This window comes from Camelus bactrianus, chromosome 21 (genome assembly GCF_048773025.1).
Source record: "Camelus bactrianus isolate YW-2024 breed Bactrian camel chromosome 21, ASM4877302v1, whole genome shotgun sequence".
Lineage (NCBI taxonomy): Eukaryota > Metazoa > Chordata > Mammalia > Artiodactyla > Camelidae > Camelus > Camelus bactrianus.
Genome location: NC_133559.1, coordinates 11,499,936 through 11,571,646, shown reverse-complemented (window position 1 = coordinate 11,571,646; position 71,711 = coordinate 11,499,936). Strand labels below are relative to the sequence as shown.

The 71,711-nt window shown below is 42.7% G+C and overlaps 2 protein-coding genes across 2 annotated transcripts; both read left to right on the top strand.

Annotated features, from left to right (window-relative positions):
• Positions 1-3,661: 3,661 nt before the first annotated feature.
• CD48 (CD48 molecule) lies at positions 3,662-16,405 on the top strand. The gene is made up of 4 exons (XM_010955649.3): positions 3,662-3,852; positions 9,686-9,979; positions 12,845-13,108; positions 15,080-16,405. Exons 1-4 carry the CDS (start codon positions 3,771-3,773, stop codon positions 15,157-15,159), a joined length of 720 nt encoding a protein of 239 aa, XP_010953951.1. The 5' UTR covers positions 3,662-3,770; the 3' UTR covers positions 15,160-16,405.
• Positions 16,406-38,411: 22,006 nt separating this feature from the next.
• On the top strand, positions 38,412-70,110 carry SLAMF1 (signaling lymphocytic activation molecule family member 1). The gene is made up of 7 exons (XM_010955648.3): positions 38,412-38,771; positions 46,835-47,173; positions 49,121-49,405; positions 58,453-58,551; positions 62,747-62,820; positions 67,846-67,968; positions 69,415-70,110. Exons 1-7 carry the CDS (start codon positions 38,696-38,698, stop codon positions 69,463-69,465), a joined length of 1,047 nt encoding a protein of 348 aa, XP_010953950.1. The 5' UTR covers positions 38,412-38,695; the 3' UTR covers positions 69,466-70,110.
• The last annotated feature ends 1,601 nt before the right edge of the window (positions 70,111-71,711 follow it).

Here is a 71,711-nt window from a genome sequence, read left to right as displayed (position 1 = left end):
CAGTTATTGTATTCTTCAGCTCTGGTTGTCTTTATATCTTCTAACTCTTTTTTAAAAACTTCTAACTTCTCACTCTGTGCATCTATTCTTCTGAGTTCTTGGGTCATCTTCACGATCATCACTCTGAACTCTTTATTGGGTACATTGCCTATCTCCACATCACTTAGCTCTTCTCGGGTTGTATCTTGTTCTTTCATCTCAAACAGCTTCTATTTGTATTTTTGTTATATGGTCAATTAGTTATGTTTATTGACTTTGGAGAAGTGGCCCTCTGTAGGGGACAGCCTATGTGTCCCAGCAGTACTCTCCCCTCTCATCACCCAAGGGGCAGGAGTCCTGGCTGGTCCCAGGGTAGGGGACTGGCCTGTGTTTGCGAATTTGGTTCCTCAGGCTGCGGAGTTATAGTTTTCTTGATTCTTGTGTCTGCCTCATGGTGAGTGAGGCTGGTCTAGAGGCTTGTGCAGGCTTTCTGGTGGGAGGGGACAGTGCCTGCCCACTGGTGGGTGAAAGCAAGGGTCCTGGCCCTTTGGTGAGCAGGGCCATGTCTAAGGGTGTGCCTAGAGGTGCCTGTGGCCTTAGGAAGTCTTTAGGTGGCCTGTCTGCTGATGGGTGGATGTGTTCCCACCCAGTTTGTTTTGGCTTAAGGTGTCCTAGCACTTAGGCCTACAGGCTGTTGGGTGAGGACAGGTCTTGGTGCTAATGACCCAAGTAAGATGTCAGCCTCCAGGAGATTTCACACAGATAAATACTCCCTGAATGTCCACTACCAGCTTTTATGTCCCCAGGGTGAGCCACAGCCACCCCACACCTCCAGGAGATCTTCCAAGACCAGCAGGCAGGTATGGCCCAGGGTCTTGAGAAATCATTGTTTTGGCCCTTGGTCCAGGTGCGTGTAAGATTTTTCATGAGCTCTTTAAGAGTGAAGTCTGTTTCCCTCAGTCCTGTGGAGCTTCTGCAATTAAGCCCCACTGGTGTTCAAAGCCAAATGATCTGGGAGCTCCTCTGCCTGATGCCAGACCTCCAGGCTGGGCATCTGACGTGGGGCTCAGAATTCTCACTCCCATGGGAGAACCTCCAGAATATAATTATTCTCCAGCTTGTGGGTTGTGCACCCAGAGGGTACGGGACCCGATTATATCATAAGTGCTCCCCTCCTACTGTCCCTCTGTGATTCCCTCTTTATGTCTCCAGTTGTAGATCTTTTCTTGGTCTTTTTTATTGATGATTGTTCATTGGTCAGTTGTTGTTCTGTTGTGTTTGTGGAAGGAGGTGAGCTCAAGGTCCTTCTACTCCACCATCTTGACAAGTCTCCCTGGAAATAGGTTTTGTTATTCTTTGCTGGCTAAGACTTCAAATGCTACAGCAAAACACTTGGCAGCAGCCCTTTTGAAGACCCCTGACAGGAGTCAGGGTCTGAGCAAAGCCACACGTAGTTTACTTCACTTCCATCCCTTACCCTGTTCTGTCATTTGACTCCACCTACCTACTCTTCCTCGGCTTCCTTTTCATGTTTTATTTTAAAGTCTTCCTTAGTTGACTTCACTTCAAACTTCCTCATTTTACTCCTATCTCATCTTTTTTTCCAGTCCACAAATTTACTGTAGCCCACACTGCGGGAAGAGTTGAATGAAAACTGGGTTTGACTGGAGCTGAGGCATGGCCTTGGGCAAGCCTGACCATGAGTTTCAGTTATAAAATGCAGGTAATAGTACATATCTGCTTCACTTCACAGGGCTCCAATATGATCAAGTGAATGGAGTGCAATTCATATGCAATTTTAGATATTGATCTGACTCAGTAGCCCCAGGCTGATCCTTTGGGAAGGGTAACTACTTCCATTACAGGAGTTCCCAGTTTGAGAGAAAGAGTGTTTTTATTGGTGATCTCCATGCTGAGACTCAGAAATGTCCCCAGTTTGGAAGTAGTTACAAATATGCTGTATGCTGGACTGTAGCTTACCTTATGGGTCTCCAAAGTGCCCTGGGTGGGCAAATAATTCATTTAGATTTGAGAGGGAAGGGCCTGAAATTTCTTAGACCTCAAAGGTTGGGAATCCATTCTTTTGGGTCAAATAATGTTGCTTTTCTACTCATGTTTAGTGGATAAGTCAAAGTAAAGTTTCAAACAGTGAATTTATCATATGGGAGGAAGAGCCTGGGGGTGGGGCTTTGGTGGGTGGGAAACAGTACTCAAACTATGTAGATCTGATTTCCCAGACTTTCTGCTCTCAACCTACAGTGAATGAAAAATATTGCCTGTCATATCAGTAAATAAAGGATGTTGCAGCCCTCAAGTCATCACACTGCAGCCACTCCTGACAGTGAGCCCTGAGGAAGCTCAAGATGGAAACAGGATGCCCACCAGCAAGCCATTGGCCACTGCAGCCACTTCCAATGGTGTACCCTGAGGAGGCTCAGGATGGGAAGCACAGGATATTGGCCCTAGATAGCTAAGGTGCGTATCTTAGGAATTATTTCAATGAGCCCAGAACTTTGCATCTTCCTATATATAGAAAAGCACTAAATTCCTTAACTTGAGATATCTGGTTTTCTTTAATTAACAGCAATCTTTTGATTTTCTGACTACCTGGTCTTTGTTGCAAAAAAGTCCTAAATATCCTGGCTTCTCCCTTACCTCTTCGGAGCAGTCCCTCAGAGCTGTCCAAGAGGCTGCCTTCTGGGCTTGAAGTCCTAAAAATGTCCACTGAATAAAATATAATTCTCAGCTTTTACATTGTGCTTTTTTTTTTTCAGTCCACATGACAACACTACACATGATCTACCCCTCATGTGATTTAGAGTTGCTCAGGCCAGAAATCCCCATGGGTAGGTACCTGCTAATTGTAGCCTCTGGACTAATCAGGGTAATTCCTGACAGGGAAGCCTCTATCAGGGGCTTTTAAACTTTTCTGAGAACTGATCCCTCTCTGGATGGATCCTCTCATCAGAAAACAGATTCAAATAAAATTGTTAATTCTGTGGTGCTGTTGCCAAAAAATCAGCCCCCGTCCCTGATGAGCCAAATAACACAGAGGCAGGGTCTTAGAGTTTAGAAGAAAAGAGGCAGCTTTATTGCTTTGCCGGGCAAAGGGGACTCACAGCAGGCTAGTGCCTTCAACACTGTGAATCCATCTTAGGGTTGGGGCTTAGTGATTATATAGTGAACAAATTGGGGTGTAAAAAAGTGATATTACTCAACAACAATCTCTGGTGAAGCTTCCTCCTAAATCTCAGGAGTCTCTCCAGCATCGTGGGACCACCCAGTGGTCTGGAGGGTCATCAGCCCACGAACTTCTTTATCTGATCAGACTTACCAGGTGCCAGGAGGAACTTCAGAGGGTCTGGTCAATCTCCTGAGATCATTGTCCCATGACTCCCTTCCTGGGGGAATGTCTCAGAATCCAAACATGATTGTAAATTTCAGTTGCCAGAGTAAGGTAAAACAAATGGGGAAATCAATAACTTTAGCTTTAAAAATGAGTCTGGGGCTGGGAGAAGTGTCTGGTCAGTCAGGTTTGCTGATTGTTCTAAAAGCAAGCAGTAAAAATAAATCTAAAAATTAGCCATTTCTTATTTCCCCTTCAGGGCCCTCAAAAAGAAAAAACAAAAAACACCCCAAAACTTGTGAGACTTCCTGTTTCTGGTCCCGGGGCCCCACCCATCAGTTGCTGGGTTTTTTCTCTAACCTCAAGCTATGTGGTCAAGAGAGGCCTCAGTCCTTTTCTAGCCTGGTTCTAGACTGTCTCCAGAGTTCCTAAGAAGTTCTGGAGCATGTGCTCCAGGAGAAGGAAATGGCATCCGGCTTTGGGACTTCTACTGCTGCCCCATCTGTTCCTGGCAACCAACATTCAAGGTACTTTCTTCAGCTTCTCTGCCTGTGCTGTGCCCTGTAGGCATAGTCAGATGGAAAAAGGAATGTGGGGGGTGGCTCCATCCCGGAAGTGGGGCAGGATTTCCAGGCAGCAGATATTTTTGCCCTGGTGGCAGGGCTGTGGTGAGCTTGGGGAGCCTTCTTTAGCCTTGGAGAATCAGGCTCCATCTCCTTCCCCAAGAGGATGTGACAAAAATAAGACCCTGGTGAGATGGGGAAGTAGGCCCCTGGCAGTTAGTCCCAGTTTGTAGTTTATGAAGTTTTCTTGAGTTTTGAATAACAGGAAGCTCTACACTGGTGGCCGCCACATTTTATGCTCAGCCACGCTGTGCTCCCTGAGGCTTTCTTTGAGATCTCTATCTGTGCAAAGAGTTATGTACTGAGCAAAGGTAAATGATGTTGTCGTTGTCCCAGAGAGAGATCAAAATTGTGGGAAAGAAAACTTGGAAAGGGTTGCTCTGTCTAGTCTCTGAATGAGAGTCTGAGCAGAGGCTTCAGTATCAGATGAACCCCCAAACATCTGATTCAGAGTTAAGGTTCATTCGTCTGCCATACTGTTTGTTCTGGTCCCCCTTGTGTGCTGAGGGACTGAGCTAACTTTCCCTATGCCCTTACAAGTGGGTATTTCTCCTACAGATGTGAATGTTTCTTACAAAAGGTGAACTACTTGGTTTTCAGAGTGTTTACCATGTCTGCTGTTTCCTTAGACAATAACCAGCTTAAAGCAGTTAAGAGACATTATGCCAAAGAGACATAACTGAAGGTGGCAAATTTTGCTCACTACACTGAGAAAGTCTAGAGACATGATGATTTCAGGACACTCGTGGCTATGTGGGCTCCATGGGGCTGACTTAACTCATAGAACACTCATATGACCTCGGGTGTCAGAGGTGGGGTGAAGTATTCATCCAGTGGTTGGGAAAGAGAGATGCCAGGAGAGCTGGAATATTTCAGGAGTTTCTCTAGACATGAGGTCGATGTGTCTAAACCTCTTCATGCTTAGATTATGACTATGGATGGTCATTTTATCCCCAATTTATGACTCCCCTGCCCCCATAACTACATTTCATCTAAATTTAACTTGGCTGTTTGCCATGAGGAAGGTGCTTTCTTATCTCTAGTTCTAAATACATGCCTTTCCTTCTGCCTAAAATTTCCTGCACGCTCCTCTCTCTAGCCCCTCCCTTAGCCTTTCATTATCACATGACTTCCTCCTAGATGCTTCAAGCTTCAGGTTATGGTTGGTGAATTGCTTGTTTGATCATCTGTCTCCTTGAACTCTGTGAGGAGAGGGACCTTGTCCAGTGCTGAACCTAGCACAGTGTCTAGAATATGGCATGGGCTCAATAAATAACCGTTAATCCTATGAATAAATGAGTTGAAAGAACTTCATTTCAGGCTATCTGTCCAGATCTTCCTGGGGATGTAGTAGTTCTCTCCTTCCTGGTCAGGGATGCTTTTGTAGAAAAACTTGAGAAGTATTTTTAAATCTCCTACTTCATCCCTCCTTAGACTTGAGTTTCTCAGCTCTCTGATCTCAGGACATCCTCACCACTACTGGGCATCCTCCTTGTCTCCCCACAACACTAGCAGAGTGTGGTGAGAACAGTATGTTCATAAGACTTGGGCTCTGAGTTCCATGCCACAGGATTTTCTATAAATCATAAAAGCTTCCCAAGTCTCAACTTTCTCAACTCTATTATGGTAGATGCTTGATAACCCTGTTTCTTCAAGGGGTTATTATTAGGATCAAATGAAATAAAGCAATTACTCTGTGATTGTGACACACACAATCTGAGACAGATAAGAGCCTGGAAGACCACTGCTCTTCTGCTGTCTATGTTTTTTTTTTGTTGTTGTTGTTTGTTTGTTTGTTTTTTGCTGTCTATGTTATGATAGTCATCTTTTATTTATTTTTTCAGGACCTAGCCACAAGACAGGGCTGCTGCACTGGCCCAGTTTGGGCACATTATGATACTTAAGAAACACAGTCCATTGGCCATAAGTAGTTAAGTGGTAACTCAAATTTCTACTTGTAGTCTTTCAAAAGATGTTAATGGGAATCCAATTTATAAGCTATAGCAATGCTTCGTACAGCCTCCTTTCCTGCCCTCTTTAGTCTTCTCAAACTTTCCCATCCATCTTCTATCCAAAGATTCTCACTTTTTTGGGCCTTAATGCTGTAGCACCCCTATTTCCTAAACCAACCTGAGCGGCCCCTGTTTATCTCTTTCTTTCCTTCCCACCTTTTCAGTCCAAACTAGTCTTAAGTAGTAAGCAAGAGGAAGCTAAATGGGAAGCAAAAATATGAACAATATTTATGACTAGTAGGAAGTTATGAAGAGAAGACAAAGAATATATTTTGTCCCTCTATTCATTCACTCACTTATACTATACTAAACCAAATGTGGGCCAGGTATTATGGAGATTCAGAGTTGAGTAAGACATGGTCTTTGCCTTTGAGAAGCTCACAATCTAAGTGACTGTGTGTCTCTCTTGTACTTTGGTTGTATGTTCTTTTTAGTATGTTGGGGGATACCCTGGACAAACAAGATCTCATTGTTATAAAGCAGACTCCATTCTCACAAGGAGAAAGGATGTGTCTTAGAACTGGGCCTGGATCATGACTTGAGTCTCTGTGCTCTGTACTCTTCATTCCTCATTGGACTCATCCTCATTTCCTCCTTCCCCAAGGAAGCACCTGGTAAGTTCTCTGGTCTAACCATGGTGCCGGGGCCTCGCTTTCTTATCATCACATGTCCTAGGCCAAAGACCCGGTTTTGTGTTATCTTTTGTCCATGCTTATGTCTTTTACTTTTAGACCTAGCCTACAAGTGAAATCTTCTTCAGGAGCTGCTAAAATGTTTTTGGATTTTAGGCCCCTTCTTCCACATTCTTCACTCTTTCAGATTCATTCCTACAAGATACATTATTAGTCTAGTCCTTATTTTACCACTGTTTTGGTAAAATAAGTTCAACAGGCAATTATTAAACATCTCAATAATTTGTGCATAGTACTAGATGTTATGGATACAAAAAATAATGTAAATAATTATAATAAAATAAAACTACATGATATTTATTGAATAATTACTAACCTTCTAAGTATTATTCTAAGTATTTTATGTATATTAATTGATTATTTGTATTAATTAAATTGTATTCTAAGCATTTTTATTTGTGTAATTGTGAGTCAGGGTTACTCAGAGAAACAGAACCAGTGGGACACATATAAACACATAGAAAGAGACTCATCATGAGGGACTGACTCGTGCAATTATGGACACATAATCCATGTCATGTACTTCTCTGGAGAAGTCCCATGATCTACTATCTGCAAGACAAAGGCCTGGAAATCTACTGGTGTAGCTCCAGTACAAATCCACAGGCCTGAGAATACACAGACTCACAACTCGAATCTCCATGCTTGGTACCCTTCATTCTCAGTGGACTCATCCTCATTCTTCTTTCCACAAAGAGGCTTCAGGGAGGCTAACGGCGTATGTCCTAGTGCAAGTCCAAAGGTCCAAGGACTAGAACACTAATGTCTAAGGGTGGGAGAAGATGAATGTCTCAGCTCAAAGAAAGCAAATTTACTTTTCCTCTGCCTTTTTGTCCTATTTGGGCCCTCAACAGATTGGATGCACCAGCACTGGTGAAGGTGGTCATCTTTACTCAAATCTACTGATTCACATGTTAATCTCTTCCAGAAATACCCTGAAAGACACATCCAGAAACAATGTTTACTAGCTATCTGAGCATCCTTTAACTAAGCTGACACATAAACTTAACCATCACAAACTCTGTAAGATAAATACTAAAACAAAGTCAGAGAGGTTAGGTAAAATGCTCCAGTTACACAGCTAGTAAGTGGCAGGGCCAGATTTAGAACAGTGTAATTCCAAAGCCATGTTCTTAACCATCATACTACAATGTAAAATGAGTTAGACTCATAAGATTCATTTTTTGTCCTTAGGAAGCTTACAGTCTGGTTATAGAAGCAAGTAATAGACATTAAACAGATCATTTCAATATGATTTAAGTGCTAAGATACAGGCGTGCGCAGGATATTGTATCGTTCCTTCTTCCCTCCTCCACCATCTATGTGTAACAGTTCCCAAGAAGCCATCCTGGTGGTTGGCTGTGACTTCTCACTGAGATATAAAGTGGTTAACTGTGGGTTGCATTACCTTCCTAAGCATATGTCTGAGATTTGTTGGAGAGTCTGCCAAGAATGACCTAGGCCAGCAATTCTCAACAAGAATGAAGGTGGGAAGATTTGGCATTGTATGGAGACATTTTGATGATCATACTTGGAATGATGCTACTGGTATCTAGTGGCAGAGGCCAGGGAGGCTGCTAAACATCCTACAATGTACAAGGACAGCTCTCCACAAAAAGGAATTCTCTGCCAAAAAGTCACGAGTGCCAAGATTGAAAAACACTGACCTAGGCAGTCTATTATCACCCTTTCTCTTAATTCGCATGGAAACAAATAACAGAATGAGAACAAGTCTAGAATATATGTCTAGTGACTTTTAAATCCTGAAGAGAATCTCCTGCTAGACTGTATGCTCCAAGAAGCCAGAGACTCTGTCTGCATTGTTGGTATCAGAGCCTAGCACAGGGCCTGCCTGGCACATAAGAGTCATTCTTCAAATACTGTTGCTTGGACTAAATTGATTATGTCAGAGAGACGATAAAGTATGGAATAGACCAATCAGAAGCACCGTGGGAAATATTACCTACGTTTGTCTGTGTGTGCTCCACGCATAGGTTAAATCCTCAGTAAATTGTAGTTGAAAGGATAGATGGATGGTTTACAGGATTAATGACTTGAAAGCCCTGGGGACAGAGGCATTTTTATCTTTATTGAAAAGAATGCTTTTAGAAATGATAGACATGTGGAAAGTAAATAGCTAGGTATAGATACGCAGTTAAACAACGTGAGATTGCGTGTGACAGTACATGAGACCAGAGTCATATAGGTCATACTCCCTCTCCTCTACTCTTAGCTTCTTTCTACTGCCCTTTCTCAGTCTATATATATATATACTTATACATATACACCTCCCTCCACAAAAAAAATCAATAAACCTCCCTTCATCTTGTATCTCCTAGCTGTCATCTTTTCTTTCTCCTCGCCTTCACCAAATGAAGTTTGTTAGAACCGAGGCTTATACAATTTAGGGTACCCTTATGAAATAAAGAACAGGCTACAAAAATACAAATAGGAACAAAAATTGAATTTAGTTAGAAGGAGAAAAGAAATCCCAATGGATCATAAGTTTTTTTTTTTTTAAAAAAAAACCAACCACTACTGCAAAAATCACGAAAGCCAGAAAAATAACCAATATTTTTATTAATAAAATGGTCCCACGCTTCTATAATACTTTGCCACTGAATAACTCTGGCTCCTGTTTCACACCAATCTTGCTTCTTACCTACTGCTGGAGAACGCAACTGAACCTCGGGGAACACAAGCACAGACAGGAGACGTGACTTGTCACGTATTTGAAAATGTACTGGTAAGAGAGTAAGGGAGAGAGCTGGGGCCAGCCTCTGTGTTCTTTATCTTTATCACCTGAGGGCAGAACTAGATAGATTATAAGCAACATCCCCTGTCCGCATGCCCACTTCTCAAGCTCCAACTTACACTGAATTCCTGATCAGGGGTCAGGCTCTCTGATGAAGAGCATACTCACTGCTCCCAAGCAAAAATCTCTTCCTTCCTTGTTGCACCAGCCCAGGCCAAAGCCTGGACCATCGAGTAGCTCTGCTTTCTCTAAGATGGGTCTCATTCTCTCATTGGCAGATCGTTTAGAACTTGCAGTCTCTGGCAGCAACGTGAGTCTGAAAATTTCCGGTTTGCCTGAGAGCTACCACTCACTCACATGGTTTTATACTACTGACCAGAAGATTGTGGAACGGGAGCATGGTGAGCCAAAGTACTTCAATACTAAATTTAAGGGCAGGGCCACCCTTGATATTCAAACTGGTGCACTGAATATCTACAAGGTCCAGAAAGATGACAGCAGCACCTACCTCCTGAAGATGCTGTACAACGCTGGGAATGAGAATGAATGGATGGTCACACTGATGGTGTATGGTGAGTTAGGGGAGCCAAAGGTCCAGCCCCCACTCCAGGGCTCTGGATGGACCATGGGGAGGCTTTCTGGGAATCATGAGGACTCTCCCCGGGAAGAGGACAGAGAAACCTCAGGATAGGCTTAATTCATATCTCCACTTGAGAATGAGCCTGGGCCAGCAGACCCCAAAATACATAACTTTGGGACATTTAAAACCTCTTCTGACATTAGTGAATCTAAAATTTGAAGAGAAAGAAAACAATAGAGATTATTTCCTCTCTATTCTTCATGCTGTCCTATGATCAAACCAAATCAGTTCTGAGCTCATCTGAATAACATATCTGAACAAAGATGTCATCAAATGTAAAGGAAGAGTTAGAAGAGATAAAGGATTGGGTGAATTCAGTGGTTCAGGAGGGTTTTTTACCTTTCAGAATGGGTGGGACAAAAACTTCCACTCATAGTGCTCGCCTAACCAGTATGTATGAAATACAGACCAGAACATTACACTTGGAGTCAGACAGATTTGGTTCAAGTTCAAAACCTGGATCAGTCACTTACTAACTGTATGACCTTAGAGAAAGATCTTAACACATCTGCCCATATGAGGTAAAGTTCTGTTGACAGCAGGTAATAGAAAACACTTTGTTATACCTTTAACCAAAAAAGGAGAATTTGTTTTTTAGAAACTAGGACTATTTAAAGCAATTTAAGGAGTTCAAAAGAGTCAAGAAGGGCTGAAAGGGAGGAAGAATGAGAACCAGGGCCAGTCCAGAGTCCCCAGCCTCTGGAATCTGTGGATTATGCCAGTGGATTCCTGCCACTTACATGATCTATCTCTCAAAGCCTATCCCCTGGTTGAAATTCTCCAGGGAGAGAAACTGATTAACCCAGCTTGGTTCAGGTATGTGATTTAAACAGTTATGGCCTAGAGATTCAGGTTATAAAGCAGAAATATGGTTCTTGGAGAGGCCTCCCTGGGGCTGAGGTGGGCAATTATTAGAGAAGAGGGGCTTGGCAAACATCCAGGAGAGCTGTGCAGATCAGAGACTTGGGTTCCTCATCATATCATGAGGATAATTATATCCTTTTAGGATGTCATGAGAATCAAAGTAGACAATGAAAGTGAAAACACTTTTAAAATGCTTAAACAGTGCAAATGAAGAATATTGTATATATTCACATCGCACCAGCCAGACGATCCCTGGAGTCTGAGTGGCTAGAATTCCCTCTCACTCACTTCCTCCGTGTCATATGACCTGCAAATTCAGGTAGTCCTGGGAACAGAAAAGATGCAAAGGCTCTTCAGTGGTTTTCAAAAAAAATCCAAAATTTATATCGTTTACCAATTTTTGTGGTAAATACTCCCACCACAGCCAACTCCAAGCTACTAATGATTTCACAACCAGCTTACAAAATTTCTGAATATTTTAAAATCCACAAACTGGCTTGACTTTGGTACACCTGCCCAAGGATAAGACCCTCAAGATGCAATTAGCAGAAGAATCATCCTTCAATCTGCCCAGCAATTTCTAACAGCTCAAAGGGGCATCTTGGAGTCAGACTACCCAAGCTGGCTCAGTCCACAAAGTGCCCAGTGCTGTGTTTCTCACCTTGAGAAATGCGGAAGGTTTAAGACTTGAGGCTAGACTACAGGAAGTACGAAAAAACAGTATGAAATTCTTCGTGTAACACAAGAGGAGTTCAGCAATCTGAGAAAGTTTTAAGGAGGAGATGGACCCAGAGGTTCAGGAAGCCAGGTGACAGTGCTTCCATTGCCACCCACAGACATACAACCCAGAGGCCAGCTCTGATCTGGTTAATTCTCTGCCACATTTTAATCCTATGCCATCTAAGCTGTGTTGATTCTGCAGGTGTTTTATCCTTGACCAGAAGGGAAAGATCCCAGGGGATTTCATAAAACAGTCTTAGCCAAGGAAAGGGCAGGTGCTGGGATTACCTCTCATCCCAGCTGGCTTTACAGCGACAGCCGTGAAGATGCTATGACCTCCAACGAGCACATAACCCTAACACGCTGCAAAAAGCACTTCCCCCTGGACAAGGCCATTTTTATCTTACTAACCTTGTGCTAGGTGGTAGAATCATTTTACCTAAGAGAAGGAAGTTAAAGGCGTTGATTAGTTTGCCCAATGTCACTCCACCAGAGCCCAGTCTAGGCCCCAGACTGGTCTCACTGCAAAGCTAGTGTTTTGGACATTCTATTCTCGTAACTGCTCCTTCCATCCACCCACCTATCCTTTTCATCAGATACTTACAGAATACCTGCTCTGTGGCGGGCACTGAAATACCAAAGTTAGCAGACACAATGCTGTGCATGCCTACTGGCATGTGCTGGGAGTTCCATGAAGTTCTTCTCTGCAGTTCTGCCAGAGTCCAGGAAATGCCTTTGCCATGTGTAGGGCGGTACCTCTTACCCTAGAACTCTTGCTGAATCTAAGTCCAAGAACTCTTGAAGGATCATTGGGCCAAGGTGACAGCTGTGGGCCATTGCTGGAGAAGGGGCCCTGAGAGACTCAGACAGTTGGGATATCAAGTTTGACTCCAGCTGAGCTCTTTACTAAAACTTTACTGTTCTTTCTGGCCCGTGGATGGGCATAACCCAATTTTGTTTCTGGGTGCACGGCTCCCTCTTCTGGATTCAGCTTAGCTTTGCCCCAAAGAGTAGCTATTCTGTCTGAAGCCTCCAGAGGTCAATGCTGCTCACGGGCTCCCCCTGCAGGGAACTCTTCTCCATGACTCTGCTCCTGCACCCTCCGGGGCCCCTCCCTAGCTCCCTGTGTACTTTGTTGGCTAAACTCTCGTAGCATAAATGCCTCATGGATGCATGAATCCGTTGTCTCAACTTATCACATCTTCATCTTCAGATCCTGTACCGAAGCCCGTCATAAAAATTGAGAAGGCACAGGAAATGAACAACTGTTACCTGACTCTGTCCTGTGTGATCCAGGACCAGCCTGTAAACTATACCTGGTATCGGGATTCAGGGCCTTTTCCAAAAGAGCTCCAGAGGAGTGTGCTTGAAATCATTGTTACGCCACAAAACTACTCCCAGTCTTATACGTGCCAAGTCGGCAATCCTGTAAGCAGTCAAAACAACACGGTCTACTTCACCTCACCCTGTAAACCCGGTAAGAAATACTCCCAAGGGAGCTGAGGTAGGCACAGCATAACTTATGTTTTCTTGATTGAAGAAAGGTGAGGGGATCTTATTCAGCCTCCTGGCACCAAGCTAGGTGGAGAATCCCAAGGCGTCTGTGAGACATGGCGGACTTGGGTTCTCCTGACAGCTCTACCACCACCTCTCAGCAGGCTCACCTCTTTGTGGAGTCCGGTGGTGTTCTCATCTGTCAAGGGCGACAGGCACAGGGTCTCTGATGTCCCCTTCTGCCCTGCTCTAACAGTGCTCGGTCCTAGAATCTAAAGCCAGGGTCATTGCAGGGCAATCTGAGGGGCAAAAGGGCACATGGGGGCTCAGTCCAGACGCTGTCAGGCAGGAGCACAGAGAGGTTTCTGGCAGACAGCAAAGGGAAGAGGGACCAAATGGATGAGTGTGGGTGAGAGCAGGGGATGATTGGGCGTTAAGAGTCTGATCCTAAGGTAGAGACCTTCTGTTCTTCCCCAGGTGTATGCTCCTGGGTTTCATGTTTCTGATTTCTCTGTCTCCTGGGAGGGTCCACTCATTAGAGCATCACTCCTAGCTCTCTCTCTCAAACCTTACCAGGTCCCATAGTTGGGTAGCTACAATTGTAGGTTTGGGAGTCTGTTATAGCTGGTATTAATCCTGAGATTGTCCCTTACTAGCTAAACAAATTATTTAGCTTCTTGAAGCCATGTCCTTTGGAACTAACAGACAAAATAATAGTTCTTATCTTGTACGGTTATGAGGATCAGATCAAACAACACAGATGACTACCTAGCACAGTACCTGTTAAGTCTTCAGTCAATGGTGGCTAAATTAGGCCCAATCCCTTCAATTCTAGAGATACTAGAGGTTTTGGGGACATTGTAATAAATTTGGATCACTATCTTCAGCATTCTGGATCCTGTACTGCCACACCCCTTAAATCACAGCCCTCCAGGCCCTGGTATGCATATCCTTCCAGAATAACTCACACCCGTGGCACCAACATCCACCTGAGATCCTTGTCACGCCCAGTCATCAGGGACTATGGCCCCTGGGGACATTGCTCATTCATGGTCTTCCTCCGCCCAGTCTGCTCTTCCCATCTGTGCTGATTGCTTTGCCTTTGCTCCCGCACATGAAATATGGGAAATGCAAGCTCTTCTGTGTTCTTCCCAGCTGTCTTCTTCTAGTCTTTCTTGATAAGCTCTTCTTTTCTGCCAAAACAGACCCAAATGACACTTGGTGTCTGACCACAAGACCACAAGTTGGCAGAGTAGTTCCAATCAACACCATATCCTGAGATACAGAAAAAGGAAGGGACACAATCCTGGTCTTCTATAGAATGAAGGTAACTGTTCATCCACAGAGAAGATGGAAGCAGTAACACATCTATTTTTTGGAAGGGCTAAGCCCATCTTGTCACTTTAGAGTCACCCAAATTCTAGAAAAGCATTCCTAATTCCCCTTCCTTAATTTATTACTCTGCTCTCCTTCCCTCCCCAGCCCTCTCCTTCCCTATCTCTTCACTTTCCTTTCTATCTCTCTTTTCCTTTCCCTTTTTTCCTCTTAGTTGGCACAGGTGGTTAGTATTGTGGAGAAACTGGGAAGAGAAGTAGTCCTTCCTTCCCTAAGGTTAGTCACGCATAGTATTATATGGTCAGCTGCCTGCACCTAACGCTCTGCCCTACTGCGGAGCTGTCCAGGGCAGGAGAGTGATTCTTTCCCAGGCCCGGTGCCAACGGTGCCTTCAAGCACAGGACTCAGTGAAGCTAGTGCCATTTAAGGGATTTCTGCACTCTTTATACTTTACATCTGGGGAGGCAGCCTGGGAAGAGGATGTCCCAGGCACACTGGGACCGGATTCACAGAGGAAACACATTTTCTTGCCCTACAAGCTCCAGTGCCAATGTCCAATGTCCCTGCCCCTTCTCAACACATTGATAGACACCTGCTTGATGTTTTCTTGTTCTTTCAGCGCCATCCTCTGGAGCAGATTGGACAGAAGCTTGGCTAGTGGTCATTGTAACCACCGTTCTTGGCCTCCTATGGACCTGAGATGAGCTCTTCTAACTCAGGAGTGAAACTTCAAGGATACAGGATGTCACCCTCATCAGGACAGAAGCTCTGGCTCCATGGGATGGGGAAAAGTGCATTGTTCAAGTATCGACAAAGATTAGCAAATCAATTTTTTAAAAACACAGTAATATTTTATTTTATATCCCCTAATTGTTTCCCAACACACCTGTTTAGATACACACACATTCTTCCCAACCAAAAACAAAAAAAGCGCAAAATGTATTATGCAATTTTTTTTGTTTAAATAATTATTTTATATAATTGCCAAAGTGGTTTCCCAAAGTTATCCCAAACCTGTTGGACAAGGCCTGTTCCATTAGCCTGGACAAACTGGAACTCGGAGATACGTAGGGGAGAGCTGGGACCACAGGCCCCGGTGCGTCAGCCCGGCAGAGGAGTTCACTTGTGCCGTCTCTGATTCTTTCTGCCGCATCAGCGCCAAACCTCCTAGGGTTCCAGCTGTCAGACTCCTCACCTCTTGAAAGTTCTGGTCTCCACTTAGTGGTTTGCCTTATCTGGCCTCTCTGAGGAACATACTTGCTAGATTTGTGGGAACGTGGGGTCAGGCTTACTCTCCCAGAACTGAGCACGCTGATCTACCACATAAAGAGGGCCCCCCTCCAGCCTTTCATGGGGAGCTCAGTTTCTCCTCCTCTTCTTTTCTCCATTGTTGCCGTGTGGGCGGCTCTGCAAGTCCTAGACATGTCACAGGATCCCAAACAAAACAAAACAAAAACCCCTTCAAATTAACTAATGCTCTCACCAGCTCCTTCCATCATAGGAAGGTAAAGGCCCCAGGCCCACCGCTGACACAACACCTGGAACGTCTGCTAGATGGTCCCCTCCTTTAAGTCTCCTTATGTGAAGGAAAAGCTGGGCTGGGCTAACAAGATAACTCACAAGTCTAAGTATTGGAATACTGATCTGAGTTCTGCTGGACTAACTTGTAAATCTAAGTTTATCAGTGTTGGTTTGCTGTTTATGTTTTTTGCTAGCCAGCTGGATTTTCAAAGATACATATCTGGCTTTGGAATGTTTGTTGGCTGCCCCCCTGCCTCCACTTTTGTGATGATAATGCTGCTAAAGCTGTTCCATGCCTATTGGCTAAATACCCCAAGCTTGTACTTTACCCCATAAAACCTCATGTGCACATCTTGGAGGTGCTCAGAGCTTTGGAGCAGAAGCCCCTCTGAGCCCGCCGGCGTAATACATCTGAGTACTCCAACCCTCCGAGTGGTGCTTCTTTCTTGACTGGCCTGTCGTTTCTGTAACACTTATGCGCCTTGAGCTGAGAAGGTCACTAAAGGATGTTCTCCCCTTTCAGCAAACTGCCCCACCACAGACCACTTTCTTTTTACACCAAACCGGCCTTCCTACCCCCTCTCCTCATTGCCTCTGGGGCAGAGACAGTGCTGTGTGTTCACCAAATCCTTTCATTTTCCTCCTGGACTTTGATGGCTCATTTTATGTGTCTACTTGCTGGGCCACAGGGGTGCCCAGGCATTGGTCAAACCTCATCCTGGGTGTGTCTCTGAGGATATTTCTGGGTGAGATTAACACTGGAATCAGTAGACAGGAGTACAGCAGATTACCCTCTCCAGTGTGGGTGGGCTTCATCCAATCAATGAAGGATTGAAAAGAACAGAAAGCCCCACCCTCTCACAACTACAGGAAGACTCCTCCCACCTGACTGCCTTCAGGCTGGCACAGCTGGGTTTTCCTGCCTTGGATTTGGACTGGAACTACACCATCAGCTCTCCTGGGTCTCCAGCTTGCTGACTCAGCTCTTGGGACTTGTAAGCCTCCACAAGTGCAGGGGCCAATTCCTTATAATAAATCTGTATGTGTGTGTGTGCGCGCGCTTGTGTATCTCGTGTGAGTGTGTGTGCGCTTGTGTATCTCGTGTGAGTGTGTGTGTCTGGTATGCTATTGGTTCTATTTCTCTGGAGAACCCTGACTAATACATCAGCCAATAGAAAAACTTCCCCCAGCTTCCTTTTCATCCAGCTGGGACCCTTTACCTGGGTTTTAGCCAATAGAAAGTGGATGGAATTGATGTGGAAATGAGGGACTCAAAAGTCGAACCGCATAATGCAAGGAGCCTTGGATCCAAGCTATTGCTTGGAAGGCATCTGTCTGGGTTGCATTGGGCGTGCATGATAAAAAAGATTGGGTCCTATTTGTTACAACAAGATACCCTCAGCTCCCAAAGACACCCTCCCTCTCCCTCAGTCCAGCCTGCAGTCCTATCCCAAACTCACCTCTGATCAACTTGCATTCTCCAGTCAGACCATCTAAGTCTCCTTTCTGTCCATAACATCCTTCCTTTTTCCCTCACTTTTTTTTTGGCAGAGGAGGAGGGTTTGTGGGGGGAAACATAGACAAACAAACACTTACGCACATGTACACACACACACAATAATGGAATAAAAGAGCATTTCTCGAGGAAGTAATAAGAGGCCAGAAATGTCATTTTATATCACAAATCAGCATATTCCTGGGCTTCTAAGGAATAGGCACACCTCTCTAGGCATCATGCTTCTACTGGTTTTAGTTGCTTGAAAACTTGCAGCAAATCCCACCTTAGACAGTCTGGGTCACTGGCAGCAACGATTCTCTGCCTCTCCCATCCCACAAGGCAATGCCAGATACATAATATGTGGGGCTCAGTGCAAAATGAAAATGTGGACCCTTTGTTCAAAAAGCAGGAAAAAAAGTGCCATTAAATGTACCAAAATAAAGCTTTTTCCTTTCTTCTACAGCCTCTCTCTACTTGGGATGGTATTTTTAAATCTGTTAATTAATGTTGTTCTAGCTAAAGGAAAATCAAAATTTTTAATTGTTCTTATGAATTTTACTGGTTATATTGTGTAATGTCAGTTTTGAATGAAATACCAGAACATTTAATTTGTAGGTAGTATCCCTGAAATTACTCAATTCATATTTCAGAGCTCATACGTGCACAGACATTCTACCAATACTCTTTGGAAGCCAGTGGCTGCCATAACACAATTCTCTTGTACTCATTTTGAGTCCCACGAACTCCCATCTATCATGGGTCCACTGGATTCTGTTCGCATAAGAAGGCACCATGAATGTTGTAAGTGAATGAGGCCACAAGGATCAGTGATTGACATGCATACTGCTCATGTGCATGCTCCTTTATCCCAGTGAACTTCACTTAAAACACAAGTTGAAAGATAAAATTATTAAGAATTTCAGGATGGTGACAGCAGAGTCTTAAACCCAATGCAAGCACCCTTCTGAGCATAGGACCCTGTTTGATTGCATGGATCACATGCCATGGAGCTGGGTTTGCCTCAAAGACACTTGAGATCCTACAGCAAGACAATCTCTTCTCTGAAAGTTCTAGGACAGGGATGAATTCTCATGTGTTCCCCAGCCCCTCCTATGTTTTCCTATACATCATAACTTAGTGGGGGTGATTATTAGTGAACTCAAGCCTTTTGTCTTTGTGCAAAGAAGGTATCCTAGCACTGGCCCCAGATTCTCACCATGAATAGCCTAATGTGAACTGAAGTCTCAGGACAAGTTGTTTCACGTTATCTCTCAGTTCCCTCTGGCAAACTCTGCAGCACTGCCCTCTGCTGACTCCATGGCAGCAAGTTTAAGTTTACAAAGTCTGGGATTAGATCAGTGTTCCTCAAACTTTCACTTTCACTGTAGCAAATCACCTTGGGATCTTGTCAAAATGCAAACTCTGAATCAGTAGGACTTGGGTGGAGATGGAGATTCTGCAGGTCTAACAAGACCCCAGAGGATGCCAGTGCCTCTGTCCACTGACCACTTGCTGAGCAGCAAAACACAAGATGTCTCTAAGCGTCCTTGTGGCTCTGAACTTTAGCTTCATGGTTCTAGTTCTGTCTGTGGGATTTGCTTCTTTCCTCCACTGCCTGCCTTGCTCTGCTCCTGGATAACCTCCTTCCCTTCTCAAGTTAAAATTTCCATTGGCTCTTTTCAAGTTCCCATGGTCCCCAGGTGCATTGGCTATGCCACCAGGAACCAGCTCGTCCCAACAGAGAGCGCAAGGTGACATGGAAGGTCTGCAAGAGCAAGAGGTCCTGTGAACTGAGAGAATGCAACCTTCACATCTGGCTCTGCACAAACAGCTTGGATTGCGCCCTAGGGGTGGGACCGTGCAGGAGCATAAATAAATTAAACCTGGCCCCTTGGATCAATGAATTCATTCCCTGCCCATATTTAGCAAGTGCCTCGCCGTGCTGTGTGCTGAGGCCCGGAGCTGGGAGCTACTTAGTAGAGCAAACATTTATGGAGCCTGTCTATATGCCCAGCTCCACATGGAGCACTTTTCCTGAACACTTACCTTTAGGGAACAAGGCTGGGTGCTGGGAGAGGAAATTGTCCCCAAATTTTCATTAGGGGTTTGGATTTAAATGTTTTCCGTGACCACATGTATTTACATAACTCTTGCTGAGACCAAAACATTCTTAGGTTTCATCCTTTATCCTCACTTCCTGTCCAGGAAAAACAGGGTCGACCTCTTCCAGTGCCTTTGTGTTATGGTCAGGTGCATTTGTTAAAGCGGCAGCCCCTGCACCTGGAGAGGTGTGCTCTGCCCTCCCCACCAGCCTCCTGTTACTCTCCCCTCCCTCCACCTCCCCAGGAGACTGCATGGTAGGGGAGGGGACAAATGTCACTCAGAGCCACCTGCACCAGCTGGAAAGTGGTAACCACGGGCCCTTATCCTCTTTCACCAGCTGCTCTGCCCATTCCCCCATCCCCAGCTGGGCCCGGTCCCCTCCCCCTCCCCCCAAACTCTTAGTTTCCCTTCTATCTCCTCCACCATCTTCCCTTTCCAAACTTCTGTCGCCCTCACTTTCTGTTCCCACTATCTTCTCATCTCTTATTTTTTCATTCTTCTATTCCACCTCATCCTATTGATTGTTTCTTTCATCACTCCTGTTTTTCACCCAGCCGTTTCTGCCCCTAATGTTCTGATGAAGGTCGGCACAGCTCCTGATAGGCAGTGCCTTGAAGGGTTTCTTTCTTCCTTTAGTAAAATTGGAAATGTGGTCCCCTCGACAAATGCCTCCAAGGACAGAGACCTCCATGCCTGGGAGCCCAGCTTGGGCAGGGGCTCCCTATGGAGCAGACAGTACAACAAACACATTGGCTCATTCTCTCAACAGATATTTGTAATGGGGTTCCTGGTGGGACTTTTCTAAATTCCTCGAATTTAGAGCTAAGAGAAAGAGACCTCACATTCTAAAGAGAGCTACAAATAAGTCAGGGGTAGCACCACGTCTAAGTGGCTGAGATGCATTTGCTACCCCAGCAACCGCCCCAGCACTCTTCACCCCACGTCTGTATAAACAGAAGACGAGGGAGTGAGGAGAAAATCATCAGGACTAAAACTGTTGTTAGAGTTGGGAGACACTGTGGCTTTTCCCTCCCTTCCTCCTGAATGATGTCCCCTTTCCATAATGCCAAATGAAGGGGGCTCTGAAAACACCACATGAGAGATTTAAGATGTGCAAAGGAAGCATAGACTCATGTCTTATTCTCTAGTTGGGCAGTAAATCTGCTGATTTTCCCTGAGGTAGAAACATGGCATTGGAGCTAGAAGAAGAAGCAGCCTGTATACTCACTGCTTGACATGTAAGAGTTTCCACAGTGGACTCTGCAGGCAGTATCAGGTTTGAGTTGTCTTGCCATTTTGGCCACCAGGTAGGCAGATCCCGGCAGTAAGAGGTTGCCTGGTACCTCACCAGTGGGAGCTGAATCAGGAGAGGACAGGAAGAGGCCAAGCCAGAGAACATCTCCCACATCAGCACTCTTCAGTGGAGAGCTCCCCAACCCCACCACGCTGAAGCACTCACACCCATGCTGCCATCAAAGAGCCAGTATTCAGATGTCTGTCAGAGAAGGCAGCTACAGTGGGTTAGTAGTAGCCACAGGCACAGAGATTACCACAGAAGCCAAGTAGCTAAGAAACAGTCTGGCCCTTTCCTTTCTGACTTAAACCACTTGAGAAGCTGGAAATGGGTGAGGTAAAATAGGAGGAGGGTGGGGGAGTTTAAACCATACTCACCTCCCTATTATAGACTTTTGGACCATGAGACTAGCCTGAGCTGGAGTGACAGGAAGAGGCTAAAGGGGAGTTTTACATTGAACTGTACTGTTAAATTACTAGAAGTGATAAAAATGAAACTGAGGGATTTTCCCAAAACATCCTGAAGTGATGGAAGACAGTTTGACACAGCCCTGATGTAAATGGGGGGAAAAGACATTCTTTGATCTTTAGCTGTCAACCGACCAAGTTTAGACTATTAAATAAAGTGGTCATATGAATTTATTAAGCAGCTGCTATGATTCAAAAACCATTCTAGATAAAGCACATAAAAGACAGACACAGTGCTTGCCTTCATGTAGATTACATTCTACTCTGAAAGACTGCACTAAGGAAAATTAGTAATTTAATTTCAATTATGACAGTGTTACAGGTGTCAGATATGACAACTGCTAGACAGATGAGCTAGTGAAACCTGAGCAAATGTAAACTAGGAAGACTGAATCTAGTTTTGAGTCTCAAAGAGAACTTCCCCTTGGAATTAGCGGCTCAAAAATGAACAGGTGTTAGATCAGGGGAGTGCGTGCGGAGGAGCCTTCAAGAAAGAGGAAAGGAGCATGAGGCAGGGATGCTCTGGAAGGAAAAACCAATCTGGTCGCTGGAGGGGTTTGAATAAAAAAGTATCTAAAGAAAGCTATTGCTGCATTTCTAAGTGGAAAATAGCCATTGTGGGAGGTGGCTTTTGAAAAATAAACCAGTTCTCAAAGTATCAAATGTACCTTAGCACAGTAAGTGTGGGGCTTTAATTTCGCAAGAGTCAGGGTGAGATCAATGAGAAAAATCTTATTTTCCTAATAAGACTGTGGCCTTCTTATCCTTCTTATTTCTTAAGAACACCAGTGAGAAAAATCAGCCTCAAAAGTTCAATGGCAAGGAGACTCAATCAGAATGGAATGGACTCACATTTTCTCCCTCATCCTGTAGACCGGAGTTTACCTTTCTCCACTCCAAAAGCAACTTTGATTGAGCAAAGGAGAATTTCAAGCATCATCAGGTCAAAGCCAGGGTGTTTGTATCTGCAAAAGATGAGAAAGTGTTGAAAGGGCAGAAACTGTATCTTCTGCATCAACTGATTGTATGCCAAACACCCGAACAACAACAAAAAAAAGTGGGGGAGAATCTTACTAAAGGGTTTTGGAGTGACTCGAAGAACCAAGAGAACAGCTAATCACTGACATCTAGGTAGCAAGATACAATGTGCACATTTTTAGGGCTCCCCATCAGGATGAATCAGCTTCAATTGTCTGCAGACCTGTGACATTCCGCTTTATATGCAAATTCCTATGACCGCTGTTTCTTCCGAAGTTCCCTGGGCTTTCAAGATCCCGTGGACAATTCAGTAAAAACTTCCTATGTATGTCCATAGTAGGCTGTGGTGTTCTTCTTATGAGAAAAACTGAAAAGGCAAGAGTTATTCTGAAAAGGGCCCATAATCCCTCGCCAGTCTCTTGTGAGGGCTCTGGAGAGGGAAGGCCTGAGGAGAATCAGCCCCATCCTCTTATGAATTTTCAAGTAGAATCAGAGATAGTTATTGGTACAGTTGGACAGACCCACAGACAAGCATCTATAGAGACACTGCCCTAACTCTCACCTCCCACTTCCTCTTGCCTTGCACCAGCACTAAAGATAAAGAACTGAATTCAGAAAATCGTAATTCAGGAAAAATTTGCCACTCCTGAGATTCAGACTGAGAGAAGACCAGTGTGTCTGGGAAAGCTAGGGAAAGCAGGGCAGGAGACAAGACTGGTTGGGGAGCAGGGACCATATCAGAGTCCTGAGACTTTTATCCTTAGGACATTGGCAAGCCATTGATGGGCTTTGAGCAGGGAAGTTGCATGACCAGATTTATGTTTTGAAAAAATGCTTTTACTGGTGTATGGGAACTTTGAAGGATGTTACTGGTATTGATGGAAGTGGTTCTATGTGAGATTTTTGCAGGATGAGGAGGCAAGCTAGAAAATTATGAAATTTGAAATATTTCATTGAAATGAGTATATGTATATGTGTGCATGACTGGGACATTATGCTGTACACCAGAAATCGACACATTGTAAATGACTGTACTTCAATAAAAAAGAAAGGAAGAAATATTTCTTTGAAAAATTCCAGATATTAACTTGATTTTATTTTATGATTTTTTTCTAGATATGAGGAAATTATGTAATGCAATACCAAGTCTTCATATGTAGATCCATGGGCTTCAGAAATGATCCTGGTAAATATATACATTTATAAAAATTTTATTGTGTATTAATATAATGATAATAGAATAATTATAAATATATTTATATATTAAATAATTGTATATTTCTATGTAAAGGGGAGAGAAAATAAGATCAAAGTATTGTGACTCAAATGGATAAAACTAGGGAAGGAGTTGAAAACTAACCTTAAAAGTCAGTATTTTCTCCCAGTCATCTGTTCTCATTATCTTTCTTTATTGGAATATTACATATGTTCTGAAAAATGTGTGGTAAATTTCTACAAAGTAAACATGCCTGTGTAATTAGCACCCAGATCAAGAAATGTATGATTACCTTTCAATAAACATGAGAAATAAATTCTCTGGTGACAACTGTTCTCAGAGAAAAGATGAGCACATAATCCTGGTAGATGTCCTTCCTCTTCTCCTTGACTGCCAAGCATATGTTCTCGCAAGCATGTACGCATTCACCTTCCCACACGTCTGATGACAAAGTGTCCTCTCTTCCATGATCAAAGCATTCTCTGTGTGGCAGAGATTCCTAATTGCTTGTTAAATAAATATTTATCTTCCTTTTGTTCTCAAACAAACAAACCCAGATATTTAGTGGGACATGTTGCCATTCATCTAAAGGTTGCATTTGCCAACTCCTCTACCTGTGGTTTTAGCCACTGCTAACTAAGCAGAAATTCTGTGGGACTTCTGGGAATGAATGGGAAGGTATTTTTCCATTTTTCCCTTCATTCTGTTACCTGGGACAAAAATGGATGGATGGAACTTCAATAGCCATTTTGGACCCGGAGGACAAAGGCCGCAACCTAAGGATGATAGAAACATGATATCCTAGAGATATCCCAGATATTCTAGAGATACATGAAAAATCACCATACCAAACTAAACTGCCTGCGCCTTCTTTTAGTTTGAGAAAATGATAAACATATATCTTGTTTAAGGGACTCTTTCAGGTTTCTTAAGTGCTCATCTAATCCTAATCCTAACTGATTTATCTCAACAGATCTGTAGCCTCAAGCGGACTTACCTACTTCCCAAGAGAAACCAATTAAAGTTATAGCCAACTCTTGCACATAGAAGTCATGCCATGGATACAGTCTTCTCTGAGTTCAGTTGTCCAAATGATGGTTTTTCTTCTTTTAGTTCTCTGTGTTATAGACCAATCTCATTTGTAAATAGAAATTCTAAATAAAACATTAACAAATAAAATTTATTAACCTAATAAGATATACCATAAGTTTCTCACAGGAATGCAAAAATGGTTTAACTATCTATTCAGGTAGTTAATCACATTGACTAATTAAAGGGGGAAAAGTATATAAGTACTTCAACAAATTAAGAAAAATTGTAAAAAAAAAAATTTATGACAAAGAATCAATTTAGTAGATGAGAATTCCCTTAACCTGATAAAGAGAATTTCATACCCTCCCTTCAAATAGTAGATGTTAGCAAAAACTGCCAAGTAGGGACCTCCAAAAATTCTCTCATCTATAAAAGCAATGAGAAAACTGGGGTAGAGGGGATCATCAGAATCAACGTTTTCAGAATTCTAGAAATTAACCCAAAACTTACAATTCAGGGAATGTTTATTCGAGAAAAATGGCTGGATCCTAGTAAGAACAGTGACTTCCGCAGCATTTTAACTTACCCTGTTTCCATTCCATTCTCTCTAGCCTCTCTTTCAGCTTTAAAACCAAAAGCCCACAATTATGGTGAAAACTAACAGCCTGGCAGCCACTAGAAGGGCAGAAAGGCTTAGAATTCCTTCAAACTCATTCTCAGAGAACTGTCATTATTTAATCTACCTGGTGTTTCCTTAAAAGATCCCACTTGCAAGGATGTCTTTATTGGACTTGATTGAGAAATCACACAATGTGAAAGTCTTTTCTCTGGGGGTGTTTGTCAAAAACAATTAGAGGCAATTAATTAACTTTGCAGCTCCCTGAAGTGGTGGATAACAGTTCTTTTCTTATTTTTCCATCAGATCAGTTGAGAAGAGAGCTGTCATGAAAGACAGATGGGTGAGGACTACAGTTTGGCTGTGGCTCTGCAGGGTCTGTCTCATAAACATCTTTCCATTTCAGCTTCCAGACAACAGGAGCAGCTGCTTTCTCTGTTGTGCTGTTCTCTGGCAGAGGGCAGAAACAGAACAGAAGGGCCTTTTTTGTAACACAAGTGTGACTGTGACATCTTCATGATTACAGTCTTCAAGGATAGACTCTCTAGAGTGCCTCAAGGTTACTATTAGTCCCTACACGACTTGGCTTCTGTAGATTTCTCCTATCTAATTTCTAGCCTGGCCCCTCCCTTGCACCAGGACTGCAATCTTCCTGAGCTACTTGCAGTTCCCCAAACTCACCCAATGCCTTTGCTCAAGCTTTTGCATTTCCTGGAATCTCCCCTCCCCCTCCTCATTTGCTTAACAAACTCCTACTTATATGTCAAGATTCAAACTAATTGTTGCTTCTCCAAAGCCCCCAAATCACTTTAGGGATAAGTCTTTGTCCCTCCCCATACATCACCTCTTTCTATCCCTTATGTGATGGAGATGATTATTACAGAGAAGACTCAGATATCGTCTTCAGGGAAGCCCAGAAAATTTGCATTTCCCCATATTTTCTTCAACCTTGGAAGACCAAGAGAGGGAAGTGGTGTGCTCAAGGCCACGTAACAAGTTACCAGAAGAGCTGAGTCTGGAGTTCAAAAATACTTTCTTCTTCCTTTGGGATTTGCTGATGCCCTCTTGGGGTTGGGGCACTCCCTCAGGTTTGACCCATTACTTATCTTATGTTCATAAGAGTCTCTTGGATTCTCTCAAACCCCAGACCAGTGAATTTTGCAGGGTCTGCTAGGATGGCAACTTTGAAGGGATTGTTGGCACCTAGAAAAAGCAATGGAATGAACATGTTTGGTATCTACTCTTACACTTAAGACCTGGAACTGCACACCCTGGAAGCCACTGAAAGGCTGCATGGTATAAGGGGAAGAGCATAAACTTTGGAGCCAGACAGTCTTGGGTTTGATTTCCAAATCCACCAGTTTTGGAACTTCAGGAAAAGTAAATTTTCTAGTCTCAGTTTCCTCATGTTAAAAAAGTGGATGATCTTTTCACCAAGATTCTATAAAATAACCTCAGTAAATCACCCAGAACAAGGTCTGGCATATAGTAAGTGCTCAATAAGAATTAGTTGCCTCCTTCTAGTTCAGACTGCTCTGCTCCCTCTTCTCTCTCAGGCTCAGGACTTTAATTCAACTAAATAAAAACAAAATTTTTTTATCCTAAGTTTCTCCAGATATAAAATAAGAAAGAATTGACTACATGATCTCTGTGCCCCAAATAACACCTTTTTTTTTTTTTCCTATTCTTCTTGCTCATATCAATTTTTCCATTCATGTCTGTGGACTTCACAAAAAACCTGTCCATGGTTGTAACCTGTACAACAGAGATTTGACTCTCAGAGGAAGTGAAGAAGTATTAGGAGGCACCTCAGGAAATGCAAATTTGGTGGCTAAATAGGACTTCCCTGAGTCTGATGATTTCCAAGATGCCACTGAAGCATGATTTCAGTGATGATGTGGAGAGGAGAGGCCAGCCCTACCTCAAAGAATGGTTGTAATCACTATGTTCACTCCACAAACACTTTTAACAGCTACTGTATGGCAGGCATTGTTAGATTGAGGAAACTTAAATATAAATAGAGCAAAATGAAACTTAGGGGATGGATATATTGACCCAAGAGACCTGATTTCTGGTCATGGCTTTGCAAAAACTGATTTGTGGCTTCTGGCAAGTCCCTCATAGGTATTAACTTCTAAATCTTAGCTTTCTGAGGGTGAGATGTGGGAGTTAGAAAGGTGGATTCTAAGGTTTTTAGCTGTTGCTGTTGTTTTTCTCCAAATTATACCTCTCCTCTGAAATTCAGCTCTATATATTCAAGTACTCCCTGGAAGTCTCCATCCACATGAACCATAAATTGATGTATCCCAAGCCAACAAACTAAATTCTTTGCCCTTGCTCCCCATTTTGTCTGAAAGATATCTCCACCCCCTACACTTCCTATCTCAGAGAATGACATTGTTATATGCTTGGAAACTACAGTGTTAAGTCTAAAGGGCTCTGTATATAGTCCTCCTCCTTTACATCCCACATCTTATCAGTTGCCAAACCCTATCAAACCCACCTATAAACTAAGTCTCCAGTGGATGTCCTACTCCCCCATCTCACTGCCACTTCTTAGTGGAGACCATTATTTCTTCTAATCATCTCCCAGCCTCTAGTTTTACCTAAATCTCTCCCACACTACAGCCAAAGTAATCTTTCTAAAAAGAAATATGTTTATTCACTCACCTACTTAAAACTTTTGGTGGCTCCCATCAAGAGGAGGAAAGACTTTCCAAGAATGTGTTTAACTATTTGTATGTGAAAAGAAGTTTTTTCTTGGGGGTGGGGAGGGAGGTAATTAGGTTTATTTATGTATTTATTTTAATTTTTTTTAATGGAAGTACTGGGGATTGAACCCACGATCTCCTGCATGCTAAGCACATACTCCACCACTGAGCTCTACACTACCACCACAAAAAGAAGTTTTGATCAGGTGGGAGGAGGGACATTGCCTCCCGTGGGAGGCAATCCCAAGTCAAGTACCCTTAGGAATAATGAAACAACAGAACAAGAGGAAGAAAAGGGAAGTAGCAAATATTGAGTGTCCATGCTATAACAAATACTGTACTTTATACTCTATGTTGTTTTGACACTAAAAAAAATACATGAGATATCTTAGGTCAGGTGGACCCCAGAATAGATTCTGAGATGGAAGTGTGTGTGCAGGAAGCCTACCAGGGGGTGCTTGTGCAATTAACACTTGTGGGAAGTGAAGGATGTAGGACTGAGCAGATGAAGGAGCTGAACTCTGGATGCAGTTACAACAAAGGCCTCAGCTGACTCCATGAGGACCTCTGGAGCTGGGGTGCTCTTGAAGGGCTGCTCCAAATTGGGGCAAGGGGACTGGACTTTTATATGCTTTCACTGACTGACCATTTGTAAAGTATGGGCGGTTGGTTCTCAGGGAAGGAATTGGCTGAGGGCAGTTTACCAAAGAGGGACTCAGGTGAGAGCTGCCAGCCACCAACACTTCCAGCAACTGGAAAATGATTGCTTTGGTTCTGGGGAGATCTGAGCAGCACATTACAGTATCCACCATGCGAGGTATCTTGTAGTGCACTATTTTATAGGTAGGAAAACCACATTTCACCAACAATCTGACTTATCTAGGTCACACAAGTAGTGGATGAAACCTCCATAGTTCAAATCCATTTTTCTTCTGATTCCATCCTCTCTTGACTACATATACTTTTGCAATTTGGAAAAAAATTTCATTAGCATAAGGTCAAACTTGAACTGTCAGGTATTTCGGGTGGAGTGTAAGCTGTCATACACATTAACCCTTTGGGGAAGAATCTGAGCAATAGTGAGGCCAAATACTGAAAGTCCTAGATAGACTTCTGAGAAAAGACAAAGTTTCAGAAACTGTGAGCCTCAATGTGAAATTCAGGGCAAGGCAGGTGGGACCATGTTTATGGCAGGCCCAGCATGAGTCTTTGTAGAAGACTGGCAGCTGAAAAAGCCAGCAAGGCAACAATCACAGACCTGGGCCAGTGGCCAAAAATGGCCTGGGAGCTAGAGAGCTCAAAGGGCTGATGGGAGTAAGACAGAAGGCGAAGGAGTGAGACAGCCTAAAGTCAAGTGGAGGCAGTTCCTAAGAAGAGGACAGGAAATACTAAAGAAGTCAAGGGTCATAGACACTTAAGGCTATTTTAAATATCTGTGGATACAGGGTATAGAGCTCAGGAAGAATGTGATAATGAGGGCATAGGGTCATAGCTGTTCTCCTCCCCTGGTCTCTCCTTGTGCAGCCTTCCTGCCCCTGGACAGTAAGGACTTTGATAATGGCTTTGCTAGGAAGCAGGTATCCTTGGCAGGAGGTGGTAGAGCTCATATTCAAGTGCTATACTTGGTATTTATGGGCTGTGTGACCTCAAGCACATTATTTAACTCTCCAAGCTTCTGTTTCCTGATCTGTGAATTGGGGATAATAATAGGTCTAGACCTGGTGCAGGGCTCATGGGAAAAATAAGCTGTTTCTATTCTAGAATTCTCAGATTCTTCCACACCCATGACCGAACACACCTGAGTGGGCAAGCCAAATTTAGAATCCAGGCTCTTCAAACAGATTCTTCTTTAAAGAGTTTAGTAAGAAATATAAGAAGCAACATGACTGTTCTTTCTCCCAGCCCTCTGTTCCAATGTGGCAGTCCCTCCCGGGAGGAAGAGTGGACACTCTGGGATTCAGGGGGAACATCTGTAGAAGCCCCTGCTGGAGATTCTGGCTGGAGGGAAATTTGAGAAGGGCAGCTGGGTCTCAGGTTGCCTTCTGAGCAAGCAGGATTTACTATCCCAGCCACTTGGGTCCTGGATGAAACCAAGGTTCAGGATTTTAATGTCCTTTATCCTGGCTTTGCCATCAGAACAGGGAGCTATGAGCCATCCCTCTTGAAAATAAGAAAACAGAAATAGAGGCCTCCTCTTAACTGACCAGAAAAATGTCTTAGGATGGGAACTGCTCCTTACTATTTTAACTGTTATCCTGCTTAACAGAACAAAGCTTAGAAATAGCAAAACTAAAGACGGAAACCTCTGTCTCTGGGTATGGTCTATACTTCTTTTATCCCGTAGAATGCCTTCAGAAACTTAATAATGTAAACAATCTCGTGATCTTCGTTTGCTCTCTTTTCAAGGCAAGATAATTAACACAATATTCTTTAAGAAGTCCTGGTTCATAACCTAAGCAATGCATATGATAACACATCTTTATATGTTATGTTAAACAAAAACCCCACTAAAGTGTGTGCACACCAGTCATTTTACTTATTTATATGTTCATGGAAGAGTAGCCCACTGAAGTCAGAAAAGACTTCATTTAAGCCACTACTCAGTAAGCAGTATTGCTTCCACAGTCTCCACCCTGGGTAGCCACATATTGACTATAATTTTTTGGAATTAGCCCAACTATCAGATGTGAACTTACGATAATATCAAGAGGCACTTTTTTACTTGAAAATTCATAATACATCAAAAAGAATACATTGAGGTGACCAAACCCACACTACAAAATGAGAATCCTGTGGGTATTTTACAAAGTTAGTTAAAATAAACAATAAATGCAATTACTATACCGTGTGATTTTGACATTGACTTCAAATCCTCCTACACATGGATTTTGCAAAACTGAATCAGGTGTGGCTGAGGAGTCAGTTCATATTTTTATTCTGTTTTCAATTTTCAGTTCTGATCCATATTTTATTTTATTGTTCCTGGTATTTTTCTTTATAAAATGTGACAGTCTGTGCTGAGAATTTTCAATTCCATTATAACAGGGCTTTTAAATATTGACTGCAGAAATTCTACCTTTCTGTCCTCAATTGATGAAAGTCCTTAATGGCGCACAGTGTGCTTCACCTCTAATTTATGCTGCAAAGTTACTGTGGCTTCTTATAAAGAAGTCCAGGAATGACATCTCTTTCCAGGGTGCTTGAAGCATTCTGTCCCAGGCCTCTGAGGATTGTCCTTGATCTTGACCACAGGTAGTACTTCCTGTGCATTCATCACCAGCTGCAGCAACATGAGGTGCGTCATTTAATCACTCATGCCCATCTTTAGGAAGTAATGAAAATGACAGACACCAAGTGCAAAGCGGCCACCATACACCAGACACTGCACTGAACACCTTATTTGCACTGATGTCATTTAGTTCTCCCCAAAACCTTATGAGATGTTTCATCTTAACTATGTTACTGATGAGGAAAGAAAGTCTTAGAGAGATTAAATAACTTGCCCAAGGTCACATGATTTATAAATAACAGACTGAGGACTTAAACTCAGGTCTCTTTGACCAGAGAGCTGGAGTTCTGAACCAGTCTACTCTAGCGTCTTATAAACAAAGATGTGGAGGAGATTTGCAAACTTGAAAGCAGTTGAGACAAGATTGGAAAACTATGGAAGATTTTATTTTCTTTCCTTTAAAATTTTCTTCAATGCTATATTGCATTTGTAAAGCCTAAAAAAGGAGGTAGAACCCCAATATTTAAAAATCCCATTTCCTAAATATCCTGCTCTTAACAAGATATGTTATCTAAGAAATTCATCCAAGTGGTTGGTAATTAAATGTGTTAGTCCTTGTATGATTACATCATTAAAGGATGGTTGGAGTCATTATATTTTAACCCAGTGGAATGGTTTTCTCACAGTTAGTGTTGGGAAAGGCACATGGATGGAGAAGAGGAAGCTATTTGACCTCCTCTGTCAAGCTTTATTTGGGGCTATCCCCATGATTTATCCCTCTCTCCAGTGCTCCCAGCTAGAGTTCTTCACTGAAGCATTCTAGTCTATAGTTCGGTTTTCCAAATTGCTCAAGTATCCAAGCTTCTGTCTCCTCCCTGGACTCACTCTGAGTCGCTCTCAAGCATCCCTGTTCTGGGCTGCATACATGACCCATGAGCATCTCAGAGGATCACTGAATGACCTCATGGAGCATGCAGTGTTCATTCCCCAACTGCCTCTATCTCAGGGAAGCCACTGTTGGTTAGGGATGGGAATTATCCAGAGGGAAAGGAGAATTCTGCTCCTCACCAGCTTTTGGAGGAAGAATGTTCAGTGGAAATGCCAAAGAGCCTTCTAGAACTACTGAAGAGGAGGCCTTAGTTTGAGCTTTGTATGGTGGGAAGAACAAGGCTGACAGTGGTTACTCAGGGTTTCTAGGGTACTTTGCAAATTACTGTCAAATTGACCACTCTTGCCTAAGAAGGTAGATCAGAGTTATGGGAGGAGTTTTGGGTGCAGAGAAAAGGTCTGAGGCTGGTGACTCAACAGCCACTGTTACTGGTTCCGAAAGCCTGTTGCTTCCTAGGAGTGGAATGGCGCAGGCGTTTCCCTCTCTCTAGCAGCTTATGCGAGTAGAAAGCAGGCTGGCAAACTACGTGGCTGCCATGCAGGGTAATTTGGGGATATTATAATATACCCCCAGCCATACCAAGAATGCTTCTCAAGGAGCTGTGGGGTCTTCGGGGACATAAGAAGTTCAGGAAGGTCCCAGAGAAGGAGAGATCCCCACACAGTGGGTGTGGGGTCTGGCAGGAGCATCAGTGGAAGTGACAAGTGTTTGGGGAGGAAATCCTCAGATTACAGATGCCCGTGAATCTCTCTCCTCAACTTGCAGACTTCAGTGCTCTGAACCGATCTGAACCTGGAAGAGGCAGTGATGTCGGAAACCTGGTAAAGGCCTTGGAGTGGGCAATCTGAGTACCACAGATCTGTTAAGAGCCAGAAGGCACTGCCAGTGGGCACCATTGCAGGCCATTCTGGGCCATGTCCCCAGGTCCCCTCCTTGAGCCTGGCATGGGTATTTGCTCAGGAAGGTAACTTTCTGAACATTCAGGGTAAAGATGTTGGATAAAATCTGGGTCTGGGTCTGGTTCTGAGCTAGAGCCACCTCATAGTCTCATTTTCTCCCCCGCCTCCCGTCAACCCTTACAATCCTAGCCCACAGCAGGGCTGTTTGGTACACTGGTCAGCTCAGCCTCCGTATCAGATACCTGTCTCCGTGGGCTTCCTCATCTTACCCAGCAGGGCTGACCCCAGGGTGTTTTTCCCAGTGCTTTCCCCAGGCCAGTTTTAGACTCTGCAGTCAGGTCTCCTAGGAGACGTTTCAGAGTTTGGGGGAATTTTGTACTTTCATTTTGTTTTCGTGGGGTTTTTGTTTTTTGGGCTTTTTTTTTTTTTTTTTTAACTTATCCAGATAAATGTACTCATCATGGGCTCCAAGTGACCAGGTGGTTTGGACTGCTTTTCAGAGACCCTTCCTTGTGGGGCTGGCTTGTCTTGTAGGGACCTCTGATCAGAGGCCAGGATGAGAAAGGTCGTTAACTGGGAGGCCCAGATGCTCAGGGGCAGCCCAGATCCATTTCACTTTGCCACCTCTAGCCTTAAAGTGTCAGAATTGAGAGTAACTCGTCTCAGGGGGATTGCACGCTCCTGTTTAGGACTAGGGATGACCTCATTGTGCAGGCCACCTGAGACTGGGTTGTTTTCCACAGACAGATGGTCCTCCTCACTCTCAGGGTGGGGCTTCACGTAGCCAAAGGGAAGGAAGTGGTGCTTTGTTACAGGTGATGGAGGTATGAGGCAGGAAATGCTGCTTTCCCAGGATGCTCCTGTTGCCTACGCCCCGCTCTGTGCCTGATGGAATGTTTCACGGATAATGGGCTGTTGACCAACACAAGCTTGAAGGCCGGTTAAGGTTCTTGCTCAGTGTGATGGAAGTGCCGTGGTGAGGGGATAGAACACAGACTCTGGAGCCAGACTAGGATTGAAGCCAATCCTTCCATTGTTTCAGTCTGAGCCATTGGACAAGTTATTTAGCAGCTCTGTACCTCAATCTATAAAATAGTGATAATTATGCCTGCTTTTTACTGTCACAAAAATTAATGGAATGATGTATGTGGAGGCCCCAAGCATCTAGGGAGTTCAGCTAGGGGAATTTCCCTCCTCCTACCCTCTCGAATATTCATGGGAATAATGAGTACACTCAGGGAAAAAGAAAGAGTTTTGACCCAGAGACAAGGTTCCCACGTTTGGTCCAGGCCCTGCCTTACACCACCACCAGCATTGCCTCCTTCATAGGGCTGTTGTAAAAATCAAATAAGATGGTGAATGCAAAGGCTTTTGAAAATGGCTTTGTAAATACAAGGCATTGTCACTTGTGTATCTTTGCTGTCGGTTGGTCAAAGTTTGCTCTGTATAGCTGACAAAGCAGCTTGGTGTGCCAGGCACAATAATCTCAAACCTCAGGTTAGTCTCCTTGCCCTTCAGGTCCTGTATTACTTTCCTGCGGCTGCTGTAACAAATTACCACAAACCGGATGGCTTCACTGTAGGCTTTTGTGGATATTCTTTATCAAGTTGAGGAGATCCCCTGTATTTCTGGGTGGTTAAGAGTTTTTATCATGAAAGCGTTCAATTTTGTCAAGTGTTTTTTTCTGCGACTATTAAAATGACCGTGTGATTCTTCCTTAGCCTGTCGGTATGAAGAATTAATTGATTTTCGAATGTTAAACCAGCCTTACTCATCTGGGATAAATCCCACTTGGTTGTAGTGTATAATTCTTTCTGTACATTGTTGGATTTGGTTTGCTAATATTTTGTTGAGGATTTCTGCATCTATGTTCATGAGAGTTATTGGTCTGTGGGGTTTTCTTTTTTTTCCTCATAATGTCTTTGTCTGTTTTTGGTATTAAAGTGAGTTAGAAGATGGAAAAGAGTGAGGTAGAAAGAGTTCCCTCTACTTCTATCTTCTGAAAGAGATTGTAGAGAATTAGTATGATTTCTTCCTTAAATGTTTAGTAGAATTCACCAGTAAGCCCATCTGGAACTGATGCTTCTGCTTTGGAAGGTTATTAATTATTAACTCAATTTAATAGATGTAGCCCTGTTCTGATTGTCTGTTTTATTTTGTATGAGTTTTGGTAGATTGTGTCTATCAAGGAATTGGTCCATTTCATCTAGGTTATTAAATTTGTGGGCATAGAGATGTTCATAGTATTTCTTTATTAGCCTTTTAATGTTTCTGCAGTTGGTAGTGATATTCCCTCTTTCATTTCTAACACTAGTAATTTATGTCCTTTTTTTCTTATTTAGCATGGCTAGAGGGTCATCAATTTTGCTGATCTTTTCAAAGAACCAGTTTTGGTTTCATTGATTTTTCTCTATTGATTTCCTGTTTTCGGTTTCTTTCTTTCGGCTCTAATTTCGTTCTGTCTTTTCCTCTGCTTATTTTGGACTTAATTAGCTCTTCTTTTTCTAGTTTTATAAAGTAGAAGCTTAGATTATTGATTTTAGTTCTTTCTTTTCTAATATATGAATTTAATGCTATAAATTTCCCTCTAAGCCCTACTTTTACTGTATCCCACACATTTTGATAAGTAATGTTATCAAAGAGGGGTGATGAAGTCTCCAACTAAGACAGTGGATTCATCTATTTCTCTTTGCAGTTCTAACAGTTTTTGCCTCACATATTTGAAGTTCTGTTGTTAAGCCCGTACATGTTAAGGATTGTTAAGTCTTCTTGGAGAATTGACTCCTTTGTCATTAGGTAACACCCCTCTTTGTCTCTGAGAATTTTCCTTACTTTGATGTCTGCTCTGTCTGAAATTAATATAGCGACTTCTGCCTTCTATTCACTAGTGTAAGCATGTTTTCTCTTTCTCCACCCATTTACTTTTAATCTATATATGTCTTTATTTTTAAAGTGGGCTTCTTGCAGACAACGTATAGTTAGGTCTGGTTTTATTTGATCCACTCTGACAATCTCTGTCTTGTAATTATTTCATTTAGACCATTGACATTAAAAATGATTATTAATTTAATTGCATTAATATCTACCCTATTTGTTACTATTTTCTATTTGTTGCCCTTGTTCTTTGTTGCTCTTACTGCCTTCCACTCTTTTTCTGCTTTTTGTGGTTTTAACTGAGCATTTTAAATGACTCCATTTTCTCTCCTTTCTTAGCAAATCAGTCACAATTCTTTTTTTTTTTTTTAACTATTTATAGTGGTTGCCCTAGATTCTGCAATATACATTTACAACTAGCCCAAGCATACTTTTAAACAGCACTATACTGCTTCATGGGTAATAATAACAAAACAGTCCAATTCCTCCCTCCTCTCCCTTGTATCATTGCTGTCACTCTTTTCACTTATATATAAGCATATATATACACAATATATATGCATAGGCACACATAATTTAATAAATTGTTGCCATTATTATTTTGAACAATGTGTTATCTGTTAGATTAAGAGTAAGAGAAATAATAGTTTATATTTTACCTTCACTTATTCCTTCTCTAATGCTCTTCCTATGTCGATTTGAGTTTCTGACCTCTATTATTTTCCTTTTCTCTAAAGAACTTCTTTTAACATTTCTTGCAAGTCACAACTACTGACAACAAATTTCTTCCATGTTTGTTTGCCTGAGAAAGTTTTTATTTCTCCTTCAATTTTGCATGATAATTTCACAGGATACAGAATCATAGGTTAGTTTTTTTTTCCTCAACACTTTAAATATGTTACTCCATTCCCTTCTTGTGGTCAATTTTTTTTAAAGTTAAATAAATGTGAAACATCAAAGATGTATATTACAACCTCACTTTCTCGTCAGTGACACTAGTGAATTTTTGCTGAATAAGATGATAGTTTTTGAGTACTGGAAACCTATTTCCTCATTTTTTAAAGTAAACTTTGTGATGTAAACCTACAGTCATGACACATTTTTAAGTTTAATATGCATCACCACCATTTTCTCTATCACTTTCTTTTTTTAACTTTTTTTTATTGATTTATAATCATTTTACAATGTTGTGTCAAATTCCAGTGTAGAGCACAATTTTTCAGTTATACATGAACATGTATGTATTCATTGTCACATTTTTTTCTCTGTGAGCTACCATAAGATCTTGTATATATTTCCCTGTGCTATACAATATAATCTTGTTTATCTATTCCTCTCTATCACTTTCTAGACAATCAGTAAAACAATAAATCAGAGCTCTGATTTATATTATTTTCCAACTTTCATGATATATGTACTTCCACCCTGGCTTATTTCAAGCTACCAACATGACACTGAATGCAGAACTGGGAAGAGAAGTGTAGCAGCACATATGACCTGGTATTTTATTTCCACCACAGAGATACAACAGATATAAATGTCTTCAAGAGCAGAGATAATAGTAAAGTGTAAAGTAATTAAGAAGTAATGAGTTTTAAGTTTTTATTCCCTTAATTTTAATATAATTTATTTAATTGTAAGTTTATATAATTCACTTTTTAATAATGGTAATGTTTATCAACCAACCAGCTCACAAGATTCCTGAAAATGTAACAATTGCCTCTCATGAGTTGGTATTTGCTGGCTCCAGCACAGCACTGGGTAGTGTTGTGGGGAGGATGGTTGAGTGTTAGGTGTATATGTATGGGGCTGAGGGCAGGGACCCATAAGATTAAAGAGCAAATTCACGGAGTAGGGTGTGTATAGCTCAAGTGGTAGAGCGCACACCTGGCTTGCGTGAGGTCCTGGGTTCAGTTCCCAGTACCTCCCCTAAAAATAAATAAACCTAATTACCTTCCCCTCAAAATAAAACAAAACAAAAAAAGAGCAAATCCACATACATCACCAACTCTTATTACCCTTATCCTCTTAGGGAGGCCATTGGAGAGTACCTTTGACTCGCTAAAATGGACTTTAAAAACACTAGCCTGGTCTTCCAAAATTTCCTTGTGAGCCAGTAATAGCATCTTTCCTGTGTTTCATTCTTACAGCTTAACTTACGGAAAAGCACGGGATCTTCCTTCTGTCAATTCTGGTTCCTTCTCCTCAACAAAAAATTAGTTACAAGCTCGAAAATAAAGGCAGCCCCTCCAGACACAGTACAGGGCTCACCAAATTCTACCACATTGTACCCAGCAGGGAAATTGGGTTTCTGCCAACTGACCCACCCTTGCCCACTCCATCTCTCTGTGACTTTGGCACCAGGACCTGACTGCATGTAGAGGTGTTCTCTGAAATTATGGAACAAATCAGAAGTAAGAGGTCCATCAGCTCATCACAGTTCAGTCATCCAGGTTTAGCTTTGAACTAACCTACCCATATTTGGGGTGGCCAGACAAAACTGCATCTTTTCTTTGTACTCCAAGAAGAGTTACCAGACAGAACTGCTCAGAGAAGCTTGACATCCCTTTCCGGGAGACAGCTAAGAAAGGGAGGAGGGGAGCACGTTTCTTCCCAAAACTGAGGTTTGGCCGAGGTGACTACACAGCTCTCTTCCCGGCTCTAGTGGCCTAAGCACCTGACCCTGACTTCTTGGGAACAGCAGAGTGATTTAAGACCTGAAAGGAGATGAGCAATCCTGGAGGCATAGGCAGAAAAAGTCCCGGTGAGACAGGAAGCCTGCCGGTTCCTGATGCATAAACTAGACAGTAGAGGCAGCACTTGACTGACGCGGAGCTCACTCTGCTGCGGCGTCTGTGAGCAGCTGCCGGGTTCCTCACCAGGCTCCCCTCCCTCTCTTCACTGGCTGATGGATCCCAAGGGACTCCTCTCCTTGAACGTCCTGCTGTTTATCTCCCTGGCTTTTGAGCTGAGCTGCGGAACAAGTGAGTGTTCGTCTGTTTGAGGGCTTGGGTCTCACGATTCTCTGCCAGGAATCAGCTAGCCCCATGGATGGGGAGAGGACGCAGGGGCAGGGGGCTGTGATTCTGCTGCCTCCTTCTTAGAGACTTGCTCTGAGTTCCGCCTGCCTCTTTCAAAGAGGAAGAAATGTCATGAGTTGCTGGGCCCCTTGGCTCCAAAGCTCAGCCCCACAAATTTTAGTTTCCTAGGAAACCAAGAGCTCTAAGCCAAAGGCACCAGTCACATTCTAGACTAGCCACTCCGGGTGAGGGGCTCCAGTCAAAGTCCTGGCTGAGAGGCTGGTTTTGCATGGGTATCATTTTGGCAAAGACCCAGGCTAAGGGAATGAGCTGGGAAAAGATTGCTCCTGTACCCCTGTCCTGAATGGGGAATCTCACACACACACACAGGCAGACAAACCACAAGCATGGTCCAGCAACCAGAAGTAGCTCTAGTGGGAAGAGGGTAGAAGTGAAAACCCCAGGCATTGGTCAAGAGCAGATAGTGGCCACAGTGTGGTCATACTGGTGGCTACTTTCCTGGAAGAGAAGGTCCAAGGCAGCAAGAGGGGGAGAGGCCTAGATTTTTGTAGCCCAGGGCTGGTTACAGTAAGTGAAATATGAAAACTGGGAACCCTCGGGGTCAGGGCAGCTCCACGAGAGGGCCAAACATACCACAAAGCATTTGGAGCTAGGCTCTGTTCCTGTCTTTCTGGCTTGTCTTCCTCCAAAGGCCACTTGGTATTCTCTGTTTAGTAGTATCTGAGCTATGAGGAAAGGTGTCTGAGAAAGAAAAAAACAAGCAAGAAGTGGAATTTGGGCTCCCTGTGGAGTGGGTGAGAATCTCCTTTCTTTTTAAATGCCTTGGGACTTTAGACTGTGGGAGGCAGCCTGGAGTGGAAGCAGCATTAGGGAAGGGAGGGGGGAAATCCCGAGGCTCCAGAAGCTTTGTTCTTGGGGTTTTCAAGACCGCAAATCCATTATGGACTTTTCCAGGAAGAGTCCAAAGATAATGCTGGAGTTGTAAGAGGGGCTGCACTTGGGATATATTTTTTGCCAGACTCCCAGATGAAGAGCCCTTCCTTAAGTTCACTTTTCTTGGAATCAGGCAGATCCATGGCTCTTGCTTTCCGAGGTCTAAGAGAGGAATAATTGAGCTCAGGGCTCAGAAACCCGAACAGAAACACCTTAAGCCATCACAGGGAGAGTATACCTTCCTGGGCGTACCCTATGTGTGACTCCACCATTTTTGGAATTCTTCTGAGTGACTGTCAGGAGCTGTGGGGTTGAACAGTGAGCTGGACTTCTCCATCTCTGTGCTTGCTTGCCTCCTAGCCAGCCTGGCCCACGGCATCTCAGGTTCTGCTGATAGCTTCTCCCCTGAAGGCTATGGAGGTCACTGGTTAGTGAGATACAGCCCAGCCCCATAAGGCGTGTCTATCCAATTGGCAATGGCTCCCTTCCTTGCATTCATCTTCTCTGAAATATGTACAAAAATTTTAGTGTTTTTATTTTTAAATACGTACCCTTTTGTGAAACCCCAATAAAACCCAGACGGAACTGCTTTGCAAGTGGGACAGGTCAACCATGACAGATTTACCCAACCAAAAAGCCCAATTCTTGTAAAATCAGTACCCACACCTTTCCCCATGTCTACTCAGCTCACCTTCCAATAACCAGTCAGAATTACAAAAATCAAAATGTCCGCATGTCCCTTCCCTAGTAAAGTGAATTTTCTAATTCGCCCAATGATATATATTTTTTTAATAGACTTCATTTTTAGAGCAATTTGGGGTTCACAGCAAAACTGAGTGGAAGGTACAGAGATTTCCCGCTCCCCCAACATATGTGTAGCCTCCTCAATTATCAACACCCCCCCGCCCCCCACCAGAGTAGTATATCTGTTACAACTGAAGAATCTGCCCCAGTGGGATTTTTTATTCCTCCGTGCGGGTCCTCTCCACCTCTTTCACACATGTGGGGGAGAGGTGAGGGACCAGTGTGGGGGTTCTAGACTTGGCCCATCCTTGTGTGTTCACTGGTTTATTCTATCCCAAGATGTAGATCTAGGCACTTTTATTTTTCAAAAGCTTTAATATTATGATACAATGTCATTACCTTCACTGTCTCCAGTGCTGGACTAGAAATCAGAACCTCAGGACTATTTGGTATTAGCCATAGGTTGACTTTAAAATAAACAGCCACGGCCCCTGCCTAGCACCTGACAGTGTCTGCTACATGAGAGCCCTTCCACAAATGTTTGTTGAGTGAATAATAATAGTATGCACAGCATCTTTGCAATATATCAGACACTGCTGTAAGTACTTTATGTGTATTATTCATTTAATTCTCATACCAACCCTATGAGATATGCGTTGTTATTGTTACCATTACAATTTTACAAAAGGGAAGAGGCACAGAGTAGTTTAGTACTTTCTCTGCAGTCACACAGCTTGATTCCAGAGGCCTCAATGAATGAAACTGGATAAGCTTATGTTTAGGGAGGAGGGGAATGCTAAAATTAGTATCCGCATCTATGAATATTTAATATGCTATTGATTATCGAAACATATGAGTTGGTTTTAATTGAATTGAAAGGACGTATAAGAATTTTCAAAAGGTGAGAGAAGTTGATAAAATTATAGGAGGAAATAGAAGGCATAATGGAAGTATTCGATCTAGAATTTGGAAAGTGAATAGAAACATCTTTCATCATGTAATATTTTCATTAAATTTTTTAAAACTAATTTGTTTATTGACAGAGTTTTACGTGTATGTCTATAAAATTTCAACAATTTATAAAAGGATATAGAATGGAGACCGATCTCTCTTTCATACGTCTCCCTACTGTTACCAGTTTTTTGCATGTCCTTCCAAATATATATGCCTGGTAGGTTAAATTTTTATGGGACTTGAAAAGAGTGTTCTAGATGAAGGCCCAGATGCAGAGGTAAAGTGTTGTGAGTGTTCAGGGGGAATGGTAAGCAGCCTGTTGTATCTGAAACCTAGGGTTCCGAACTAAGGACTTCCATCTCCTGACTGGCAAGTGGATAGAAGAGTCCTCATCATTTCCCTACATAAATACCTCTTAGGGATGTTATAAAAACAACAGAGTACACTTTGATTTTAGAGAGAGGATAAATTAGGCTCTGTGTTGCCTTTTGTTCATTCATTCATTCATTCATTCATTCATCTCATTCAGTTTTTTCATTCTCTTGCAACAAGGATTTACTGAGTTTCTACCATATCCTATATGGGTGTTAGGATTACAGCAGTGAATGAAACAGACACAATCCCCACTCTTGGAAGCTTATAATCAAGTAAGGATGACAAGTACTGAGCCAGAGTGAAAAGTGTGATGAGTGATATGAAGGAGAGAAGCAAATTACACTGGAAACACATGTCAGGGAAACAGAATCTAAGCCAAGGGTTGGAGACCCAGAGGGCGGAAGGAGGCAAATAAAGGGCAGTAACAGGCTTTCAGGCTGGAGGATGGTGAGTGCAAATATTCTAAGATAGGAAGACGCAGCAGTGTCAAGGAATGGGAATAGGAGGACAGCTGGTGGGACTTCAGTTTAAAAAAGAGACTTAGACACGTTACTTTTTCTTTGTAGGCCTAGGTTTGCCATAAGAACTGTGAGGTCTCTAAGTCCTACCTGGAAGAAATGCTATAGCAAGGTGCTACAAGCACATGTGAAAGCATTAGGGCTGGACCAAAGAAAAAAAAGTTATCATTAGGTAAAATCCCATCTTGTGAAAACGTTGGCTAAATGCTACTTATTTCAGGAAAATATCCATGTGCGCATGTGAATCACTCTACTTTCTAAGCAGCATTACTGTGGAAGGAAAGTGAGTTGGTGTTAACAGCTACAAATGTTTCCTCCAGACTCTTTTAGTAAACAGGGGCTGACTGAATCACAGACCCACTGGAAAACACTCATCAGGCAGTAGAGTGTTTCAGGAGCTGGGACTCCACTTGAAGGGGTTTACGAACCACTTTAATTTTCCACTCTTGCTTGGGTGACGATGATTTCATGAACCCCCTGCAGACCTGGCCACTCACACATGTTCAGCTGTTACCTCACCATTCTTCATGTGGGTTGTGGGGTGTGAGGGTCTCTTCCTGGTGAAGTTTTGATTCCATTCCACATGACTGAGTCTACCTAAACCACTCGGCCTGTTTTCCTCATCTGCCCTCTCTTTCTTTCCCTCTTTCCACTCCTCTTTTTTTTTTAATTTTTCTTTTTCTGGGGGAGGGGGGGTTACTCCCTGCCCCATTCTATTTCCCCTCTTCCCCCAGCTACCCACCAATTCCAAGTTCTGAAAATCACCATGGTGTAATGAGTCTATTGGTTTAGATGGATGGAAGGGGCACACAGGAGACATAGGGGGAGGGGGAGGGTTATGGTCTGCGAATGGTCCATTTCTCCTCCATATCAAAATTGGTCTAAAAAATCACCAGGATGATGGTGATTCTCAACCTTGATTTGAAGCCCAGACTCCTTTGAAAGATGATATTTATGGATGTGCTACCAGAAAAACGTATATATGCTTATCTACACAGCTTCTGTACACAATTTCAGGGGGCCCACTTACCGCACGCACGGATTGTTCTAATTTTCTGTCATCCCTTTATAAGTAGAAGTTTAAGTTCAGGATTCAAGAGCTTACTCTTTTGGGTACTGTACCTATCAAGTTGTCTGGATAGCCAGGCATCCATAAGTGTGGCTGGAACAAATTCCATCATGCTGTCCAATTTATCTTTGTAAAAACAGCAACACGAACACCAACAAAAGCATTTCTTGTCTAATCAATTAGGCAACAAGGGAGAGGACTCTAAAGAGTTGATGTATTAGAAACATGTAAAAGAACAAATGCCTAGTTGTCTTTCTCTCTTTTCCTTAATAATTATCTGCCAATCGAATCCCTCGAATCCCATTTTTTCTTTTTTCCCAACCTCTGAATCTCTAGTCTGAGGTCAGCTGGGCCCTTTATAGGACAGCATTGGATCTTAGAGCATTTTGGTATCGAGAACATCTTAATCAGTTTGCCCAAATTTCCAACAACCCATCTTAACCTCAAGTTAACTGTGCCTTTTCTGGGTCGCTGCATTACTTAGACAGCTTTATTGTACTCTTCTGACTTTCTTATCAACTAGAACAATCTGTGCTCTCTCTGAGTCATGGGCTCTTTCTTTTATAAACTTTAGCTTATGGTTAAGTTCAGTTATTAAGTTCTGTCACACACTGGGCAAAGCAAAATAAGGGAGTTTTAGGTAACACGGCTTTCAGCATTCCATAAATTGAATAGATATTTATTTAAAGCCAACTATGTGCCAACCATTGTTTTAGGTCATAGGGACCAAAGAGTGAACAAATTCTTCCTCTTGAGCAGTTGGCATTTTAGTGGAGGAGACAAAAATAAATGAATATACAGTATAATATCCGATAGTAAGAAGGGAGATGCCACTTTAGACAGGATGGTCAGAGCAGGTCTCTCAGAGAAGATAATTTTTTGAGCGGAAATCTGAAATAAAATGAGGGAATGAGCTCTTTAGCTATGTAAGGGGAGAGATTCCTGGAGAGGGAGAGAACAGCAAACGCAAAGGCTGTGAGATGGGAAGATTCTGGGTGAATTAAGGAATAGCCAGAGCCCGTGAGGCCATAGCGCAGTGAATGGAGACAGGGCAGGAGACGGAGCTGGACAGGAGCCAGGGACTGGGTTATTCAGAGTCTTTGAAGCCATAATAAGGACTACGGATTTTTATTCTATGGGTGCTTAGAAGGCCCTGGAATATTAAAAAAAAAAAAAAGACAAATTTAATTACAAAATAGAAACACTCACAGACATAGAAAACAAACTTACAGTTGCCAGGAGGAGAAGGGGTGGTAAGGGATAAATTGGGGGTTCAAGATTTGCAGATACTGACTACTATATATAAAATAGATAAACAAAAAGTTCATACTATATACCATGGGGGACTATATTCAATTTCTTGTGGCAACTTATGATCAAAAAGAATATGAAAATGAATATATATATGTTTATGTGTGACTGAACTATTATGCTGTATGCCAGAAATTGACACAACATTGTAAACTGACTATACTTCAATTTAAAAAAAGCAGGAGAAAGACAAAATCTGACATTGTTTTTAAAGATTACTCTGTCCATTGTATGGATGCAGGGAGATTTGTTGGAAGACAGTGGCAGGGCCCAGGCCTGGGATGATGGTGGTAGAAATGAAGGAGGTCGGAAGTGCTCAGTTGCCAGGTATATTCTGAAGGCAGAGCCAACAAGATTTGCTGACAGACTGAGTGTGGAGTATGAGAGAAAGAAAGGAGTCAAAGATTATTCCAGTGTTTTGGCCTGAGAATTTGGGGGAATTTAATGTTGTTTGCAGAAGGAGCTATGGAATCAAGAGTTCATTTGCTAAGTTTGAGATGCCCTTAAGACTCCCAAATACCTATTATGTGTGGGCAGTTTTGAGTACAGGGAAGGGTTTGGGTGGGAGATGTAGCTCTATAAGGATTCCAAAAACATGTCAAACTGCAACTAGGTGAGTGTGGCTGGTAGACCTGGGAGCATGGCTGTGAATGGGTCTGAGTACTGAGTCCTGGGATGCTCCAGTATTTAGAAGTCTTTTAGAGCAGAAAGTTCCAGTCAAAGAGACTGAGAAGGGGCAGCTAATGAAATAGAAAGAAAACCAGGAGGTAGTTTAATGAAGACGCTATTTCAAAGGAGGGATCTGAACTATGCCAAGTGCTCCTGAGAAAGCAAGATGAAGATAGAGAATTGACTTGGTACCATGGAGATAAAGTGACCTTGACAAGAGTGGTTCTAGTGAGTAGTAGGGAAGAACGCCTGTTTGGAGTGGGTACCAGGAAAAATGGATCAGGAAATGGGGACAGAAAGCATACAGTATAAAGTATACCACACATTAAAGGACTTTGTGATAAAAGAAATCAGTGAAATGGGGAGGTGGCTGGGGGCGGACCTCGGATCAGGGGAGCAGTCTTCAAGTTGAGGGAAATTACATGTTGGAATGTTTTGTGTTGGTGGAAATAACCCACAACATCCCATACCAATAACGAAGGTGATGATGCAAGGGGTGGGGGGCAATTACAGGAGCAAAGCCTTGAAGCAGGTGACTGCTCCATGAACGAAGATGCTACCCTTAGCTGGGAGCATAGATCATCCATCCAAGTAGGTAAATTGACTTGGTGGTGGAAACAAATGGAAGTTCTCTTTTGTTTCTTCTTCTTTTTCAGTCATCAACTGAGGCTGTGGGTTTAAAGAGAGAAAAGGTGTTAGATAGTCAGCAGTAGGATCCCTTACAGTGGTTTGAAAGGTTTGGGTGGGTTTTTTTTTTTTTTTTTTGACTGTTGTTGTTGGCTCAGCTTTTTTGAAAAAGAGAATAATTTCTCACCCTCAACCATACTAAGTATCTTAATGATTTTTTTTTTTTTTTTGGAGAGCTAGGATTCCACGGTTTGAACAACGGGCCCACCCCCTCCCTGACTCCACATCCCTCAGATTTTCCTCTTTCCTCCTCATCTGAAATGATGCTTCTGTGACCGTGGTCTCCTGGACTCACAAGCTCAGAATCACTTTCATTTACTCTCCAACCTTCATGCTGTATATCCAACGGTGATGAGATGTCTGGTCGAGGAATTAACAGACCTGGAGTCTAGTGCAGTTACTAGCTATATGACTTTAGGGAAGTCACTTAACTTCTCTGTGCCTTGAGTGCCTCACCTACAAATCTGAGTTGATAAAATTCCCTCCTAGATCAAAGAAACCCAGTGTCTTAGTTAGTCTGTACAGCTCTCTCATAAGTCATTTTTAGGTTTCCACTGGGGTTTTTGAAATACTGAGACGATAGTGGGATTCTCATGACAGTCCTTATAAAGTGCTAAGGGCCTAGCAACCCCAGGGATAGCCCAAGAGGAAGAGGGAGATCCTCCAGTTTGTTATTCCTGATGACTAGGCGGTGTGGTTCTCAAAGGCTTCCATGGTAAAGGACTTCCTCTGCCTTCCTCCTGCAGGTGAGGACTTGATGAACTGCCCAGAGATCCCTGGCCGGCTGGGAAGCAGCGTGCTGCTGCCCCTGGCCTCTGAGTGGATGATTAAGAGCATGAACAAGAGCATCCACATCCTCATCACAAAGGCAGAGTCACCCGGAAGCAAGGTCAAGAAGAAAATAGTGTCTCTTGATCTGCCGGAAGGGGGATCTCCAGGATATCTGGAGGATGGCTACACATTTCACCTGGAAAACCTGAGCCTGAGGATCCTGGAGAGCAGGAATAAGGATGAGGGCTGGTACTTTATGAGCGTGGAGGAAAACGTTTCAGTCCAACACTTTTGCCTGCAGCTGAAGCTCTATGGTAATAATAGTGGCTTCCCCGGTCCACGCTGGAGGGCCAAGAGAGTGCTTTGCCCAAGTATGTAGGCCTCTCTCAGAAGCAAAGGGTATTTAGAATTGGAAGCAACTTGAAAGATCATTTAAGTCAAGGGGGAAACTGTGCTTCAGGAAGAAGTTTTAGCAGTTCACAAATCTTTTTTTTTTTGTCCAAATTGCGCGTTAGTGATAGCTTTACTCCCATTTTCCAAAGAAAAGGGGACCAGCTGCCGATAGGCTGGAGGTCCTGGAGCCCCAAGAGTCTTGCTTTGCAGATGAGATTTTCTTTGGAAAAAAGGGTTTTGGTTTTTTTTTTTTTTTTTCTGATTTTTAGGAAGTTTGAATATCACTGACCGAGTCCAACCTCTCACAGAGGAGGACATGGACATCTGGAGATAAGTGGTTTGCACATGCCTACTCGCATCTGTGTAGGTGGCTCACTACACTAGGGGTCCTGGGAGAGGGAGAGCTGAAACTCATCCCACACACCACTCACCAAGCCCTGTGTCCTGGCATAGGATTGCATCTGCCTGGTGGAAGAGGCACCTCCTTCTTATTTAAACAAAGGCTTTGGTTATAAAGTTTCTTAGTTGCAGAACTTAACTGGAACCTATGTCCACCTGACTCTAAGGTCGGAGATTTTTTTGAGCCTCTTTAACTGTCAACTCTTTTGAATGTACCCAGAGTTTGTGTCTCTTAAGTCCAGAGGCTCCCTTGAGTTCCCAGGGATCCTGGCAGCCACTTGGGCTGTCCTGCTTCTTCACGGTCACTTCCTTATCTCTGAGGATGGAACAGGGAGCCCCATACACCCAGCATTACTTTGAAATCCTCAGGTACCTACAGGAGAGACAGCAATGCCCTTCCACCTTTCCCCTCGCCCCAACCTTCCCTTCCCTCCAAACAATGTAATGCAGAATTCCCACAGCCCTCCACCAGGTACCAGGGGAGTCCTGTTCACTCCCACAGTGTCCCGGGAGCAAGGCTGCCATTAGCATGAAGACTACATATGCATTTTTCTAGAACAGTTCACTGCGTTTGTCAAATCTAATCGTATTTTATGATCAAATTCTTACCTTGGAAAATATGGTCTCTGCAGCCTTGCTATTTTTCTCAAGTCAAAGAAAGAGGTTGGATTTTGGAGTCAGACAGATGCAGGTTCAGATCTCAGCTTGGCTGCTGAGAGGCTGAGTGACATTATGTAAGACATTCTACCACTCTGGGACTCAGTTTCCTCATCTATAAAATGGGTATAATTATAAATAGGGTCAAAATGGCTGAAAAGATTTAAGAATATGATGAATGTGAAATTCTGGCATTATGCCTGTCCTATAGTAGTTACTAAATAAATACAGCTTTCCCTTTTACCTTGCCTATTTCACAGAATTAGAGTGGGATTAGCTGATGAGACCTATGGCTATCCCTATTCCAGACACCCTAAAGCTCTTGCTATTCACACACACACACACACACACACACACACACACACACACACCCTCACAGAGTATAGATGAAATCCCACCACCAAAAAGTAATTCTTTTAGGTCTAGAATGTAATACTCTAGCAAAGGACACTTAAAACCCATGGGGGAATTAACCAACAGCAAACACAACAGTTAGAATACAGGAGAGCAACCTAGATCAGGAACAACAGGAAGGGGCATGGGGAGCCCTTACAGTATTGGTAGGAGGGGACTAAAAGACAATTTTTTCTTCTCTATTTTATTCCAGGGTGGTCCTGGAAAGGAGTATGGGTTTGGGGCATAGGGAGACAGATGGTGCAAAGCAGTAGGTCCCCGTTAGGAATAAATCACACTGCGGACCCACTGAGAGGGAAAAAGCGCCATTAGACTGCATTTTCTTCTGACAAAGAAGGTGAGTCAGAATTCCAGAGGGTTCCTTTCAGTGATGGCTCCCTTCCTCCCCCTCCTGACAGAGCAGGTCTCCACTCCGGAAATTAAGGTGTTGAACTCAACCCAGGAGCATGGGAACTGCAGCCTGACGCTGGACTGCATGGCGGAGAAGGGGGACCAGGTGGCTTACAGCTGGAGCGAGGAGGTGGGCACCCACCCGCTGAGACTTGCCAACGGCTCCCGCCTCCTGTATCTTACCCTTGGGCCCCAGCATGCCAACAATGTCTACATCTGCACTGTGAGCAACCCCATCAGCAACCGCTCTCAGACCTTCATCCCGTGGTCCACATGCTGGCCTGATTCCTCAGGTGAGTGCCCTGGTGGTGGACAGTGTGCCACATTAATGAGGTAGGCTCAGTCCCCACCTGCACCAATTGCTCTGCTTCCATAGCTGTGGTCTTCACCTTGGTAACAACAGTTTACTTTTTCTCTACAATTCATAAAAGCCTCCCATGTCCATTCAGTGAGTGCCCTCTGCTCATAATGACCAGGGTGCCATTATGCTCAGTTCACAGCTGAGGTAACAAGTGAAAAATGATGGAGACAGACCCACAGCCTGGGTCTCAAGTTGAGATCCTTCCTCTCCCCTCTGGCCTTGGCTCTAACCTGCAGTGGTGGCTGGATGAGAGAGTGCAGGGGGGCAGGTCCTGCCTCCCAAATCCATGCTCCACTAATGGTGGGATGGTTCTACACCATCAGTAAGTATTTATCAGTTACCTATGGGATAGGAAATTGGGAAAAGATATGATACATGACCTCTGCTCTCCAGCAACCTGTCATAAAGTTAAGACATGAGACATTTGCTCAATAATGAATAGCAGGATATAATAAAGAGTCACATTTCAGGAAATGGACTGTGAATCCCAGAGCTGGTCAGAGGGCCAGGAGAGTCGGCTCTCTGATTAAGACTTGGACTATAAAGTTTGGGGATAATGATAAGTCAAACAGCACTTTATTGTTGGCAAAGCACTTTCAAATGTATAATCTTTGTGATCCTCACAATAGCCTTATCAGATAACTGTTGTCATCATCTTCATTTTACAAATGAGGAACTTGAAGCTCGTAGCACTTAAGTATCCTCCTCAAGTTTCTTCAGCTTATAAATAGAGGAGTCATCACCTAAACCTAGTTCTTCTGACAGCTCTTTCTCTGGAAAGATAAATCATAATTATTCTGTTCTCAAAAGGAAGGAAGGGCTGATTATGTAAGCCCATCTAACCACTTGAGATTGGACCCTTTTCACTGATAGATCTTGTGTCCATGCTTCAGGTAGGGTCAGGAACAGAAGAACCAAGGTGCTGGTCCTGCAAGGCATGATCTATGCCCTGACACTCTTCTCTCTGCATCCACTGAGGAAACAACAGGAGTCATTCCAAGAAGACTCCTGTCTGTGATGGCCTGGTGTATATATGGAGGGCTTTCCCAGATGACCGGGGATGGGGGACAGGGGAATCTAGCCAGGTCATGCCCTTGGGCATAGCATGTCCAGTCCCCTGACTGAGGTTCCCTCAGGATAGAGACCCCCCCCCCCCCCGTGTTTCAGCAGAAGCAGCAGAAACACGGTGTCACAGGAAAGCTCCATCAGGATCTCAGCTCAGTCAGTGAGACAACTACCCAGCAGCCAGTTCACTTTCTTGAGCCTCTGTTTCATCATCTGTGAAATAAAAAGGGTGAACTAGTGAAGTTCTTTCCAGAATAAATATTCTATGATTCAGTTTGGATGTACATTAATAAGAAATGTTAATAAAGGGTTGTCAAGGTACATTAGTTTGCTAGGGATGTTGTAAGAAGCTGCCATGCACTGAGTGGCTTCCATAACCAAAATTTATTGGCTCATAGTTCTGGAGGCTAGAAGTCCAAAATCAAGTTATTGGCAGGGTTTGTTCCCATTGAGGGCTGTGAGGGAAGGATCTGTTCCAGGCCTCTCTCCTCGACTTATAGGTGCTGTCTTCTCCTTAAGTCTCTTCACGTTGTCTTCCCTCTATGCGTATCTCTGTTCAAATGTCCCCTTATTGTAAGGACACCAGTCATGTTGGATTAGAGCCCATGTGTAAGTAGGGCTGCAATAACAAAGTACCAAAGACTGGGTGACTTAATTAATGGAAAGTTATTGTCTTACAGTTCTGGGGGCTGGAAGTCCAAGGCCAAAGTGTCTCTAAGGCCTCTCTCTCTTTTCTAGATGGCCACCTTCTTGCTGTGTCTTCACATATCCTTTCTTCTGTGCATGCCCATCCCAGGTATCTCTTTGTGTGTCCAGATTTCCTCTTCTTATAAGGACACCAGTAAGATTAGATTCAGGCCCATCCTAATGACCTCATTTTAACTCGACTACCTCTGTAAAGACTCAGTCTCCAAATAAGGTCACATTCTAAGGACTTCAACATACGAAAGTTTGGGGAAACACATTCAACCCATAACACAAGTAGAGATCCCCTCTCTTGCCTCCAGAGATGGGGAACCACAGCACGTCAGAACCAAATCGCACAGCTAGTTTATGGCATGCCATTCGCAGTACAGCAGGTTGCCTAAATACAGAAAACAGTTTTATTAGTTCATTGATTCATGTTTGCAAATGAATGTTACGAATTTTTAAGATACTGTGTTTAGTTCAGTAGAAGATTTATTAAGGTTCTGCTATGTTCCAATATTGTGCTAGGTGCTGAGTATACAAAGACCAAATGACAGGTCCTTGCCCTTAAGGAAGGAGATAGTTTTATAAATAACTAATTATCCTAAGTCACATAGTGTAATAGGTGCAAAGCAGAAGTATGTGCAAGGTACCCAAAAGGAGGGAATGGTTGACACTGTCTCAGGGAATCAGAAAGAGCATTACAGAGAATGTGGCAAACTAGGTTTGAGGAATAAATAGGAATTAACCAAGCAGATAAAAGACAGATGTTCTAGGCAGAGGGAAAGGCAGATATAGCTGGTCTTATTCTGTATTATCCTGTAGGTGAAAAGAACTAATAAAGGGTTCTAGCTAGAGGAGTGATCAGCTTTGCATTTCAGAGAGGAAAATCAGTGGTGTAGAGAATAGACTGGGGCAGGGAAGAGGCAGAAGAAAGAGAAACTAGTTTTTGAGGGAGGGGTCATTGTTACAGTAACTCTTCAAGAGATGAGCCAAAACAGTGGCTGTTCCTTTAACAAAGATTCCATTCAAGGGAAACCCCAGCCTTGGGATGAAGTGGTGGGGTGTGAGGGTTTATTAGAAGTCACTTTGCCATCTATAATGAGGACAGTGATTTTAAGACATTTTTCACTTTCATCAATGAAAACTCGAGTGGCAAAGATGTGATGAGACCAAATGCAACATGATGTCAACATTGTCTCTTGTCAGGACTCCCTGAAACTAAACTGCACAAAAACATATTTGTCCCTCAAAATCCTTTTTTTTAAACAATCGTCCAGGCTCTTCATCATATATTCATCTTTATTCCAATTGCTATCTCAGTGTTTTGCAGTAAGTAACACTTTCATGTCTATTGTCGTTAAATATCTTTACTGTAAAGTCCAAATCCAAGGGTGCTACAAAGCATTTTCTCTGGGTCATGCAGAATATGGTGATGTGGGTCAACACTGGACAGTATGTGACAGCATGACTTGCTGCCATCCTCCATGACCGTGTTATGAAATTGTTATGTCTATGCAGAATGAGTAATACTGAATTTAAATAACTCAACTACAGAGGAATGCCCCTGGAAGCTCATCTTGAAAAGAGGACCCCTTTCAGTACATTAGCAAAAGGTTGGCTCAGCAAGTCTGGGTTAACTCAGTGGAAGGAAAAACTGACACCCGTCAGCAAGTTCCGGGGGCTCCCCCTTTCTTACAAGGTCATTTCATCAAAAGGGAGCTCCCAGTGTTACAGAGTCACCTAGCTGTTCAACGCACAGGGGCAGGTCCTTCTGCATGGTGTTCCCAATCCAGCAAACAAGACAACAATGATGGAAGGATGGAACCTGGGCACCTGTCATGGACCAGAGCCTTGTCACATGGCCACAGGAAGCCGAGAAATGTAGTCCTTAGCTTGGCAGCTGTGTGACTGGACAAGACTTGCATCGCCATGGAAGAATGAAAATGACACTGGGGGTCCACCTAGGAACCTCTGCAGCACAATGCTGGATGGGGTAGGCAAGTGTAAGGGATGTTTCTGGAAGCTATGAACCCTGTAATAATTTTTACTTGGATGGTCCCAGATCTTAAATTAGTATATGGTTTAGGAGCACCCTTCCCCCACACCCAATTCAGAGTGGAAACCGCCCACCAACAAGAAGAAATCTCTTGAAGATGATTGATTTCTTCAAGTAGATGTGCTCCATGCAGGCAGCTTTGCTGACAGAACCACATGAAAGGCAGGAAAGAGATCTGGCACCCTTAGACCGTTATATTAGCATCTCAGTATCTCCTGGGGTGAACTACATTTGTTTCTCAGATTCTTTTTATTTTCTTCTTTATCTCCCTTAAAGAATAAAGGTTCAAGGACTTGAGGAGAAAGAGAAGTTTTTGTGTTTCTGTGGCAGCAGACTTTCAGAGACAAAACAGGCCCTTCAGCATTATTCTTGGAGGCGTGGCTACAGGCCAAGTTATCATATTTAAACCACAGCCAACTGAGCAGACGACCAAAAGGTGGAAGATCATGTAAAACACTCTTTATAAATGGCGCTGGAGTTCTCAACCAGCCTGCTCAGCTACTTCTAAGAGGCTCCAGTGGGGAGAACCTCCTAAACCCCCGGTTTAAGAATGTTAAGATAGGGTTTCTTTGTGGGCGAAGAATGGGACCTGTGGACCCCAGAACAATGTTGGCCTGATTTCTGAGCATCACCATCCTGAGGGTCCTCACTATATGACTGAGCAAAAAGAGGGAGAGCTGGAGTTTCTACCACAGGAAATGGTGGTTTTAAAATGGGAACACAGATGGTGCTGAGAGCACAGATGCACACCTCCTTCCTGGTTTGATTTTGTTATTACAAAGCACATGCCCAGTAGGTCATTGCTCATTCTCTTCTACTCTTGCCTTGGGCCAAAACAGAAGGTGACCCTGCATTCCTTCTGAGACCTTTATATTAAGTATTCTGATAATTAACAAAAGGGTACATGACATTCTTCTCCCAGCTTCTTTCTATGGCCTCTGATTTAACTTACTCCATCACTTGCATATTGAGTGCCCCCTGCCCTACATCGCACCAGGTGGACAGGGGGATGCATATGAAGCCGAAGGCACAGGATCTACCTTTAAGGAGCTTACAATCTAAATAAGACTCCTAGACCTTACTAGGTGGAAAAATATCATTATAAAATGAAACCACTACTAGAATTCCTCTTTAGAAGGGAACAGAGTTTGTTTAGGATGGGGCTTTAACAAATGCTAGAGGGCAGAAGGTGAGACTCCCTGCCCCCGCCCCTAAAGAATCCAGCTGTAAGTTAGATGGTTCCGTGTAATAATGGGAGATGTTGCTCTTGCAGATACAGGAAGGTGAAGAGAGGATCTGAGTCTGTCAGATGGTGGAAAGCTGCTCCCAGCTTTCACGTTGGAATCTGCTCCCTGGTGACCTTTCAAATCTACAGAAGTGGATTCAAACTCACAAAATTCTTCGTGTAGGGTTTTGTTTGTTTTGAAATGTGTGTGGAAACTGATGAGGGCAGTGAACTTTGCATGCCAGGACAGCCCAGACTAGAACAAGTAGAGATGCAGGAGCGAAGACTTCAAGGACCACAAGCAAGTTATGCCCAGAAATGACAGAAATCATGGGCAGCCTAACCCCAACAAGCTGTAAAAGTATTATTTTTTCCATATTTACCCCCAATTCCGGAGGGCATAGAGACCCTGACATTTAGTTTCCATATATATATATTTCATAATTGGATAATAGCACCAAAAAAATGAGTACCAAGTGTAGAAATACTTAGATCTGCTAGAGAGATAGGGAAAGTAAGTCATAAACAAATGACAGGATGGGGCTGAAGCATCCCTGATCATCAGTGAAGGGACTGCTTTGGACTTGAGATCAAACCTATCGCCTTGTCCTTCCAATCAATCAGCAAGAATTTACTGGAGACCTATTATGTTCCAAGTTCTAAGAGAGCTGCAAAAAAGTAAAGAGGTGGTCTCTGGCCTCCAAGAACCTAGCAGCTAGTTGGGGAATTAAGTTGAAATTTATTTACCACATGCAGGATTCCAGGCATTGCTCTGAGTGCTTTCCCTGCATTACCTCATTGGTTCATCAGAACAACTCTGTGAACTAAATGTTTTTATGCTCAGTTTGCAGATGAGGAAACTGGAGCCCCAGTGGGTATAAGCGGCCTATCTGAGGTCACAGAGCTATCACGTGGTAGGCCCAGAATTTGAATCCATCTGTCTGGCTCCAAATGCCCTCAATGAAAAATAGTCTCCAGAGCAAAGATAATTCTAAGATGCAAGACATAAACCAAGTGCTTCAGAGTCCAAGGGAGAGGGAAGAATGGGAGCTGGGAAGGTCAGGAAAACCTACACAGAGGAAGCAAGATTGGCTTGGGAGTTAGGGCCCGGCAGACAGATGAAGGTGCAGCAGAGGGGAGAGCAGAGGACAGAGCATATGGGCCGGTGTTGGATGAAGGACAGTGGAGGGAGGAGTTGGCACTTGGAGAGTTTTTGATTCACAAGGTCTCCCAGGCGTCTCTGCCTTCCACTGCTTTCCTTGTGGGGACCCCGCCTCTATAGGATGAAACACAAACTGTAAAGTCTGAAGATCTTATCTCATTCCACTTGGCCATCACCTTCCTCTGTAACTTTATGTACACTTATCAGAGTCTCAGTTGCCTCAACGTAAAATTAGCAAGTTGGGTGAGAAAAATGCTATAGTTTCTTTAAGGTTAAAAAAGGCCTGTAACTTAAATCCTCCAATAAGATTCCTATTCTCTGTATCCAAAGACTAAAAGAAAAATCAGGGCTTATGAAATACATTTCAGGACCACGGCCGTGTTGCCTCTCAGATCTGGCCGGGCTGGCAGAAGCTGGTTATTTATGTCATAGGACAAGGAGAGCAGGTAGCTTTCATCCTCCTGAGACCCTGAAAAGAGAGAGCTGGTGTCATTATGCCCTCTGGGCCTCGGTAAAATGCCCCTGTCATTTTTAGTTTATGCGAGTGGGTGAGCAGCTGAGCTGTCAGCAACAGGACAAAGTCTCCTTTGGCCAGTGTTACTGATGCATTTATGTCATCTGCTATTTTCTAGCTTTGTTTGTTTGTTGTTTGTATAGCTATTTAGCTATTTTCTAGTTTTAGGTGCACCACCTTGTTGATTTTACTTTTATCTCAAATGAAATTTGAAAGAACTATTACCTTTAAAAATGACTTAAATGGTTGCAGTGTTTGTTCTTAAATTAACTGTTGTTTTAGAAGATCTCAAAATATATGAAGGAAGAAAAAAAGAGGAAACACTAAGTGCTACTATAACAATTTGCTGGGTCAGTTCATTAGCTGGGTTGATGAACATGTGGCACTTAGGCTGCTGGCTCTGCTTCTTTATTTTAGGATTTGAAAGGTTTCTCCATGGGTTTCTGGTGTTGGCATCATAAGCCCTGAATAATCAGATAATCAGTCTTTCTCTCACTGTCTCTCAGACACACACACACACACACACACACACACACACACACACACACACCTGTGCAGACGGTTCTCAGTGACCATAAGCCATCGAGAGTGGTCATTCAGAGTAGTGCTGCTCAGAGGGCAACTCCAGTCTTCAGTCTTGTGATTTCATGCTCACATTTCAAGCTTAATATCAATTCATGAATCTTATTACAACCCTCTGCTTGCCCCCTCGCTTTTTGATCAGGTGGTATGACTGTCTGCTGAAGTTGGTATCTGACAAGGTTAAAACATGTTTGTTTTGAGGAAGAGAATCTATAATCAGGATGTTCACAAAGCCAGTTCAGTGAGGTTCCTTGGGATGACTTGATGTGTGAAAGACCTAGAAAGAAAAAGCAAGCCTTTCCAAACCCAAGAGGCGACTTCTGGTTATCTATCAGGCTGAGGGCCCACTCAGATCATGGTGGGATGCCTTTTATCAATTTGTTGAGACTTCAGTCTGTATCTTTGGTCGACTCTGTAAACATCTGAATTGTGTCTGCAAGCCCTCTGCTCCTTTGTAACCCACCTATTCCTTCCTTCCAACTTCTTCCCAACAAACCCATCACAGGTTCAACAACAAACAGGCTGATTCCACAACCATCCTTATAAGTTACCCTTACACATTAATGTTAACTCCTGGCATTATACTATTTAAAATGTGAATGCTATTACTTTACTTAGAACCCTAGTGCTTCAGGTTGGCCCCCACTGTTCATTACCCTGATGTAACTTACCCCAAGCCCAGAAGTCTCCTTGACTTTCCAGGAAGTCTGTCTTCAGCATTGTTTCGACTCCTAGACCAAACTCAAGTTCTTGAGGATCTCTGCATCTGCTTCCTTATCCACAAAATCAGAGTATTAAGAGCACTCACCTCATAGGATTGCTGTGAGGATTAAGTACATTAATAAACAGGATGCAGTAAAAATTGCCTGGACCATTGTGAGTGCTCTGTAGTTGTCTTTTACTATCTTGTTGAGTTAAATGTCTCACTTACTGGGGCAATAGATCTCATCACTGTTTTCCAAAGTGCTGCTTCTGGTTCAGAAGGATTCAGTGAAGGGGGTAAAGGAAAAAAAGCAATAAAAAATGGGCTCTCTGAGCTTTAGCTTGGGTGATTGTTATGCTAGTGCTAATACTGAACACGGGAATGATTCAGAGGAAAACTATATACTTTTCTGTCAGCTTAGGTCTAGTGCTTTCAACACAGTTATTTGCATGGAAGGACGAAAATAGCACTGCTATGTTTATTTTAACAAAAGGCAAAAGTAGATTCTTCCTCCTCCCAGGGTCTCATGAGAATGGTGTGGGAGTATGGGGAACATGAAGCCACCATGTTCTTTCTGCCCAAATGGATACAGGACAAACTAGAGACTTAAAAACAGAGACACTGGGCAGAGAGTTTGGACTTAGGAAAAACAAAGTTAAGTTTAATTTTAGTCTTGTAGGAAAATGTCTAAAGTGAAGTGAAAATAAAGCATTTGAATAGAAGAATCTTGAGAGAAATTGGGAGTATGAGAGTCAAACATAGTGAGAAAAAGTAGGATAAGAAAACAGATCTGGCAGTCTTCAGTAGTCTACAGCTGATGTCTAAAACCATGAGAATGAACGTCTCCCTTGAGAAAGAATGTGGATAGAAAATGTGGGGCTGTGTCTCCTCACTTCTGCGTAGGATGTTTCTAAACTCACAGCACTGTTGAGGTTGCCCTTTGACTTTTTTTTTTTTTTTTTTTTTTTTTTTTTTTTTTCAGAATCAAGACAATGGGGACTGTATGCTGGACTGTTCTTAGGGGGCATTGTTGGTGTCATCATGATTCTCGAAATGGTAATACTCCTACTGAGAAGAAGAGGTAGGTGTCTGACAATAAAGAGATATTTATCAGACTCTGCGGTAAACAGGGGACCTCTCCCTACAACTGCTTGCTCTCACCACTTTGGCTTTTTGCAGGAAGCGCCTTTGCAAAAACACTCAATAAACATATCCTGTGACCTTGCTCAATCCAGTCTAATTCTTCATGTTTTGCTTGGTCCCCTATAGTAGGCTATGGGGATAAAAAGCAAGATGAACCACATGAACCAACATGGGAGAAATTACACAGATAGATTCAATATGCTAGCACTGCAGCAGAGGCATGTGAAGGATGCTGAAGAGGTCTGGACAAGAGGCCTAAAATATTCACTAGGAGCAGAATTCAGAGGACTCTTGGATCTTGTTCAAGAAAAGTTATAATTATCAACTAAAAAAAAAGACATTATAATAAGGTGTTTTAACCCAAGGGTTGGAACCTTTCTATAACTTATTTTTATCCTTACGATATCCCTCTGAGAGAGGTAGGGTATAGTTGTTCCTATGTGACTTAGCAATGGGGTAACAGAGGCACAGAGAGGTTAAGTGACTCCTGCAAGGTCACCCAGCTGGCTGGTGAGGGTATCAGAGCTGTAACTATGTCTTCCAACTACAAGGCTGTGTTCCTCTGGGAAGGCCCACAGGTCATCAGAAGACAGCAAAGGGAACATGATTTCCTAAGATTTTAGCACAAATTCTGATTCACCCTGGGGAAAGTGTGCAATCCATGAGGTTACCTAAAGCTAAACTAAACAGTTATAGAAATCACCCAGGGTAGACTAAAATCATTAAGGCTCAATTACTCCCTTGCCATGTAAATGCCTAGATTTAGTATCTCCTGTCCTCTCCTCCAAGTTGTCCTATGATTCAATATCTCAGGGCAGCGTGCTCCCCATGGCCACACCATCCACCACCTACCCACGCTAGAGTCAGAAGTTCCTGCCCCAAGTCAGGGAAGATCCCTGGGCTGGGGTTCCCATGGGGAGGCTAGAACTTGATTCTCACATTGATTTCATTCTCAAGTAGATCAGTGTTCTCCACATGTAATCTTCTTGAAAAAGCCCTTACCTCAGCGCTCTGATGTTGGTTTTGCTTGTATAAGAAAATCTAGATCATAGCAAGCCGCCTACCTTGTCTCATTTCCTTCATCTAAGAGGCAGCTGGGGAGGAGATGGTGGGTTGGCAATTCAGACAGAAATCCTGTTGAGACCCTACCGGGATGGGGCAGGGCAACCACATTTGGCTTGGACAGTAAGGAAGCAGTGAAATACAGCGATGAGAAGGCTGAGAGGACCATACCCCCATTAACCTAGCTAGTGAAGGTCCTGGGATCCTGACCCACACTCTTTCCTCAGCTACATTCTGCTCAACACATGTTTGTGCTCTGAAGAGAGTAGTCTCCCCTCCACTGTAATTCCCCACCACTTTTCCCAGCACACATACCCATCCTTCTTCTTAATCACTGTGTATTCCCTGTAAGCCAGGAACACAGAAAAACCCTGCCCCAGATCTGTGGAAACAACCCTATGCTTCATTGCTGTACCCTTCATAAGCCTTTGCTCAAGAGATTCTATTAACAGCTTCTAATGGTGTCATCTGTTGCCTGACTCAGAGGCTTTCAGGAGGACCCTCTGGCAATTTCATGTCTAGAGATACACTGATTAAGAACATAGACTTTAGCATCAGACAAATTTACTTTCAAATGCAGACTTGGCCACTGACAAGCTGTGTAGCCAAACGATTTAACCTCTCCTCTGCAAAGTGGGGATAATATTATGTACTTCATGGTTTTCTTGTGAGGATTCATGGGTCAATACACAGGAAGCACTGGACATGGTGGCTTATATGGGTATATGATGGATGACAGATAAATAGGTGGATACATACATATATACATATGTACACACATACATGCGCAGAAAGACATCTCTTAATATGGACATCAGTATTTAAGTCCTATTGCCAGCAGAGGGCAGCACTGGAAGGATCCAGGGACAGCACCTTGAGCAGATTTACAGGACTCAAACTTAGAGTACTAGACAACTTTATGCCTGAGGTGAGAGCTGAAAAGGACATTAGACAGTCTACATCTTCATTGTACAGTTATGTTAAAGGAAGAGACCCTTGAGATGGCCTGTGTTGTCTAATGCCACACAGCTAATGAGGGCTAGAATGTAGCTGCCCCAGTTCTAAGGCTAAGACCTTTTTCATTAGATCCTAAGGCCTTGCTGACTTTGAGTCAAGTTGAGCTGGCTCCTGGAAACCTGTTCTTGCCCCGGGGGAAAAAATAGAAGTGAATTATCTTGATTCAGTCTTTGAGACGCAAAATTCAGCCTTACTTTTTTCATCTGTCTGACCATGTAGAGCTGTCCCCACAATTGTAATTTCCAGCTTGAGCTGACCTGAAAGACAGAAGTTCTTTAAGGACTGAGGTCTGTTCTCTGTGCTGCTTGTTCCCCTACAACACCTAGGACGGTGCTGGGCGGGCATGGCTAACTTCACACTCACTCACGGATTTGAACTGAAAGGTTGTAATTCTCAGAACTAACCTGCAACCCCATCCTCCATTCTATACACACACACACACACACACATTCTTCAGCCAGCATCAACCCTGACCAAAAAAAATGAAGTTGGAACCACTAGGCAGGCACAGGAAAATCATACATCAGCTTCTTTGAATTCTTCATGCTTCCCAGCCGCTGCCCATCAATTCTTCCCCAAGGATCACTCATGCAGCATAAAACCACCTTCTCTACATACATACACTTTCCCCTTCCAAGCAAAAATATGCCTCTCCTAAATGCTATTCCCTCAGAGACATGCTCCTAGATTTTTAAGAGGATAAATTCATTGGTGTTAAAATAAGTCTATCCTAAAGACTTTGTGTGATTGCTCCTGGGTCAAGCCTCCATTGCCTCTGCCTGGACTTTGCAATAGTCCCAAAATAGACCTCCATGCTTCCATCTGTTCCTTTCCCTCCATCCTTCTCACTTCTACGTGATGCATGCAAAGAATACCTTGAAACGTTAGAAAGAATGAGATAGCACTAGCATGGAAAATGTCCTCAATACATTGTAAGTGAAAAGGTCAAGTTACAGAGATAGCATATGCAAATGACCCAATTTGCATAAAAAATCTGTGTAAGTATAGCAAATGTTCGGAACTGCACTGTCTTATATGGTAGTCACCAGCCACATGCGGCTGTTTACATTTAAATTAATTAGAATTAAGTATAATTTAAAATTCAGTTTCTCAGTTGCTTCAGCCATAGTTCGGTGCTCAATAGCCACTTGTGGCTTGCAGCTACCATATTACACTGCAGATATGGAACATTTCCAACATCAAAGAATGTTCTATTGTCCAGAGCTGGTCTGGAAGGGTATATACATCAAACTGTTCAAAGCAATTATTTCTGAGAATGAAATTGTACTGATTAATGGGGGAGGGAGGACATACTTTTCAATGTATATTATTTTAAATTTTGTAAAAAAAAAAAGAATTATTTTTATAATTTAAAATGAAAAAATTCAGAAACTGATTAAAAATTTAAATGTTTTACAACATATTAATTTCCTGAGACCCAGGACCCTGAGCAAAACTTCCAGATCGTAGGCATCAGAATGTCACTGTAGCTTTATTTTCCAAACAGTCCTAGGCAGATCATGCCTCTTAGACCCCTTTCCCCCTACATACACCCCAAAGCCCCCCAAAACTGGGAGGTGAGAAAGCTATGAGTGAAACAACATACTACGAGCTGAAGAGTTCAAAAGAGATATAAATAACTTGCACTGCCCCTAAAGAACTTAGAATCCTATCAGGAGGCCAGATATGCACATCAAACAATGGAGATCAAAACAATTGAATGGCACATCAATTACACCTAACACATTTAGGGAATTTACCACGTGCCAGGCACTGTTCTAAACACTTCACAAATAATATCTCATGGAATCATCATAATAACCCTGTGAGGCAAGTATTTCTATCCCGTTTTACAGGTAGGGAAATAAGCCTAGAGAGATCAAGTATCTAACCTAATGTCATACGAAAATATTCAGGGGGCTTGGGGCTCAGTGCTTTGTTCCTATGGTCCCCCTGGCGGTGGCGGGCGGGGAGGGGGAAGATCACATGGGTCTGAGTAGAGAGTTCATGCTGGGGACCAGAGAGAGATAATCACTATAATTTCTTTTCCCCAGGTAAAACAGACAGCTGCCAGCCAGCAGTGGAAGCAAAAAGCCTTACTATCTATGCCCAAGTCCAGAAATCAGGTGTAAGTCCTATACTTTCTTCGTCTGGGGTAAACCTGTCATGTTTCCCATGGGATCTGTATATGTCTGATCTTTATGGGTCTATGTGGGCAGAGAAAATTAGGGAGGCAGAAGTCAATAACAAGAGCTCTCTAAAAGGGCATTAAACTTCAGGATCAAATGGGACTATTTATTACTCAAAATAATGGGAAATACTGGGTAATTTTCTGGTCATCTGTTTCTTCATAGGAAAAAAATGAGGAAGCTAGAAACATGTGACATATGACTCCTTCCAGCCTGCCATTCTAGAAGTCTGTGATTCTGTTATCAAACTCTCTCCTTCTCTAGGGAAGAGGGTGCAAACTTTTTTTTTTTTTTTGAGTAAAGGTAGATTTATTTAGAGAGATACATACTGCATAGAGTGTAAGGCAAGAGAAAAGCAAGGAAAGAAGTGTGGGAACTGGGTGCTCAGGTTAAAGCAAAAGTAGGTACACACTCCATAGAAAGAGTGCGGGCCGTCTCCAAAGAGGAGGCAGCAAAAAAGGCCAGAAGAGGGTGCAAGCTTGAAGAGAGAAGGAAAAGCTGAGGAAGGCTATCGTGTGACATGTTGGTCTGATCCAAGTTTAGGAGTTTGCAAAGTACCAAAGAGACAGGGAAGGATCTTGAGGAGTCTGCCTAGAGAGTGGCTGGAGAGATGGAAGATGATATGTACGCTGGGGATGAAAGAAAGCAAAACTGTGATGGAGTGATGGTTGAACTAAGACAGAAGAGATGGACTAAAAAAAAAAAAAACAAACTAGAGTCATGATGAAGTTGAGGAGCAGATATGTTAGAAGTAAGAGGGAAGCTAAAAGGATTATGGTCAGATATGTTTCAGACATGAAGGCAATTCTAGGTGATGAATAGGCCAGAATCTGGCCATTCAGAGTGTAGGGAAAGACAAATTCTTGAGTAAAGCATGTGAAGGTAGAGACAGCTTTGATTAATACCTTGGAAAATTGTATCAGATGATGGTAAATGCATTTCTGATAACCAGAGATAAACTCTTGGACAAAGCTCTTCTTTCTGCTGTCCCCCTAGTGGACTGGAGGGTTTGTTACACAGGCCATGACCACAGCTGAGAGCTGAGAACCAAACTCCATTTAAATAGATGAGAGTCCCAAGAGCAACCTCCACGTTTGTACTTACACATTTTGGTAATCAGGTTCAACCATGGTGCCTTTCCTGTCTATTCTATCCCATGCTGCTAGCATCCCTATTTTTATTGTAAATTATGGCATAACATACCAAAAAGTGCACAATATATAAATGTCAGCTCACTGAGTTACCCCATCTTGGTATCTGGTAAAGCAAGTCTTCCTACCTCATTTTTCTTCAAGAGTTTTTGGCTATTCTTGTCCCTCTGTACTTTCATATGGATTTTAGAATCAGCTTCTCAAGTATCATGAAAAGGAAGAAAAAATCCTATTAGGATTGCATTGAATCCACAGATATAGTTGAGGAGAAACTGTATCTTTCAGTATTGAGTCTTCTAGTACCATGAAACTACCACTCAGATCAAGGAACAGAACATTGCTCATACCCCCAGAAGACCTCTTTGTGCCCCTCCCAATCACTATTTTCTCTCTCCTCCCTAAAGATTCCACTATTATGACTTCTGAAAATATAGTTTAGGGTTTTTGGGGGTTTTTTGTTTGTTTGTTTTACTTTATGAAAGTGGAATCCTACAGTATTTTTCCTTTTGTGTCTGATTTCTTTTGCTCAATATTACATTTATGAAATTCATGCATGTCTTTTTTTAATTATTATTATTTTGGGCTGGTGGGGGCAGTAATTAGGCTTATTTACTTTTAGAGGAGGTACTGGGGATTGAACCCAGGACTTCAAGCATGCTAAGCATGAGCTTTACTGCTTGAGCTATACTCTCCCTCATGCATGTCCTTGAGCTTAGATATAATGCATTCGTTTTCATTGCTTTATAGAATATCATTGTACACATATAGTAGAGTTTATCCAGTTGACCATGTGTTGGACATTTGGGGTTTTTTTTTCAGTTTGAGACTATTATGAAAATTGGAGCTATGAACATTCATATGTATGCTTCTTAGTAGATATGTGCACATATTTTTGTTGGGTATATTCTTAGAAGTAGAATTGCTGAATCATAGAGTATGCATATCTTCAAATTGATTAGATAAGGCCAAACTGTTTTTCAAAGTGGATGCACCAATTTACTTTTCTGCAACTACATACAAGAGTTTCAGTTGCTAGACATTCTAATCAAAACTTGGTATTATTGGTATTTTAAATTTTAGTCATTCTGTTGAATGTATCTTTTCATAGTTTTATTTTGTATTCTTCTAATTATTAAAGATGTTGAACAACTTTCATATGCTTATTGACCATATTAATAGCTTCTTTCTTAAGGTGCCTCTTAAATCTCCTGCCCGTTTTCCTTTGAATTTCAGGCCATTTTGGGGCGGGTGGATTGATTAGTATAAGATCTTTAAATATTTTTAGCTTTTTGGCAGTTATATGTTAGCACATACCTTCACCCATCCTGTGGTTTGCCTTTGCAATTTCTCAGAGATATATTTTGATAAAGAAAAGTTCTCAGTTTTAGTGCAGAACAATTTGGTAATCTTTTCCTTTGTAGACAGCACTTTTTATGTTCTGTTTGAGAAATCTTCCTCTACTCCCAGGTAATAGGATACTCTTTTGTCTTCTTCTAAAACTGATTTATCTTTTACACTTATATCTGTTATGTGCTTGAAAATGATTTTTGGAGTACCATGTGAGATGAGTCAAGTTGTTTTTTTTTTTTCTGAATGGATAACCTATTGAATATTTATATTTAAAACATTGTTCTTGGCCTGCAGGGCAGCCTTTATCATAAATCAGCGGGCCATATATGTGTGAGTCTATTTTGAAGTTCTCTATTCTTCTCCACTGGTCTATTTGTACATACCTGGACCAGTATCATACTGTTAAATCTGTGATTACAGATTTATTAAAAGTTTGATATCTGGTAAAATGAGTCTTCTCACTTGTTCTTGTTCTTCTTTGAGTTCTTGGCCATTTTTAGTCCTTTGCATTCTCATATATACTTTAGATTCAGTTTGTCAGTATCCCCCTTAAAATTCTGCTGGAATTTTAAATAGAACTGCATTGATCAATTTTGAGGAGATCATATATATTTATAGTACTGAGTCTTTCCATTCACAAAATGATATATCCATTCCTTTATTTAGATCTTCTTTAATTTCACTCAATTAATGCTTGAATTTTCTTCTACAACATTACTTCCAAAGTGCTGGCTAGCTCCTTTTTTACTAAAATATGGTCTGTGAACAAGCAGCATCGGCATTATCTTGGACCTAATTAGAAATGCAAAATCTCAGGCTTCCCCTGCCCAGATCTTCTGAAATAGAACCAGCCTTCTAACAAGACCCCCATATAATTGATAAGCACATTAAAGTGTGAGAACCCCTGTTCCACCCCAAGCACTTCCAGTCATGGGGAATTCACTGCCTCCCAAAGCAATTCACCTCACATTTGAGCACCTCTTACTATTAGAAAGACCTTCATTTTATTGAACCAAAATATTTCTCTAAAATTCTAACCTTGATTTAAAGCTGAAGGACTCTACAGAACAAATCTAATGCCTCTTCTACATGGCAGTCCATCAGATATTATTAAGAGAAAGATCATGTCCTATCTTGAATCTTCTTCCCTTCAGTAAACTTTTCCAGTCCTTTACCTCTCCCATCAGATGACAAAATTCCAAGTTCTTTCCCATTAAAATCCATGTGCTTCAGCTTTAAGTCTCACTGTATTTCAAAGAAAAGTGGAGAGTAGCATTATCCTACCCAGTGCCCGCAGAGTATGTTAAAAGGATGACTTTCCTGGCATTAGTTATGCCATCTCCATCTTAGAGGATTGTGGTCTCAATTTACCCCCATACCGACGACCCTGGTATCGTGGGTTTTAATGCATTCTAAGTAATGTCAACAAACATCAACTGAGGTTTTCTTATGTGCCCAGCACTGTTTTGTAGGGAATGCAAAAAAATATATAGGCTATTTCTCAAGGAATTGATGGTCTGTTTGGAGAAGCAATGTGGAAATATATCAGAGTGTTTTAAATACAGTGTACAGTTAAGTGTTGTAATGTATGAATTAGACTTTAAATACCTGAGGGATTTAGGTAAAGAAGAGGTCATTATAAATTGGAGTAACCAAAGAAGAATAATTTTTTTGGAAAGAACATGCACTTTAAGTTAAAAGACCATGGTGGGAATCCTGGCTTTGATACTTTTTTGCATGTGCACGTTAGGAAAGTACTAAATCATTCTGGGCTCCTTCACCTGTAAAGTGTGTGTAACAATAGTATTTAATATATAGAGTGGTTGTGAGACAAACGAGAAGATATATGTGAAGAACTTTGTAAACCTTAACACGCTTGGACATGAGGAGTTATTTTTAAGCTCAATATTAGGGCAGGAAAGAGAAGTAATGAGAAACCATGTTAGAGTGAAGAATGGCAGGACTTCCATGTGTTGTGGGTGATATGAGTGAGACTTAAATGCTATGAAAATCCCATTCTTGTTCACTGTTTGCATAAGAGCCACACCTATTCCAGTTCACTGTGAGGAAGACTTTTCAAACATCTGGGAAGAGGAGGGGTATATAGCTCAAGCAGTAGGTTCAATCCCCAGTACCTCTCTCAAACTAAATAAACAAATAGACCTAATTACCTTCCCCTGTCAAATAAATAAATAAATAAATCTGGGAAGCAGTAATAATGAATCAGGCTGTCTCACAAGGCTGTGAGCTCCAAGTTATCACTTGGGGAGTCCAAACAAAGCCTGGAGAATTGAGTTCTAAGGAACTGGGAGGAGAATTTCCACCTGGAAAGGAGGCTGGACCGAATGACTCCAAGGAACTTCCTTACTCAAGGCTTCTTGGTTCTGCGCTTCTCCATGGGGACCTGGATGGGAAATAACTCTCTCCACAGCTAATCTCCTGCTTTCTTTGTTTCCCTTGTAGTCTGTTCAGGAGAAACCTGATCCGCTGTTGGCTCAGGACCCCTGCACCACCATTTATGTTGCTGCCACAGAGCCTGTCCCAGAGCCTGTCTCAGAGCCTGTCCCAGAGCCCGTCCAGGTCCAGGTGAGGCTCTCTGTGTCTCCTCTCTGTAGAGAGGGAGTAGGTGGAGGAGGCGGAAGGGTGGGACCTGAGGAGAGCTCAAATGGAACAGACTCCTGACGTGAGAAGGCGGGCCCTAGCAAGCAGGCAGCAAGGAGTATCTGCAGCCTCAATTGCAGGGCTTCCAGGAGACCCCTCATGGCTGCTCACCTGGGGTCCCTGCTCATCAGTGTTTCTGTCAGAGGTGTCCAAGGACCACATCAGAATCAGCTGGCATATCTGTTAAAAAACCAAAGATTCCTGAGGCCTTTCACCTAGGGTTCTGTTCAATCAGAGTGTCTACCTAGAGGAACCAGGAATCTGCACATTAAAACACAACATCCTCCAGGTGATCCCCGTGCACATTTAAGTTTGGGAACCGCATCTTGAGTCCAGGAGTTCTCAAGTCCAGCCACGTAGCAGAATTGCCAGGAAAGCTTTTTAAAAGTGCTCATGCCTAGTCTCCATAAAGCCCTATTTAATCAGAGCATTTAGGAGCGGAGCTCGGCTTTGGTGGCAAGCCTGGAAGAGGGTATGACGTGCAGCCCTGAAGGAGCCTCACCAATTCTGCCCCATTGCAAGATCGGTGTGGACTAAGTTTACTTGACAGGAATCTTTCCTCTTACTAAATGAACAGAAATAAATTCTGGGCTGAAATCTCAGCTCCACTTGGGCTCTATTAAATAAAGCATTTGAGGAGACAACGGAGGATTAAAAAGCAACAGAAATGCCTACGTTTATCCATCCTCTTCAAAGCTCCTACTATGCACATACCCAGCAATGCCTGGGAGGGTGCCTTGTCTTCATCTTGAGGTCTATTCACAGACCATTGTCCTATCTAAAACAAAGTGAAAACATAAAACTGACTTTAAAAGCTTTAAAAAATAATGTAGTTTTTTTAATGATGTTTTCTTGGGGAAGAAACACAGCACTTGGTGTATTTCATATTTTTCAGCAAAACCCCCTAAGTTCCCCCATTCCTGTCTCTTTCTCTGACCCTTGAATCTCCTCTCCCTATGAGAGGTCTTTGCCCACAGTCATCATCTCCTCCCTGTCCCTCTCTCCTGCCTGAACCACCTCTCCCTCCTCCTTTTGGGTCTCACTAACTCTTTCATTAAAGCTCAGTAACTTAGAACTCTCTTGGCTTCTCCAAACTGAGTGCAGGTCCTCAGATGACTATGACAGGCCTCCCAGTCTCCCTGATGGCATGCGTATGCTTGAAGGGAGCTGAAGTCCACCTTGTGGGTGGGCAGGCAGTCTGGGGACCTCAGTGCTGCCTGCATTAATACTCAGCTGTGACAGACCCTGAGCAACTTGCTATGCTACGTGATTCTTGAGATCTTTTCCTTTTCCTAAGCATCACTATTTCCACTTACAGCCTGTGAACCGAGTGCTGGTCTCTCCACTCACAGACTTCTGTTTTGTGCCTAGGAGTCAAGCTCCATCACAGTCTATGCCAGCGTGACACTTCCAGAGAGCTGACACCACAGACCCAGTAAAGGGAATTTTGGAAGTAACACGGAGGAGCCAAAAAAAAAAAAACCACTGAACTTGGTCCCAGGTCCCAAGTTAAATGTGACATCTTACACATCTGTGCTCTTCTTGGATCGACTCCCTGGTGATGTTTCTTCCATACCTACCTGTGGAATGGACAAGGAAGTGAGGCTATCCAAGCACTTAGCCTGCTCTGCAGAGGGCACAAGCCCAGAACAGAAAGCTACCGAGTATAGCTTTCCATCTCTGCGGTGTAGCAGGCAAAATGGATAATGCCAGTCCATGGAGTCCAGACCTTCAGGTGTCTTGCTCTTTGCTGGGATTGGACAATAAAAGCCAAAGGCAGAAAGCCAGAGCAAGACATCCAGTACCTGTCTCAGACAGATGACCACCAGCTGCAAAGTCTGGAACAGCTTACACTTTGGCTGCCTGTACTCAGTCCAGGAGCTGCTCTCACTCACCATGCAGACTTGATCAAGGCTCTGAGCCTCAGTTTCTCTCTGGGTGGGCAGTGAAGGGTAAATTCCTCATTGTATGTAAAACACTGAGATTATTCTATAAAAGAAGCTAATAGAATATTTTATTTGTAAATACTGGAAGCTAAAGAATTAATAAACTGAAAAGACACTGAAATCTCTGTGCTTTGAATAATGGAATGAAAAAATTCTAAGATTCTTAAAAGTGTAGTTCTGTGCAGTGGCTTTCAGATTTAAAGAAAAGGAGCGAGTGTTTGGTGATGCTGTTACAAAGGAAATTGGAATAAGCAGAACTTGTCCCAGAGTGATTTTTCACTTCCCAAAATGATTTTTAAATCTTAGTTTTCTGTTTGCTCCATTGAGTAACAAATCTGGAGCCTCAGCTAAGACTTTCCAAACCAATTCTGAGCCCATTTTACATCCCCAGCCTCATGTCCTCAGGGTCTCTACCAAGCACTTCTCAATCCCAGCATACCTCTCCTCACACGAAATTTATCCTGAAGTTGAAAATTAACATATTTTGATCCAACAGCTTCAAGTAATTGAATGCTTAATAACTTAAGTTGCAGGATGCAGACAGAAGGAGCCTCTTCTGGTAAAGTCCTATTTCCCTTCTATTCTCTGCTTTCAGAGCAAGCCTTCTTCAAGGTAAGCTCCTCTTCTTTCTCATAGGGTCTTGTATGACCTTAGTGAACACTTTCACCAACTGTCTTACAACCGTATAACAATGGTCACCAACTTTCCAGCTCAAAACTTTGAGGCACTAAATGCCTTGTTCTTCACCTCCTTTACCAAGTCAATTCACATTTTAGTTCTGATGCCCGGTGTGTCCCATTTCCTGGAACAAATTTCAGTAAGACTGTTCTTATTTGCAATAAACAGAAATTAACTCTGGATTTTTTTTTTTAAATGTAGAAATGGAAGCTGCTGAAAAGGTATTGTTTGGTTCAAATAACTGCTAGGAGGATCTGTAAAATCATGGTTTGAAAACGTGAAGGAAAAAGGGAGACATAGGCTGTGGCTAGGACCACAGCCCAAATCACAAAACCAGCCCAGAGATGAGGATGCTGGGCACCTGATGTGCTGCCATTGTCTCCTTAGCACAAGACCCAGACTCCACCACTTCCTCCCTGCCTCAGCCGGGCTTGGAAACAATACTGCTGTTGTATCGTCTGCACCAGAGTGACTTCTCCAGGGTCCCTTCGTCCACCTTTTCATCTCTATCTTCTAAATAAGAGTCTGGGACCAAGTGGCCAATCCTAGGTCACACGTCCATGTTCTACCTCCAAGGGAGGCTGGGAATTGAATATCTGGCATTTCCCACTTTCCTAGTGGTTGGTGGGGTCTGTCTCTCTCTCTCTCTCTCTTTTTTTTTTTAACACTTTTTATTGAGTTATAGTCATTTTACAATGTTGTGTCAAATTCCAGTGTAGAGCACAATTTTTCAGTTATACATGAACATACATATTTTGATTGTCACATTTTTTTTCGCTGTGAGCTACCACAAGATCTTGTCTCTTTTGAGTTAGGGAATTCCCTAAGCACAAGCAGAGGGATTCAATGCTGATTGGGCATGTGTGTGCACACACACCTGCACATGCACACACACACAATGTCCACCCTTATGTAACTTCAGGCTCAATAGCCATCTATACTCAAAAACCAAGGAGCTACTAACTGGAATTTTTAAACCCTGGGGTTATGAGTAATCACTCCTTTACTAGAATTCAGATTGTTCCCAACAGCTGGGTTTTTCCT

What these genes read in the sequence shown, in the direction of transcription:
- CD48 (XM_010955649.3), top strand. Translation starts at nt 3,771, where the DNA reads ATGTGCTCCAGGAGAAGGAAATGGCATCCGGCTTTGGGACTTCTACTG. An exon ending in CCTGGCAACCAACATTCAAG is followed by an intron (nt 3,853 to 9,685) that starts GTACTTTCTTCA and finishes TCTCATTGGCAG; the next exon opens with ATCGTTTAGAACTTGCAGTC. An exon ending in CACCTCACCCTGTAAACCCG is followed by an intron (nt 13,109 to 15,079) that starts GTAAGAAATACT and finishes TTGTTCTTTCAG; the next exon opens with CGCCATCCTCTGGAGCAGAT.
- SLAMF1 (XM_010955648.3), top strand. Translation starts at nt 38,696, where the DNA reads ATGGATCCCAAGGGACTCCTCTCCTTGAACGTCCTGCTGTTTATCTCC. An exon ending in CCTGCAGCTGAAGCTCTATG is followed by an intron (nt 47,174 to 49,120) that starts GTAATAATAGTG and finishes CCCTCCTGACAG; the next exon opens with AGCAGGTCTCCACTCCGGAA. An exon ending in ACTCCTACTGAGAAGAAGAG is followed by an intron (nt 58,552 to 62,746) that starts GTAGGTGTCTGA and finishes TCTTTTCCCCAG; the next exon opens with GTAAAACAGACAGCTGCCAG.